The 58,294-nt window shown below is 51.0% G+C and overlaps 21 protein-coding genes across 21 annotated transcripts; 6 read left to right on the top strand and 15 right to left on the bottom strand.

Moving 5' to 3' along the window:
- Nucleotides 1-18: 18 nt before the first annotated feature.
- On the bottom strand, nucleotides 19-471 carry ABOM_011411 (uncharacterized protein; the record flags this gene model as incomplete). Its single annotated transcript, XM_022538539.1, has 1 exon — nucleotides 19-471. The coding sequence occupies one exon, from the start codon at nucleotides 469-471 to the stop codon at nucleotides 19-21; it is 453 nt and encodes a 150-aa protein (XP_022383821.1).
- A 1,931-nt stretch (nucleotides 472-2,402) lies between these two features.
- On the bottom strand, nucleotides 2,403-2,873 carry ABOM_011410 (ATP synthase subunit C family protein; the record flags this gene model as incomplete). The annotated part of the gene is made up of 1 exon (XM_022538538.1): nucleotides 2,403-2,873. The coding sequence occupies one exon, from the start codon at nucleotides 2,871-2,873 to the stop codon at nucleotides 2,403-2,405; it is 471 nt and encodes a 156-aa protein (XP_022383820.1).
- Nucleotides 2,874-6,045: 3,172 nt separating this feature from the next.
- ABOM_011409 (uncharacterized protein) lies at nucleotides 6,046-8,572 on the bottom strand (the record flags this gene model as incomplete). The annotated part of the gene is made up of 3 exons (XM_022538537.1): nucleotides 6,046-7,257; nucleotides 7,326-8,369; nucleotides 8,462-8,572. The coding sequence occupies 3 exons, from the start codon at nucleotides 8,570-8,572 to the stop codon at nucleotides 6,046-6,048; spliced, it is 2,367 nt and encodes a 788-aa protein (XP_022383809.1).
- Nucleotides 8,573-8,845: 273 nt separating this feature from the next.
- Nucleotides 8,846-11,247, bottom strand: dppIV (prolyl dipeptidyl peptidase DppIV; the record flags this gene model as incomplete). The annotated part of the gene is made up of 2 exons (XM_022538536.1): nucleotides 8,846-11,155; nucleotides 11,242-11,247. 2 exons carry the CDS (start codon nucleotides 11,245-11,247, stop codon nucleotides 8,846-8,848), a joined length of 2,316 nt encoding a protein of 771 aa, XP_022383810.1.
- Nucleotides 11,248-13,626: 2,379 nt separating this feature from the next.
- ABOM_011407 (GNAT family N-acetyltransferase) lies at nucleotides 13,627-14,277 on the bottom strand (the record flags this gene model as incomplete). Its single annotated transcript, XM_022538535.1, has 1 exon — nucleotides 13,627-14,277. One exon carries the CDS (start codon nucleotides 14,275-14,277, stop codon nucleotides 13,627-13,629), a length of 651 nt encoding a protein of 216 aa, XP_022383803.1.
- A 1,645-nt stretch (nucleotides 14,278-15,922) lies between these two features.
- On the bottom strand, nucleotides 15,923-18,488 carry ABOM_011406 (uncharacterized protein; the record flags this gene model as incomplete). Its single annotated transcript, XM_022538534.1, has 5 exons — nucleotides 15,923-16,232; nucleotides 16,316-16,659; nucleotides 16,742-16,868; nucleotides 16,927-17,078; nucleotides 17,694-18,488. 5 exons carry the CDS (start codon nucleotides 18,486-18,488, stop codon nucleotides 15,923-15,925), a joined length of 1,728 nt encoding a protein of 575 aa, XP_022383804.1.
- A 591-nt stretch (nucleotides 18,489-19,079) lies between these two features.
- ABOM_011405 (DUF1772 domain-containing protein) lies at nucleotides 19,080-19,691 on the top strand (the record flags this gene model as incomplete). Its single annotated transcript, XM_022538533.1, has 2 exons — nucleotides 19,080-19,149; nucleotides 19,213-19,691. The coding sequence occupies 2 exons, from the start codon at nucleotides 19,080-19,082 to the stop codon at nucleotides 19,689-19,691; spliced, it is 549 nt and encodes a 182-aa protein (XP_022383801.1).
- A 765-nt stretch (nucleotides 19,692-20,456) lies between these two features.
- Nucleotides 20,457-21,659, top strand: ABOM_011404 (uncharacterized protein; the record flags this gene model as incomplete). Its single annotated transcript, XM_022538532.1, has 1 exon — nucleotides 20,457-21,659. The coding sequence occupies one exon, from the start codon at nucleotides 20,457-20,459 to the stop codon at nucleotides 21,657-21,659; it is 1,203 nt and encodes a 400-aa protein (XP_022383802.1).
- A 625-nt stretch (nucleotides 21,660-22,284) lies between these two features.
- On the top strand, nucleotides 22,285-23,245 carry ABOM_011403 (uncharacterized protein; the record flags this gene model as incomplete). Its single annotated transcript, XM_022538531.1, has 2 exons — nucleotides 22,285-22,310; nucleotides 22,453-23,245. 2 exons carry the CDS (start codon nucleotides 22,285-22,287, stop codon nucleotides 23,243-23,245), a joined length of 819 nt encoding a protein of 272 aa, XP_022383807.1.
- Nucleotides 23,246-23,338: 93 nt separating this feature from the next.
- On the bottom strand, nucleotides 23,339-25,243 carry ABOM_011402 (flavin-containing monooxygenase; the record flags this gene model as incomplete). The annotated part of the gene is made up of 2 exons (XM_022538530.1): nucleotides 23,339-24,573; nucleotides 24,625-25,243. The coding sequence occupies 2 exons, from the start codon at nucleotides 25,241-25,243 to the stop codon at nucleotides 23,339-23,341; spliced, it is 1,854 nt and encodes a 617-aa protein (XP_022383808.1).
- Nucleotides 25,244-26,969: 1,726 nt separating this feature from the next.
- On the top strand, nucleotides 26,970-28,523 carry ABOM_011401 (feruloyl esterase B precursor; the record flags this gene model as incomplete). The annotated part of the gene is made up of 1 exon (XM_022538529.1): nucleotides 26,970-28,523. One exon carries the CDS (start codon nucleotides 26,970-26,972, stop codon nucleotides 28,521-28,523), a length of 1,554 nt encoding a protein of 517 aa, XP_022383805.1.
- Nucleotides 28,524-31,068: 2,545 nt separating this feature from the next.
- ABOM_011400 (phosphate transporter) lies at nucleotides 31,069-33,451 on the bottom strand (the record flags this gene model as incomplete). Its single annotated transcript, XM_022538528.1, has 5 exons — nucleotides 31,069-31,478; nucleotides 31,538-32,433; nucleotides 32,489-32,820; nucleotides 32,894-33,001; nucleotides 33,449-33,451. 5 exons carry the CDS (start codon nucleotides 33,449-33,451, stop codon nucleotides 31,069-31,071), a joined length of 1,749 nt encoding a protein of 582 aa, XP_022383806.1.
- Nucleotides 33,452-34,041: 590 nt separating this feature from the next.
- ABOM_011399 (uncharacterized protein) lies at nucleotides 34,042-35,209 on the bottom strand (the record flags this gene model as incomplete). Its single annotated transcript, XM_022538527.1, has 6 exons — nucleotides 34,042-34,085; nucleotides 34,141-34,266; nucleotides 34,320-34,520; nucleotides 34,572-34,724; nucleotides 34,788-34,921; nucleotides 34,980-35,209. The coding sequence occupies 6 exons, from the start codon at nucleotides 35,207-35,209 to the stop codon at nucleotides 34,042-34,044; spliced, it is 888 nt and encodes a 295-aa protein (XP_022383811.1).
- A 1,778-nt stretch (nucleotides 35,210-36,987) lies between these two features.
- On the bottom strand, nucleotides 36,988-38,157 carry ABOM_011398 (SAM-dependent methyltransferase; the record flags this gene model as incomplete). The annotated part of the gene is made up of 1 exon (XM_022538526.1): nucleotides 36,988-38,157. The coding sequence occupies one exon, from the start codon at nucleotides 38,155-38,157 to the stop codon at nucleotides 36,988-36,990; it is 1,170 nt and encodes a 389-aa protein (XP_022383812.1).
- A 1,965-nt stretch (nucleotides 38,158-40,122) lies between these two features.
- On the top strand, nucleotides 40,123-40,446 carry ABOM_011397 (uncharacterized protein; the record flags this gene model as incomplete). The annotated part of the gene is made up of 1 exon (XM_022538525.1): nucleotides 40,123-40,446. One exon carries the CDS (start codon nucleotides 40,123-40,125, stop codon nucleotides 40,444-40,446), a length of 324 nt encoding a protein of 107 aa, XP_022383815.1.
- A 613-nt stretch (nucleotides 40,447-41,059) lies between these two features.
- Nucleotides 41,060-43,271, bottom strand: ABOM_011396 (SET domain protein; the record flags this gene model as incomplete). The annotated part of the gene is made up of 7 exons (XM_022538524.1): nucleotides 41,060-41,398; nucleotides 41,458-42,019; nucleotides 42,076-42,302; nucleotides 42,404-42,448; nucleotides 42,496-42,846; nucleotides 42,913-42,984; nucleotides 43,035-43,271. 7 exons carry the CDS (start codon nucleotides 43,269-43,271, stop codon nucleotides 41,060-41,062), a joined length of 1,833 nt encoding a protein of 610 aa, XP_022383816.1.
- A 1,184-nt stretch (nucleotides 43,272-44,455) lies between these two features.
- ABOM_011395 (uncharacterized protein) lies at nucleotides 44,456-44,693 on the bottom strand (the record flags this gene model as incomplete). The annotated part of the gene is made up of 2 exons (XM_022538523.1): nucleotides 44,456-44,602; nucleotides 44,658-44,693. 2 exons carry the CDS (start codon nucleotides 44,691-44,693, stop codon nucleotides 44,456-44,458), a joined length of 183 nt encoding a protein of 60 aa, XP_022383813.1.
- A 38-nt stretch (nucleotides 44,694-44,731) lies between these two features.
- Nucleotides 44,732-45,655, bottom strand: ABOM_011394 (uncharacterized protein; the record flags this gene model as incomplete). Its single annotated transcript, XM_022538522.1, has 1 exon — nucleotides 44,732-45,655. The coding sequence occupies one exon, from the start codon at nucleotides 45,653-45,655 to the stop codon at nucleotides 44,732-44,734; it is 924 nt and encodes a 307-aa protein (XP_022383814.1).
- A 1,985-nt stretch (nucleotides 45,656-47,640) lies between these two features.
- ABOM_011393 (alkaline phosphatase) lies at nucleotides 47,641-49,342 on the bottom strand (the record flags this gene model as incomplete). The annotated part of the gene is made up of 4 exons (XM_022538521.1): nucleotides 47,641-48,430; nucleotides 48,491-48,779; nucleotides 48,847-49,063; nucleotides 49,136-49,342. The coding sequence occupies 4 exons, from the start codon at nucleotides 49,340-49,342 to the stop codon at nucleotides 47,641-47,643; spliced, it is 1,503 nt and encodes a 500-aa protein (XP_022383818.1).
- Nucleotides 49,343-52,957: 3,615 nt separating this feature from the next.
- Nucleotides 52,958-54,415, bottom strand: car2 (ornithine-oxo-acid transaminase; the record flags this gene model as incomplete). Its single annotated transcript, XM_022538520.1, has 3 exons — nucleotides 52,958-53,074; nucleotides 53,138-53,839; nucleotides 53,906-54,415. The coding sequence occupies 3 exons, from the start codon at nucleotides 54,413-54,415 to the stop codon at nucleotides 52,958-52,960; spliced, it is 1,329 nt and encodes a 442-aa protein (XP_022383819.1).
- Nucleotides 54,416-55,028: 613 nt separating this feature from the next.
- Nucleotides 55,029-57,591, top strand: gpi10 (putative glycosylphosphatidylinositol-alpha 1,2 mannosyltransferase; the record flags this gene model as incomplete). Its single annotated transcript, XM_022538519.1, has 4 exons — nucleotides 55,029-55,394; nucleotides 55,474-55,704; nucleotides 55,758-56,176; nucleotides 56,226-57,591. 4 exons carry the CDS (start codon nucleotides 55,029-55,031, stop codon nucleotides 57,589-57,591), a joined length of 2,382 nt encoding a protein of 793 aa, XP_022383817.1.
- Between the last annotated feature and the right edge of the window lie 703 nt (nucleotides 57,592-58,294).

Below are 58,294 nucleotides of genomic sequence, written 5' to 3'. Positions count from 1 at the left end.
AAAAAAACGAAAAGGCAATCACCAATCAAAACTCCCAGGCATACACCTCCCTCCCCCCGTAAGCCCGGCACCGTCCCCATCCTTCCGACCCTCCTCCTTCTTCTTCTCCACAGCACCCTCCCCCCAACGCTCCCTCCAACACGCCAATTCCTCTCTCCACAGATCAGTCACGCACGGATCACACGAGCTGCCACAGCACTCACCCAGCCCCGGCGGCGGCGGCGGATCATCATGGCCGCGGTCCGCAGCGCGGATAAGCTGCTTTGTGCGCGTGCCTGTCAGTCTCTTTGCCTTCTTGATCCGCGGCACTTCTGCGGGCTTATAGAGGGGTTCTGGTGCTGGTGTGGGGAGAGAGGATATGGGGGATGTGAAGGAGGCGATTAGGTGGGCTGTGAAGCTTTTTTGGGGGGGTTCTTGGTGCTGCGGTGTTGGGTGGCTTGTTGTCGTTGTCGTTGTTGTTGTTGTTGTCATTTTGGTCAGGAGAGATCTAGATCTGGGGGATTGATTTTTGATATGGTTTGTGTGTGCTTCACTGCTCTGGCAGTTTGGGGGTTATAGATGTCTAGATGTCTACTGGATGGGGGGAAATGTGCATGCCGAGGATTATCGTGCAGGGAAGAATTATATCCCGCTTTATTTTCGTGCCGATTAGAATGATTAGAATAGTTGTCGGGAGGGGGGAGGGTTTAGTTTGGACATTGTTACAAGGAGTGGTGTGGGATGTCGGTTTGGACGGCGGATATATCGTCCCCTCCTAATCGCTGGAGAATTTGTCGACAATCGACCGGCGGTATTGCTGTCTTTCCCAGACGGAGAAATGGGAAGTAGGGTTCAGACTGCGGACTTTTGTTGAAGAAGGAATCCCGAGAGCGTCACATGAGGACCATCCTCGCCCGATATCGGTCACGTGATCGGTCCTCTTCAGAGCCCCCAAAGGACACGACCATCCAAGGGGGGGGAAAAAAACCAGAAGAAAAGCTAAGTGAGGTTCTAGATGCCATACATGATTCACCAGTCCCAGCAAACCCCTTACCGCAGTTGTTGTTGTTGTCCGAAAGACAAAGCTCGAAGAAATGAAAGCGATCATCACAGGGATCGAAAGAAGCGACGAGTGGACCTGCGTCAATGGGCAAAGTATCATGGGACAAGGACCAGAGCCCCTTGGCGCAGCTCTAGTCCGTCATTAGCTCCTGCGCTTCTACCGAGGATCTTGGAGCTATCACGGACATGGTCTGAGCTGTCAGGGCCAACCATTGTTGGGTAGTAGCCGCGAAAGGAAGAAAAAAAATTTTCGTCATGCATGAATGAATGCAATGGTGTGCTGCAGGTGGCTTTTCGTGTGACTTTATTATGACTATTGAGAGAAAAATCCAAATGAAAAATGAAAATTTTTCTCACCAGCGCCTGCTCAATCACCACTCATTTCCGGTCCGCCTCATCTTTTGCTGGTGAGCGGTGACGTTCACGATCCCGGATCGAGATCCACAACGGCACAACCAGTTGTCAACCCTTTCTTGCACTCTCTGAGGCTGATGTTTCAGTGATGTTAGGTCGGGTCAGGTCTTCCTGGGTTTTTGTGACTACGCCCTGGCGTGGAGGCTGTGTTTCATAATCATTCTCCTACTACCTGGCTTTTTTTGAGTTTTTTGAGTTCTCGCTTGGTTTCTTTGTTCGCCTGCCTTGGTAGTCTCACATTCTTGTCGACTGATATAGCTGATGGAGACGGGTCAAGGGCAAATTGCCCCTGCCACCGCCAGTTATGGCCAACGTGGCCGGGGAAGCTTCTTTTCCCGTTATCCACCGGGAAAATGGCCATCTGTGAGCGGTGTACCTCTCAATTTGATCTCTACGGCTGGAGAGAGCTCACCAGCAAAGCTTTCTCCAGATTTGTTAGCTTCTAGCTCGAATAGCTTGTTCTTTCGTAGGAAGGCAAAAAGGCCACGGGGACCGATTGCTGCTTGTGGGAAGGAAGGGGGGGAAGGAGAGACGAGAGCAGTCCCCAATTGCCGTCGTCTCTTCGTTTTTGACACACGTCCTCGGGACGAAAAAGTCCGGGGTAAAACACAAGAGAACACGTATTCCGTGGGCCAGCCCAAGTAGGGGGAAACCAAAAGTAATATACAAGGTCGCAAATTATCGAGTTAAAGTGAGTTTATCAAAGTGGCTCGAAAGTTGGGAGTTTTAGTGGCCATTTTAAACTCTATATGTACAGTGTATTGGGATGATAGATGATGCCGGGAAAGTAGTACATGATATATAAAAAGACCACCACAAGATTACCTCCTAACTGAACGGCGAAATCGATAAAGACTCTCCATTCAATTTGACCATTTGAGAATTCAAGGAAATTGCATTTGCCTCATATGCCCTTTCGGATAAATTGGTTCTCGCCAACGATCCGCTTAAACGTACTTGCACATCATAGCAACCATCAGGTCGAACAGACCAATGGCTTCGACGAAGGCGAAACCAAGAATGGCGTAGGAGAAGAGCTGGCCACGGAGGGCAGGGTTGCGGGAGACACCGAGGAGGAGGGCACCGAAGACGAGACCGATACCGATACCGGCACCACCGAGACCGATGGCGGCGGAACCCATACCCATGTTCTGGGAGACCTGGACCATGGCGTCGGCGATCTCAGAGGAGTACTGGCGGCGGGCCTGGACGTTGGCGAAGACCTGGCGAGCGTTGGCCTGGATCATGGAAGGCTGCTGGCGCTTGACGGTCTGGAAGGGGGTCATGGGGATAGCGGTCTTGCGCTGGGTGGTGAAGGTACGCTTGGGGGCAGCGAAGCGGGCGGCCGGGCGGGCAACCTTGGTGGTTGCGGCCATCTGGGAGGCCAGGCGAGAGGCAAAGACACGAGAGGAGGCCATTGTGATGGTAATTTGGAGGATGATTTTTCTCTGGTGAGAGGAGAGAAGGTGGAAAAGAATGGGTAGACAGAACTTTTTAGGAGGGAAAAAAGCTGGAGAAGTTGACAACAGAGGCCTTCCGGGACATAAATACTCTCCCGCTAAATTTTCGCTCGTTTTCCCACACACCCGGCCCCCCGTCGGTCTTAGTGCGCTGTTGGGAAAAAGCCCTACTGCGTGTATATCCCTATCTTTCCACGCACATCCTTTGTTGCCCAGGGATGCCTCTGACTGATCGGGTTCGTTCGGGAGGGGGCCAAGGGAGGATTCCTGTGGTACAGCCAATTATTCCTGCTGCTGGGTTGGCCGCGCAGGTCCGCGGATGGAGCTGGATGTGCTGTTCGACGAGTCTCCGTTGCGGTTGTGCGAAACTGGCATCCACTGGAAGCTCCATCCGGACCCATTGGTATCTTACGCCAATTGCCATGGCAATTCCTTTTTGGTTGACCCCATTTTTTTGGGGTGTCGGTCTTTTTCCTACCAAGTACAAATACCCTACGATGTACCCTATTCCCCATCCCCATCCCCCAAGTAACAGTTGCCCGGCTACAAGAAAAGAAAAAAAAAAAAAAAAAAGGCTACGGTATGCTTCAGGAGAGGCGAAAAAAGGGCAGAGAAATTTCAGCAAGAGTGGATCCCTGCATTCACGGATGGGTCCGATGGACCGGTTCGGATCCACATGGCGCACCGCAATCAACCAATGCCAACCTGCAGCCGGCAAGCTAATTTCTGGTCTTTTTCTCGGACTCGAATCAACCGGGCCGAATCGGGCATGCGGCTCCACCAGCACCGGAGTTTCCCAAACAAAAATAAAACCATAACAAGTGAGGCGTCTCAGAAAAAAAAAATAAAAATAAAAATAAAAAATGAAAGCAGGATTCTTGGTGACGCTCATGGTTGACCCGAGGGAAGACAGAGCCAATGACTTCGGGTAGAAGGAAATTCGTCTCTGCAATTGCTTGTTGATGGTCATCCCGGGTAGCAGTGGTTATAAAAGCAGAGTCAACTGGCACCCAGCCCTTTTCTTTTTTTTCCACGGAGAGCAAACTCGAACTGCCCGAACTAGGGAAACACTAGTCCGGATCTCTGAGGATAAGATGAGCTCACCGACTCTCCTAATGGGATCCATTCTCCCGTTTTAGGACAACCCGCCACGCTTGGTCGGTTCAGGGCAACCAGACAAGAATGCTGACGGCGGGCTCCTTTGCAACCACGCACCCATTTTTCCTCCTGGAGGACTCATTCCCTTCCGAGGGTAGTGTCCAGGTTATATAGGTTTGGATACATCAGAGAAATCCTTTCTGGGGAGAACCCGACTTGGACGAAAATGACCCGTCGGTGGACGACCCGAAAAATTATTGTGCTCGTCAGCACTAATCAAACAAATTTTAATCTCACCCTGGGATTGAAGAGCCAAGCATGGAAAATCAAATAAAATAAAATAAAATAAAATAAAACCGGAAAGCGACAGGTCTCATATAACTGCCTCCCCTTGATCCCCGTTCCTAGTATTTCTTTTTTATTTTTCTCTTTTCCCTATCTCGACAATTGATCTGTTCCGCCTCCCCTTATAAATACTTCTCCCAGAAACCCTGGATTCCATCCCTTGTCTCTTTCGTGGATGAAGGGGAAACAACCCATGTTATGGGCGATCTCAGCCTCCCTGCACCATTACGTAACCCTGAATTAATCTATCTGGCATGCCGGATGTAGCAGGGATCGCAGCAGATGAACAGGTTCGAAGCCTGCAGTCGAATCTTGGTCGAACTTAAGCTTGCGTTTAACGGTTGCAGGGAAGTCCCTGTGACTCGCCGAAATTTCCCGCGTTTCCTCCGATTTTCGGTCTCGCGCAACTTCTGAGAATCCGATGACATGACACATGACACATAGCGCGTAGCTGTACGGGATAGTTCGACGTGGATTGAATTATGTGATAGTCAGCAGTCAGCAGTCAGCAAGAGACTGGACGAAATTACCTAAGGCTTTCGTTGGTGTATTGGGGAAGGGAGACATCTTTCGAGGGTGGTGATCTCAGGGCCAGCAATTCCCGTGATAGCCGAGTTGCCGTTGTCGCAGCCTGAGGCATCAGAGCATCGTGGTTGGTTTGCCTCGGCTAGATAGCTTAGGGACGACGAGGGAATCACATTGAGGTTCGTATCCAGTGGTAGACAGCGAATATGAGGGTGATTCAAGTGGCATTGTCGATGTCAGTATATTCTTTGGTGTGAACCACTGTATGGGATACAATGGAAGCGATAATAGCTCCTCGTGGTGGTCCAGATATTGTCTCAAGAGCTTTGGGGTGGAATATATATATTGAGCCTACACTAGGGTAGCTCCTCATACAACACGTAACGCCGTACAATACTTAACGCACTTCTCTTACAACGAGCATGACTTTTTTACAAAGCTACTGACCCATGAATAACCTTCTATATAACTATCCCAACCAAATAAAAGCACGGTTGTCATGAACGAGGGCAAGCTTTTACCCCGGGGGAAGTTTCCACTTTTGCAATGCTATCTTTAGCGCTACTTAAATTACCCGTTTCGATTTACCCACCATTCCCGTTCCATCCGCCGCGCTAGTCCCGATTGGGATCCGCCGCGCTTGTACTCTCAACAACATCAGTAGAACTCGTGATAGCTGCTGAAGTATTCGACATATGGCTTGTAGACTAACACGATACTGTATCACGGATTCAGCATATTATACACGCACTGGAGACTATCTGTTTTGTCCTGGAGTGAACCTCTACGCATATCAACGTCCACCCATCACAGACAGAGTCGTGTCCTGGGAAGGGACGTCGGTGTGAAGTGGATATATGGATGCTCTCTAGTTTACACAAGGGTGGTTCTAACAGAATTGATATAACCGCTGTTGTTTACTGGTTTCTACATAGTCGTGAGAAAGTATCGTCTTTTCCTATTTGGGGTATATGTTTGATCTTGCGGGTGGAGCTTGGATGCTGTTTTAATCTGGTGTTTTAGGGCTCATAGTTGGTGATGGATGTATAGTTTGCGATGCCTTGTCAACACCAGAGCACGCTGTAGTGTATTAGTGTAATGGTCTCCATGCATAGAGGGGAACATGATCAATGGCAAGCACTTCAACCACTACAGTCAAGACTCATGCAGTGTCCACCTCGCTCCCTTTCGGCGCTTTCGTTCCATACTCCAAAACCACCCGCACGTCCTTCCCCGGTTCTAAGTGTAGCACCCATTTAACCTCTCCCTTCTTCTCCATGACGGCCTTTCCGCTTCCGTGGCTCGCTTCCATGTCCAGCTTCACTTCATTGCCCTTTTCATGCAACCCCTTTGGCTCCAGGATCTCCACCTGCAGCTCCTTGTCCTCGCTCACCGGCACCTGATCCAATACAGTGATGTCCGCAGCCACGCCCTTGGTATTCTTGATCCAGCACGTGCGTCGGAACACAGCCCCGACCTGTCCGGTGAAGAACCCGGTGTTCAACCGTCGCACCGTTGGTTTACCATAGGTCACCAGGATCGAGGGATCAACGCCCAAGGAGACACTGAAGAAATCGCCCGGCGCACAGTTCGGGATCGTGGCCGTGCCAAGGAATGTTCCATCAACCGTCAAACCCACTCTGCCGCGCATAATCCGCAACGACGAGGTGTTCTTGATCCGTGCGCGGTAAAACGCTTCGGCGCTGTGTTTCGGGACAATGATATGCGAAAGGGTGACGGACTCCAGGTCGAGATCGGCCAGCACATGGCGTCTGTTGTTGCTCGAGGGGGTAAGCGTCCGCTGACCGGGAAGATCGTAGGTTGTTGTGAGTCCATAGTCTTGCTTGACAGATTCTTGGTGTTCGAGGGACGTGGAAGCTACGGTGTCGATGTCGTTGTCGGGCTCGTCTTCACTACCCTCGTAGTCCTCGCCGTGCGCGTGGTCAATGGGATTTGGCTCTTGCTCGGAAGGGTTCTGGGCTGGTACTGCAGCTGCAGCTCTCCCAAACAAGGGCCCCCCAGATCCGAAAAGACCTCCAGATGACCCCTTCTGGGTATGACCCGATGCTTCCCCTGTATCGCCCGTTTGATTTGATGCAGGTGCAGCTGGAGCCAGCCCCCCAAAAAGGCCCCGGGACGAGCTAGGTTGGTTCTGGTTTGGCGGCGACCCAAAAGCACTCGCTGTAGATGGCTGCGCTGCACTAAAGGGAGACCCTGTCGAGTTCTGACTCTGGGTCGGTGCAGCCCCAAAAGGATTTGCAGACGCTGGTTTGAACTGTGCGAATCCAAAACCCTGCTGAGGTTGCGTTGTAGCCATTCCGAACTGGCTGGTCCCCGAGGGACGAGTTCCAAACAGCCCACTGGTTTTCACAACCTGCATTTCCCATTAGATCATCAGCTTCTCCCGACAAAACTCGCACAATATCAGGGCCCATCACTTACAGATCGATTCGCATACCCACCCCTCAGAATCTTCTCCCAAGAAGGATGCTCCTGATTCTCCCGAATGGCATCCAGCAACTTAATATGCCAAGGGTGCAACGAGGGGATGCGCTGTTCCAACCCAGAAAACGACGCCTGCGACGTGGACAGCGTCACCCGCGCATCCGTCCACGTCTCCGAGCTCGAGTTCCGGAACTCAGCGCGGTACGCCATGCGCGCCGACGACGAAGGCGTGTTGATGCGCAGCTCATAGCGCGAGCTCCAGCTCACGCCGGGTACCACATAGCTCAGCCGCAAGACGACATCGACGGGCTCCAACATGATCTCCGACCGGTCTACGACAGAACTGCGCCGACTCGACCCCGGCGTGAACCCGGCCTGACTATCCAGATGCACCACCACCTGGCCCACGCGCCCCGTCCAGAACTTGAACCTCTCGTCTCTCTTCATCCTCCGCTGCTCCGCCCTCCTGGCGCGCTCTGTCGCCCTCTTCTCCCTCTCCCTCCGCTCCTTCTTCGACGCAGCCTCCCGGGCCTTCCTCAACCGCCCCTCCACCTTCCCCCGCTTCTTCCCCAGCCTCGCCAGCTCCCTCTCCCCCTCCCCAACCTCCACCCCGGCCTGATGACACCGCTGATTCCCCACCGTGCGCTGCCGCGTATACAGCGCCAAGAACCCCTCCAGCGCCTCCGCCCCGGTACTCTCGGGGTCCATCTTCCGCGCATACTCATCCAGAATCTCCAGCATGGAGAGCGCCATCGCGCGTTCATTGCGCGCCTTCGCAAGCCGCGTCTCCACGTCCGCTATCTCGTCCGAGATAGCCCGTAGCTCGGGGTCGTCATCGTCGTCATCGCCTGAGTCGGAGTCGGGGTCTGCCGAGTCATCGGAGTCTGATTCAAGAGGGTAGATGTCCTCGAATTTCTCTTGTCGGGGTACTATCGATGTCTGGATGTCGGTGATTGTGGCGAGCCCTGTTCCTTCGATGAGGAGTGAGTCGCTGTTCACTTGTGGGTCGAGACCGGTGATTTTGAGTTCATGTTGGCCTGGCTTTTTTATTTTAGTTTTTGATTATGTTGATTTATGTGTTTGTTTGGGGGTTGAATGGAGGGTGGTATGTATGTATGGATGGATGGATGTACCTGGATTGAGGTGCGTATCTCGCGAACGATGGTTGCGCGCTGCGGGGTGATTGTGACGGATTTGGTCGGGAGGTCTGTGATTTGGATTGTCGAGGTCGGGATTTCCGCCATTTTTTTTTCTCTTTTCTTTTGGGATTGTTTTGTTTTACTTGGGATGGTTTGGTTGACTGGGTGGATACGAGCTTTAAGTAGATTTTGGGTAGACTGATCTCAGTCTCGTGGCGCTAGTTTATCCTTGGTGGGGGGCCTTACACCAACGGGCGATGGTTATTGGGGGGGGTGAGAGTTGGGACTAAAACATTCCGTATCAATTGCTATGTATGCTATGTGTAGCCACTCGCTCTAAAATGAATGAATGGGATGAGAGGTTAGCCCGTGTAGTATCTACTCCTCCAAGTCCTTCTTCGTCCACTGGTGTAGCAGCACCTGCGCTTGTCGGTTCTTCTCCTGGTAGAGCTTCCGGGCCAGTTGCTTGTACAAGAAGACGCCGCCGCCATTGTAACTGATGCCGTGGTCCGAGTCTGTGAACCATTGGGAATGGAGCTTCTCCGGCGAGACGCCATCGCCCATGAGGAGATCCACCAGCGCAGCCGAGTTCTGGAAGTGCACGTTATCGTCGCCCGTGCCGTGCTGGATCAAGAATCCGCCCTCGACGTTCTTGAACCCGTCTGTGTTGCGGACGGCGCTGGTCGTGTAGCCCTCCTCGTTGGTCGAGAGCGTCTTCATGTAGCGCTCCGTGTACATCGAGTCGTAGAAGCGCCAGTCGGAGACAGGGGCAGTGATGACTCCCAGGGTGAAGGCATCACTGTCCTTCTCCAGGACCTTGCTGGTCAAGTAGCCGCCGAAACTCCAGCCCCAGATGCCGATGTGGTCTGCGTCGATCCAGGGGATGTTCGCGGCCTGTTGGGCCGCGTAGATCTGGTCTTCTGCTTCGAGGAGGCCGAGCTGGCCGGTCACGGCGGAGCGGAACTTGCGTCCCTTGAAACCTGTGCCGCGGTTGTCGACGGTCCAGGTGACGTATTCAAGCTCGCTGTCGGAGGCCACGTAGGCCTTGAAGTTTAGGGCTTGCCATCTCTTGGTTACTTCTTGGGCGCCTGGGCCGCCGTATGGGGTGAAGAGAATGGGGTACTTCTTATCTGGGGAGAACCCGGGGGGTAGGCGCTGCATGACGTTGAGGGTTTCTCCGGAGGGGAGGGGGAGTTCGAAGTAGGTGATGTTGGGCAAGGCGTAGTCCTTGATTTGCTCAAGTACTTTAGCGTTGTCGGTGATGGTACGGAGCGGTTTGGTACTGTTGGTCGTGTAGAGTTCCTGGTAGGGTACGTCTGGGCCTCCGTATGTGAGGATGTAGTAGCCCGAGTTCGCGGAGAAGGAAGCCGACCAGTACGCGGCGACGGTGTCGTCGACTAGGGAGGTGACCTCAAATGTGGAGTAGGAGACGGAGTAGAGATGGCGCTCGGTGCTGTGGTGTTGAGTCGACAGGTAGTACACCAATTGGCGCTCCTGGTCAATACTCAGGATAGATGTGACCTCCCATTCGCCTTTGGTCAATGGGATAGGTTTGCCGCCCGAGACGGGGAAAAGATAGAGATGCGCCCACCCCGAATGGTCGGAGATGTCAATGTAGTAGGCCGCCTTGTCGGACGGCTTGATAGAGCCGATATAATTTATGGATAGGAGGTTATCAAGCCATCCATCTGTTCCATCCCGGTCGCTGATGACGGTAGCCTTGTTCGAGGCAGTATCGACCGCGACGACCTTCTGCTGGTCCTGTACACGGTTGAACGCCTTAGCAGCAACGGTGGTATGAGTATCAGTGAGCCAAGTCACCTCGCCAATGATCAAGTCCGTTGGCTCAAACGCGTCGATCGGCGCCTGCTTCACCTCCTTGCTAGCGATGTTGAGAAGACTCAACGTCACGGTCGGATTCGTCTGCGAGACCTTGGGATACCTTATCTTCAGCTCCCGCGGATACGCCGGAGCAAGGGGTTGGTTATCCATATAATACTGAACAGTATAGGTTGGAACCCCAGTCTCATTGAAGCTCAAGTAAGCCAGATATTCACCATCCGGCGAGAACCACAGCGCGTAGCGATCGCCCAGGATCTCCTCTTCATAGATCCAGTCCGGCACGCCATGGAACATGTCGGGGCCACCATCATCGGTGATCCGCGTAACAGTGCCATTGTCCCAGACATAAAGGTCATTGTCACGAACAAAAGCGATGGTATTGCCCGCCGGGCTCCATCGCGCATATTGAATATCACCTTCCTGATCGGGCATCAGGGGCACGGACTTCAGCGACTCCACATCCTGGACGTAGTAATCGGCAAAGAACGAATGCCGGTACTGCTTGGTGTGGTTGGACGCCCACAGCACCGACGACAAGTCCGGATGGATCCAGTAGTCGAATGCTTCCTTCCCTGTCGGAATCTTGTCCGCAGGGATGAGCGTGCGCGACTCGTTGGTGACGATGTTCTCGATGGTGAGACTACCGTCGTCCGCCGCGTACACGTAGGACCCATCCTCTGCGCCCGAGAGCCATTGCACCGAGCGCGAGGTCGGCGTGATCGCTTGTTTGATTACAGTCTCATTGAAGGTGAGACGTTTGCTGCCTTCTCCGGTGGGCGCGTGTGGTTTCCGAGGCACATCTAGAGCCTGGGCCACGCCGACCAGGAGCAGCAGAAGCTTGGAGTACTGGAGGGGGAAGAGTTAATTATAACGGATTCAATGCTGGATTGCATTTAATTATTCATAGATATCATTGGAATTAACTAACGTACCTTCATGGTGGACAAAATCCCGAGCTCAGCAGGAATCAAGGGATGGCTGGTGGAAGCGGAATTGCAGACCCGGTTTAAATACTAGACGCATTAAATAAAATGTGACTTGTTTGGTTCCCCGCAGAAATCGCGTCTTATCAGTCATCCCTCGTCCTGCATTAGCTCCATCACCACCACCTTCACTTTCCCTACGCTGCCAAGATTCCTCATGAAAAAAAACCGCTGATAGCCGTTGGACAAGCTGCAGGTTCATTGGTAGCAAAGCTTCTAGCGGTGTAACCCAAGACTCGTACATAATTTAAGAGGATTCTAGCCTGACCGAGAAAAAAACAGGACCATTGCAACATAAAACCCGCTGATGATGCTATTGGGGGATTATCCCGTGTCTAACCATTCGATGAGGAATAGTGGCGAGAGGGGAAAAAGGATCTAAAACCAGTTTATAAACAGTACGATTCTAACCATGCTTGAAAATATCGTACATAACAGGATCATTGCTAGCCTCAATCGCAGGAACAATGACACCGCGAGGAACTAACAGCCCTCTTTGTTGCTATTTACCAATGATCACCAAGAGTGGATGTTGGGTAACCTCACATTTATGCGGTAAAGCCCTTGCTACGGCCGGAACCATTTCCATGGCCGTTGTCATGTCCAGGTCTCTTGTGATGAGGGTCATCGCGCTTGGCCTGGCTATCCTTCTCGCCCTGGCCATCCTTCTTGCCCTCATCATCCTTCTTGCTCTGGCCATCCTTCTTGCCCTCATCATCCTTCTTGCTCTGGCCATCCTTCTTCCCCTCATCATCCTTCTTGCCCTCGCCATTCTGCTTGCCCTTGTGCTCGCCGTCGTGGCCAGGGTGCTCGTCGCGGGCCTCAAGACCACGCTTACCACCCTGACCACCAAAAAGACCTCCAACACCTGGAAGGCCGCCTACTGGGCGGTCGCCGGTGAGTCCGCTAGTAGGAAGCTTGTCGGTAGGGAGCTTGTCGGTAGGGAGCTTGTCGGTAGGGAGCTTGTCGGTAGGGAGCTTGTCGGTAGGGAGCTTGTCGGTAGGAAGCTTATCGGTAGGGTTCTTGAGGACTTCGCCGTCTACCGGGCCTTCACGACGCCCGAGACCTCCAACAACGGGAAGCCCTTTAACAAGACCACCCACTGGGTCAGCACTAGCATCCTGGCCGCCACTGCCCTGGCCAGTAGGGAGTTGGCCAGAGGCCGGAGGGTCGCGGGCGACTATTTCACCAGCAGGACCTACTAATCATCAGTCAAGCTTCATACACTTTTTGCTCGAGAGGCAAACCGTTGCGAGCGGGAGCAGCAGCGACGAGTCCAGTAACGCTCAGAAGAGAAAGGAGAGTAGCGGCCTTCATTTTGGCGGTGGGTAGAAAGATTGAGTGAGGAAATTGGATGCTGAGTCGATAGGAATTGTGATGATGGGAGACAACAAGAACCACCGGTCGCGAGGTCTCCTTTATACTGCTCTCTGTCCAGAGAATCCAGGAGGTCTGTCTACTTTTGTTGCTGCATCACATCCGAGTAAGTGGCTGTCCATTGATCGCCCTTCGTTACGTGTGCAACATTCAGCTTTGTCTCAGAGATGATCATCAAGCGGACAGACAATCATCGCCACGACGAGATAGATGTCGGCATCCCATCTACCCTGGCAAAGGTCCAGCTGTTCACCTTATTGGCAGAAGCCAAAATATTGCGACAGCAGCTATCGAAACTAGAGCCGAAGTGCTGCAAGGTGGGTGAAGATCGCGATGCGCAAGAACACACTTGACACCATTGAACTCAGGGCCCGTAGATCAACGTTTAAATCGCGGGCAATTAAGCTACAAGCCCTGTTGTCCGAGTGTTAGGATATCACAGGTCCCAGGACATGATCGGCCAATTATTGGCAGATACGCCTATTCCGTAAAATTAGGAACTCCATGTTTCCCCCTTGATCTGACGCAAGGGATGGGCAGATCATCCGCAGTTGCCTTCCCCATAGTGATCATCGACAAATGACCGCGTATATGTTCCGAATAGACTAGGGATGTTTCAGGGCTTGCGATCGGTATTTGCACCCCAGGGTTTTATGGGGATGACGCTGCAGACGAGGCTTATTTAGTCTTTCGATTGCGCAATCGCTTACCACCCCCCGGCGGGCAATATTCACGCACACTGTCAGTCCTGGTTAGGGTTGTAGATGGTTCATGTACGCGTTGCTCATTAGATCTACCACAACATATGCCGTATGCGTATATATGTACATAGCAAAAACAAAGGTACAAGGTACAACACCACGATCCATATGTACAGCGCCCTTCCAAAAGTATCGACAAACCCCTCACCACGCCCCGACGTCACCAACTGACGAAGTGTACCACATTAACCCCCCTCTACCTCCGCAAGGGCTTTCTCAAAAAGTCCGCCCAGATGATTGCATCATTCCCGTCCAGCAGGGGCTCGTGATACCTCGGCTCAGACTTCCAGTACATATATCCCCGTCTCTCATACCACTCCGCCGTACAAACGGCGGGCCGCACTCGGTCCAGCTTGTCCCAGAAATGGCTCTCCTCGTAGAAATACCGCTTGCTGAGCGCGTTCAGGGTGAGATATTTACACTCCGGGCTGCCATACGGTTCCTGGCTCGCCATCGCTTCGACTATGTCCATTGCTTTGCGCCCGAGACCACCCCGGTGGGAGGGGTCGATGAAGAAGGTCTGGATGGTGAGGGTGGAGCGATCGGCCGTGGCGAGCTCGGGGTCTGGGGGACTAGCGTAGGAGTCGAGAGAGATGTGGCCGGCGCGGATGCGAGGCGCATCGGCGTCAGTGGACTGGGCAGGGACGGTGATCCAGAAGAAGGATTTGAGGTGCGCGTCTTGTTTGTCTCGCCAGGCGATGAGGTTGGCGTCTTCGTAGTCCCAGCCGCATTTTCTGCGCTGTTGCTTCAGCTCGGCGAACTCGGCGGAGTTGTGCAGGTTGATCGGGATCAGGGTGCATGGCTCCTCTGGGGTGCATATGACAGTAGTGGTAGTTGTTGTAGTCATGGTGGAATTTGTAGGGGTTGTGCGGTTCAAACTCGAGATCTGGTGAAGCGTACACCAGTGTAGGTATCAGTAGAGTAGTAGAGAAGGCTGTCTCAGAGTCATCTCGGGGCTTTTCATATGTGTTAATTAATCATTTTGAGTCATTGTGAATGATTTTTCATTAGTAAATAGATCTGCCACTGGCCAATGGGAATGCTTCCTGGGGTTAAGGTTTATCTTATCGCCTGTCGCGTGGCGATTATATCCGAGGCTCCTATGTCCGAGACCATACAATCACCGTTGTAGAAGGGAAATTGATAGGAGACTTTTGTTATCTGGATAATCTGAAACAGCGGACTATTTCCGACGAGTCGTTGACTCAGGTCAGACAGTATGTTACTTAGTTTGAGCATGTAATAGGACAGAAGTAAGCTTGGACCCTCCTCTTCTAATGCCTTCGCCTTTTTCTCTTATCCTCTTCCAATTGCAGCTTGGTCACTAGCTAGTAGCTATGAGTATTGAACTCCTACCAGGAAGAGTATGTTCAACAGATTTAGAATAATATTGAATTAAGGCAAGGAATCGACGTAGGCTTGAGACTCGAGAGCAGTTCCAGAACTATGTCCGACAGCAGATCACACTGAACAATGATTTGACGAAATTTGACGACTCTAAGAAGTGGCTTCTCTTTGCCTGTGAGAATTAAACTCTTAGTTTGTTATTCCTAGGGTGCTGAGTAGAACTCAGCTTAACTAATGAGGGTATTCTGGAAATTATTATCATTGATGTTGTATGTTTGGTGGGCAGCAGTCAGTATAGGCGTTTTAGCTATGACTAGGCTTATTTCTGGCCCCTTGACATAGTCTATTATGGGCTATTAGTACTCTATGTGCTATGGCCGGTTTTCTGGAAATTGTGAATAGGGTGATTACAGGAGCACAGGAGAGGAAGATTAGTCAAGTCATGTACGTGAATACTGGGGCTGGGTGAAGAAGGAAAGAAAGAAAGAAAAGAAGTAACAATTCACACCTTCAAACTTTACTTTCTGCTGACAGACTTTGAGAGATGACATCGCTGAGCTATGGCATGAATAAGCATTGGTGATTTGAACCAGCCGATGACTGTACCGTCTACCCTGCCCCTTGTGCATTTAGACAATCGGCCACCGAACGGGAACGTCAGATCGCATATCCGTTGGCTTCTCAATAATAATTAGTAGACTACATACCAAGCCGATCTTGCATGGATGACCACGAGGCCCTTTGATACAGGATCTTTGGCCATAAATTGATGATCTGTTAGTAGTAGTAGTAGTAGTAGCAACGTCAAGGATCAGTTTCCTGTCTTGACCATATCCGCTACCTGCGTTGAGCTTCCCTAGCCTATGTAGCCTTCCTTGCTTAGATAGGTCTTTCGCCCTCACCAGTAGACATATCTGACTGTGGTCAACGATTGATATATACCTTGTCTATGATAAAATCACCAAAATGTTCAGAAGCAGCTGTCAAGCTGCTACCTGAGAGACAACGATGTTAGCATGCTTAGTGTCCTTAACCCTGTTTCTCTCTTCCACTCTTAGGAAACTCCCCAGGTGCTAGATAGTAGATTGTATCATGAAAGGTACATCCTGGTGGTTTAAACCTGCTAATCCTCTCATTCCGCAACCTCAATACCCTCCACCCCCAGCCCCAAAGCCAGTCCAGCCTCGAAACCCCTCCACAAAGCTCACCGCAGCCCTCAAGCACCACCCATCCCTCTCATTCTTCCACTCCTCCAACATCCTAAATGCCCTTACAACCTTAACCACGTGTACATCCTCCCCAAACTCCCCGTCCAAGCATCTCTCATAAACCCACCCCCAATCCCGTCCCCGTAGCTCAACCCCTCTCACGTCTCCCCCATCCCCAATCTCAGGCCTCAACTGCGCAACATAAACATAAGGCACGAACAACCAAAACTGCCTCAACACCCCCAGCCTATAACTCACAGGAAACGAAGGTAAAAGCACCCTCAAAGCATGCCCGACGGTCAACAAATGCGCCATAAAAAAAAGTCATACTCGCCGTCCCCATTCCGAGACTCAATGAGAAGCAGTCCCTCAACGTCAACCACATCTCTGAACTGATTTACAGGGTCGACGATATCCCACGCATTCCAGTGTTCGAGGAGGGCGTGCTCTGCCTGCGCGAAGGTAATTGAGAGGTTGACGTAGTCTGGGATAGAGAAGAGGTTGGAGAAGCAGGTGTCGGTGTGCACGCGGTGGAGGATTTTCTTTGCGGAGGTTGTTTTGTAGGTTGATGTGCCTGGGTATTGGGTGTCGAGGTAGACGTGGATTGGGTCTCGGCCTGTGCAGCCGAGACTGAGCGCTTCGGCTGCGATTTGGGGGTTGGAGAATTCATAGCCCTAGGCGAGGTGGATTATGGGGTGGCCGACTGTACAATGCCTAGTTTATGGTTTGGAGAGACAGGGGATGAGGAGGGCTTACGACTGCGACGAAGCCGTTGATTAAGGGTTGGGGTGAGCTGAAGAGGTATTCGTTTACGAGACTTTTCCAGCCATTCTGGGCATTGGCTAGTTCTTGATCAAAGAAAGTGGTGTATGCGGCTGTATATCTTGTCCCAAGTGTTAGTTTTAGTTTTGGTAGGTGATGGGATGAAGACAGGCGTGTACTTCTTTTTGCCCAGGAACTGTCTCCAGTTGTCCTTTGTGGCCCCTGTGCGGATGAGTATGTCGTTGAGGCTTTTGAGCTGGGAAGAGTCATTTTGGTACATCTTGATCACCTTCTCGGAGGGGTATCCTAGTAGGTAGGCTGATCCCAGCATCTATAGCCGGTTGGAGGTGCTTTAGTCACATTCATGTTGGGGATGACTCACATGGGGCACATGGTTATGGAAGATGAGTTTTGGTTCAGATAAAACTGCATGATCCTGGTGGTTTCTCTGCATAAGCGAGAGTACACGGTTTTGGAACGTTCATCTGGAAGAGACGGTAGATCAACTGAAGAGATGGAAGGCAAATCAAACTCTTGTTTAGAAGTTATGGTTCTCACAAAATGCTTTGAGTTTAGATAAACTATGCTGGAAAATATGGAGCTAGACTTGATATAAACTCAGGATAGCGGCTATCTTATACTACTAGTATTACCCCCTCGCGTTTCGGCGTTTGGAAGCTCCGCTGGCTCCGACATGGGGGGCTGTTGACTTCAAGCCCTGGTCCGAGGCATTGGCTCTCTGTTTCATAGGTAGTGTATGAATGCACTGAGCATGGTTCAAGGTTGTAGACAAGCAACCCCACTTACAAGTGATGGTTATGGGTTGTCACTGTGGCGAAACACGGTTTCAATTCAACTTTCTAGTCTAGAACTGGTCTGTCAACAATCTTACCAATTATATCTGCAGATTATGGTCTAATACTGCCCCAAACAGCATCCCCCATACCTTCTCCTCAACAGCAAGATACCAGGGAATGTAGCGAGCTAGAGTCCCCCGTACAATTCTTCGCGTAAGTTCCGGTACATGTCGAAGTCGATCCTTAGAAGCACTAGAGACAATTACAGCACTAGAGTTTCTGTATCCATCAGAAATCGCAATTTCCACGAAACCCGCCGCCAGATCTGCATAAGACACAGCCAAAGAGCCCCTTTCTGTACCGATAATATGCCCGGATGACCCCTCCTCAACCAGGGCCGGAGGCTGTACAAGACACAGCCGTAACAGCTGCGGGTGGGCTTCGTAAACAGCTTGTGCTTTGCGAAGATCGTCGTACGCATAACAAAAGGCGTTGCTAACTACCCAGTGCACCAGTCGTGGACGGGCGGCAGCGACTGTAGGATTCAATGTATCCGATGAAAGAAGGATCAGGCGAGGCCGACGCCAGTTGGAACTATCCTCTTGACTCAATACTTGCAGCGCGGAGACCGTGGTGTTCGCTGCATCTTGTAGTAACCGCAACCCGGCGATATTTTCGTTCTCGCCAAGAGCGGAAATGATGATGTCCGCCCCAGAAAAGCATTGTCTCCAAAGCTCAACGTCAGTGATCGATCCTTCAAAGATTTTCACACCTGTAAAAGCTTCTATGCCTGGGAAGAACGACAAAAGTTTTGCTCGTGACCGGACATAGATATGCAAAGCCCAGTCGCTATAGTTCTCCGTAAGAAGAATCTGCAGGATACCTCGTCCGGTGCGACCGGTAGCACCTAACAGACATATTTGACCCGGCTTGATTCGAGCCATATTGATGCAGCTTGAGAACGTGAAGATGAAGAAAGGGTCAAAGAGGCATCATCACTAGTAAACCCATCCCAGCTATATAATACTTCACCGACTCGGACATCGTTGCTAAACCACGCCGACCCGACATGGTTGGCGTAGTTCACTTAACTACCTCAGGAAGTGATTGGCAAGTGTTTTCACTAGGAATTCGAAATTGCATCCTTGAAACGGCCATCATTCTAATTAGACAAGGACATCGTGCGCAAAGCCCGATTGAGCGTTCCAAAAGCCGACAAAAACCGAGAAGACCCACCACAGGATCTAGGCGTGCCGAATCAAACCCAATTGCGTAAGGTTGGTGGTGGATATTCCCTGGAACGCTCGGAGATCAACAGACGTTCCTGATCAAGGTTAACTGGTGCGTAGCAATGTCGTCATGGATCTTTGAGGCGAGAACTGAGAAAGGAATGGAATCATATGATTGATGCCAGTTAGTCACCCTTAGTCACTGTCCAGCATACCTGGAGCTATAAAGCCAATGCCGGCCCCATCCAGAACGACCCCATTCCAATTGGAAGTCTATTCACCCACAGCCTTGAGTTGCCAAACATCATGAGCACACATCCGACTGCGTTTTACGCCGCCCAAGTGGTGGGCTTGACTGGCGCCGCCTGGCTTTCAGGTAAAAATTTCCACGCTCTGTCAAGTCGAATTCAGTGAATAACCAGTCTAATAACCGTCAAAGGCAAAATCCTGTCATTGAGCACAATCTCTGTGCCTGCACTGATACAATCAACCCGCGAAGATAGATTACCGCTCGATGCTGCTGTCAAATTATGGTGCAAGTTTTATAACAAAGGCAAAAGCCAAGCTCCTCCTATCGCCGCTGCCACCTCCACTGCGTTTCTTTATTGTGCCTGGGCCGTTCGCGCTAGCACGACGCTAGCCCCCTTGACCCCCACTCACAGCTCTTCTTTGTACTGTATCGCAGCGGCCTTGACGTTGGGGATCGTACCCTACACCTTTGGCATGATGCTGGGTACCAACAACAAGTTGATGGATCTAGCCAACTCGAATCGGGTGGTAGACGAGAAGTCCAGCGCGGAAGTCGAGTCATTGTTGTCCCGGTGGCTGAAGCTCAATGCCGGTCGGGGATTGTTACCGTTGGTGGGAGGCCTTGTTGCTCTTACGGCAGCTATTCCTTGGCCCCTGGAGATAATTTAATATCGGGCCATTGCTTTGTCTTCGCGCTTGCGGTAATTTGCACTATGATCGCAGAATTGGTGTTGGGGGGGGGGGGGGGGGGGATTCTTGGCGTTGGTTGCACCCTTGGTTGTTTCATTAGACCAATTGAAGATCAGTTCTAATTGACGATCAATTTAGTGCTACACACTCGTTAACTCTTCTTTGCCAGGACGTAGTGAGATGATATTGTACGTACTATCAAGTCGACCCTGAGCAGCGAGCACAAGATCTTTGGCCACTGGATCTCCGCCCAACGGATTCAGGTACCGGGTCGGAATGAAATACCGTCGCTCTCAAGGAATGTTCGTCTTGAACCCAAACCGGAAGTCGATGCCAACGTGACGTGCAACGAGTGAGTCACACGGAGCAAACAGTGCAAAGCGCGTTGAATTAAAACGCGGCTGACAACGCCCATCGACTAAGCCCTGCGACAATCTTGTCGATCCTTCTGTCAGCAACGAAACTAAGGAATCTGGAAGCAATCTGATTGCTGCGTCTCATCTGACCACTCTATTAGCCCCTCGGGGACTTGCAACATTACGGTGAGTCGAACACGATGGTGAATCTTACCCCAGATATCGATATGCGATGTTTATAACTGGAGAAGTATTGTGTCTTGGTATCGAGTACTAACCTATATAGCGGCCCCTGTTTCGCATCTGCACTCAACTAAAGACGTTGGGTACACCAAGAACATACCCCCCATCAATACTTTCTCGCCCCAGTGCGTATTCAAAAGGCAGAATGGCCTCGGCAAACACCCAGCTCGGCCTGAAACCACATCATCACGTAGTCAAAATCGAGGGCGCCAGCGAAGACAGTGAAAACCACGGCGAAGATCTCATCGCCCAGCTGAAGTCCATACCTTCCGATATAACAGCACTCCGGATCGAGGAGGAAACCCCATCAGACAAGGAATGGGCCATTCTCGGCTCGCACTTCACTAACATCCAGTCTTTGGAATTGGACAGCGGATATAACGAGGAACTCAATGACAAAGAATTGCCCCTGCATTGGCCCCTTAAGCGGTGCAAACTTCTCAGTGCCTGCGGGGAAGTCACTCAAACTCCGCACATACGGCAGGGCCGCGTGAGCCATCTCATCTTGTTGCTTACCTCCGGTCTCCGCTTCGAAGGACCCACGTCGAAAGAGTTGAGCAAAGCACATTCCCAAGCGATTGCCCTAGGCGAAGAGAAAGCCAATTACATTACTGTGAGAGAGGGCACTCCTGAGGAAAAGAAGATCCAAATCACATGGATCCCCGAGCTGGCCGGCAAATGGATGAAAAACAAGTATCAGGGTAAAGAGGAGCCCCAGTTAGAAGAAGATAACCACCCACCACCGACGATCAACCTACGCACATTAGAGATTTTAGAAAACGATGCTATTGAGACCCTCTGCCGAATGGCCCTCGCATTACCTCACCTCGTCGAGAACCTGATGACGTTAAATATCCGTTCAACACATTGTTTGGACCTCCAATCCCTGCACGAAAGTATGATCCAGCAGCTACTGCCAGAGCTTTCCGGATTGGAGACGCTAGTGTTATCCATCGGGGAGGTTTTCACGGACGAGTCCCGTCTACCTACATTATACAAATGGCTGCCGCCAAACATATCGACCCTCCGATTCCGAGGCCCAGCATCCCTGACCAAGTCCACGGAGTGGAACAACTGGGTCCAGGCCTTCACCGAGCGCGATTTTCTCCCCAATCTCAAGCGACTCTCATTCGTCCTGGACCTCGAATACGGACCAGATGATAGCTCCTTTGGTCGCAACAAAAAATTGAAGGAAATCCCCGAGCACACCCTTCACGAAGCTCGCGCAGCTTGCGAGCCCCTCTACGAAGCCGCACGAAACCGCGGGATCGTCATCGAACGACTCTACGACGAATGGTCAGACGAGTGCGAGATTCTGAGACAAGTCGACGATCGGTGGCTATGTTGACCTCCTACACCCAACAAAACCCCCTGTAACAACAGAAACTAGTAACCATTGATACCCCCCCCCCACTCAATATCACTACCATGTAGAACAGAACCAAGATAAAAAAAAAAATGGAACTCCATTCTCTCGCATGATCTCCCCACCCACATATTGGATTCCCGTTCTAGAAACCAGCTCGTAGTCGTGTTCGAACATCCCAGACAGCGTCGTATCCGCATAATCTGCCGAAAGGAGTATAAACTCGTCGGGCTAGACGCAAAGTCAGCCCAGTGGATCCCCGTCAAGAGAACAAAAGGCTCGAAATAACTTAAGCTTGGGCGAGACTAGTCACTAGGCAGACAGAATTTCCACTCGCGCGAATCAAATGCTGCCTCGGGCGCGGTCTGACGGTGGATACGAATACGAGGGTCCAGTTTTTGCGTCTGGCTGGGAATGAACCCTACAGCAAGGTATATAAGAGGAGTGAGATCCTAGAGGGCTTACAGTTACTACTGTTCACCTTATCTTTATTCTACCTGGCGTAGAATCCTTCATTCCATACAGAGAGATACATATGCAGTTCCAACAAAACTGACAATATTTGCATGATTGAGCGATTTAACGACGCAATTTTTTTAAAAAAAAAATGAGCGATACGGAAAGCACACAGACGTATGTACTCCACATTTCCCAGCCCTACCATGTCCTTCTATACTAGCACCCTTCCAACTACGTACCCGCTACTACACAGACTACATTCTCACATACATCCCCAATAACAACAACAATACCACCACTAACAGAAAGAAACTAGTACGTCAACCTCTATAACATCAAGAACGTCCACAACCCACACCACCACCTCCACAAAACCCCCGCAACCAACCACCCAAATCTTCCCTCTCGCCCACCCGCCGCCGCCCAAACACACCCTCCGTCTCACCCCCCACCTCACGCTCCAAATCCAACAACTCACGCCCACCTCCCGCCGCCCCATCCCCATCCTCGAGGTCTACCAACCCACCCGCTTCGGCAAGACCCTGGGCGATGCGCCCCGCAAGCTGACCGCCCGGGATATGTACATCGTGCAGAGCGATGGATATGCGCATCTACCGGAGGATCAGAGTCAGGGGGCCGTTGTGGGGGTGATTTATATGCCGGCGAAGGAGGAGAATCGGAAGATGGCGTTTCCGGGCGGTGGGGTGTGGTTCCCAGTTGGGGAAGGGTGGGAGGTTAGTGTGACGGTGAGGGGAGGGTATCGGTTTATGTTTAAGGGGAGGGCGGATGGCGTGAGTCGGGTGGTGGAGTGGGAGAAGAGGGTGGCGAAGGGGAGGTCGTCGTCGGCGGCATCGGAGGGGAGTGAGATGAAGGGGGATGTGAGGTTCACGCTGAATATTGCCGAGTCGGGCCTGAGGCGGCCGTGGTTGGCGACGTTGACGAAGCAGGGGTTGAAGGTTGGGGGATGGGATCGGGCACAGAGAGAGTATCTGGCTTCGTCGTTACGAAGTGAGAATGAAGTGGAGGAAGATGCGGCGCTGTTCACCTCCATCTTGACGATGGGGGTCTATGTGGCGGCGCAGGAGGGTTGGTTGAATCAATATCTCTAACGAGGTTGTATGGTCATTTGTTTCATTGTTTCCTTTTGATTTCTTTCTACCGGCTTAAGAATGTATAGCAAGCTTGATACCCCCAGGTTACAATTAGTGATTGACACCCAGTTCCACACTCTTGATCTGCAATGCCAATAGTCGCGAGTAGTACCGACACAGCGCCAGGTTGCCGCCCATAAACCAGAAGCCGGGGTGTCCGCTGCGCTGCCAGATCGTGCGCATCTCTCCTTCTTCATTGTATCCCCAGACGCTCTGGATGCGATCCGCCACCTCGTCGCCGAAGATGATGCGCGCCTGCGTTCGCATGTTCTGGTAGCCCGTCGCGAAAATGATCTCGTCGGCCTCCAGCTCGGAGCCGTCGGCGAAGCGCAATCCCTGCGGAATGACCTCCGCGATCTCCTGTCCCTGTTTCACCTTGATCTTGCCGTCGGCGATGAGCTTGCTTGCTCCCACGTCGATGTAGTATCCGCCACCGCGCTGGAGGTACTTGATCAGCAGGCCCGCATCATCCGGCCCACGGTCTACTTTGAAGCCCGCCTTCTCCAGGCCGTCCAGAGTCGCCTTGTCATTTTGATTTTGGACTGCGGTAATTTTCTTCTGCTGCGCCTTGAAGAGCTCCGACGGAATGCTCCACAGGAACAAGTCGGCATCTTCAACCGGTGGGGCACTTTCCTCGTACAGGCCCTTCAGCCCAATCTTGGTGATGGATTCGGAAGAGATGACACATGTTGAACTGCGCTGGACCATAGTCACGTCGTATCCCTTCTCAAAGTAGTCATGTGCAATGTCATGGCCCGAGTTACAGGATCCGACCACAACCGCCTTCTTGCCTTTGCTGTTGGGGTCCGCACCAGGGAACTCGGAGCTGTGGCAAATGCGCTTCCCCTGGAAAGTCTCAACGCCCTTGAATTCCGGCAGGTTTTTCTTACCCGAGTGGCCAGTTGCCTGGATGACATGACGGGGGTTGAAGGTACGAGTCTCGACTGTACCGTCCTCCTTCTGTCGTTGGAGCTCAATGGTCCAGACATTGTTTGCGTCGCTCCAAGACGTAGATTGGAGCTTGGTTTTAGTCCACACGTTCAGCTCAAGAAGCTTGGCGTAGCATTCAAAGAACTCTGCGAGTTTGTCCTTGGGCGTGAAGATGGGCCAATTCGCCGGGAACTGAAGGTAGGGCAAGTGGTCGAACCAGACGGGATCGTGTAGAACCAGCTGGTGATACCGCCTACGCCAGTTATCTCCGATGCGATCTTCTTCGTCAATGACCAGTGCATCGATATCGAGCATTTTCAGACGGGCGGCGATTGTCAGTCCAGCTTGGCCAGCACCTGATAAAGTTAGCTTGTCTGGTGAAAAGGGGGAAGGAACAGTGTACATACCAACGATTAACACCGTGGGGCTCTTCCCTTCATAGTTGAAGTCGGCGATTCGTCTATCCTGCCAATTCCGTCTATCATGATGCTCGCCATGCGATACGCCCACCGGCCGGTGATGGTTAATCTTCTCCTCACTCCCCTTGACCTCTAACAGTGATGTGAAGAATGTGAAAATCTTCCACTCCCCATCCTTCTCGGCCAGTCGGACAACACCTTTTCCACTCCCCACGTCGGTATTGACCTTAATGAAAAACTGGATTCCGGTTACATCGCCAAAGGCATCGATAGGGAAGATCGCCGGTGCATGAAAGGCGGACGAGCGGTCAATTTCTACTTGTAGCAAACGGGGGTTTTCCTGAAGGAACTTGGTGATGTTCTCTTGGCCCTTGATGGTGCGGAAGTCCCATGTCAGGATGAGATGGTCTCGCCAGTAGCCATCTTCCAGAAACAGTTTGGAGATCTCCTGAGGTTGCTTCAGTGCCAGCGCCGTGTTCAGCAATCGTATCACCTCCGACGCGATCTTGTCAGCGTCAATGCCAGTTGACGAGCACGTTGCGGGAAACGTCCCGACGGGGACGTTGGAGGAGCCGGGCTCGACTCTATCTTTTGAAGCGAGGGCCATCACGTAGTTCTCTGGTCTGGTAGAGAAGAAGAATAGGTAATGGAGCGATGAGTGCGGGGAATTAAAGAGATGCGAGGGCGGGGTAACATAAGAAGAGAGCACGGGGTCTGGACTCTGGTCACTCTCCTCTTCTTTATACTCTCATCACCCCACTTTACGAACAACGCGTACTCGGAGCTGCAGCTGCACGCTGTAGTAACTGCGTGGGGCTTTCTTCAGTCACTCGTTGCTTTCGAAATACTGTCAAGCCACATTGTCTCAGACCTTTCTCTACTAACAGAAACTAGGTAGACTCCCACCGGGCTAGACTCCAATAGCTACCTATCCACGTACCCCTCAGTGACATCTGCACCATTGAGTTGTCGAGCAATTAGCGCTGGACCCTTACTATAAGAGGCAAAGATAGGCCCAGAAGCACAATTGTGGGGGTCCCATTGCAGGGATTCCTTGCAGAAGATGCGTCGAGGACATCGGAGAATGGCTCCTACTGGCACATATGTTTACCATGTGACCGGCTGCCCCAATGGAATGAAAAGGAAACCGAGATCGGGCCAAGTGGGCGATACTGTGGTACTGTGGCATCCCGATATCCTGCATGAACGACCTCCACAACGTCCAACGCTACTGTTGACCAAGCAACGACAACAAAAAAGAGAAAAAAGAAACTCGTGAGATGCTCCCACGCGGATTTGAACCGCGGACCTCATGATTACTAGTCATGCGCTCTACCAACTGAGCCATAGGAGCTTCGGATGAGATCTGCTTCCACGCGGATTCGAACCGCGGACCTCATGATTACTAGTCATGCGCTCTACCAACTGAGCCATAGAAGCTGATTGGATGTGCTGCTTTGCAGTTTGATGCTATATAAACTTTTGACCAAGTGAGCTTCGAAGAGCGGATGGATCTGGACCAGACGGAGACCATAGTATCCTACGCATCCTTAACATCTATTTAGTGGCCTACCGATTGGTTGTCCCGTCTGGGGGTTATCGGTATATCTGTGGCTTCCATAAATGGCCAGCTTTTAGCATTCTGCATAAAGATCTAGGAAGTTATGAAGGGTTCACTCGGCCTCCTCTTCGGCAACTCAACCGGGATCGTTTCATAGATAGCCCGAGCTAGTCTTTTATCAAGCAAAGTCCCACTTCCTTGTATCAAATCGCAAATCCCATCTACTCACTAGGATACACAAACCGGATAATTATCCTGGCCACCCCGCAATTGCTCCAGTTCCCTCCGCATTCCAGGTAAGCTCACTACCGAACCCCATACCCGAAACTTTAAAACCAAGACTAGTATGAAACATCATGCCGCAATTCTCTCATATCAGTCCTCAATTTTGGACATTCTCTACGCAAGAAGAGGGGTATATGAACTAAATCCACTTGACGGATTAGAACTAGCCAAATTAGCCAAGTCCGAGGATTCCCCGGTCCCCTCGACGAGACGACAATCATTGGCAGCCTGGTCTACGTATGGTGAATCGTCTATCTGGTGGAACCCACATTCCGCGCTATACTACACTCTGGGGACGTCTCCTCGTTGTCATTTGTTGTTTGTCACGATACCAAGCCGCCGGACGGGTGGGCGAGTCTGAATTGTGTTGGCTAAGCACGGTTGTGCTAAGACCTGGGGCTATTTTTCCGAATGTTATACCCACTATAAGTACCGTCGAGAGGAAGTAAGAAAAATGTTACCCAGGGTTTTCTGATCAGCCTTCACAATGTTGCACGGTAGAATACGGTCTGTGGCCCTCATGGCCGCCGAGGGCCTTTTCACAGCGACTGTTGCTCAGGCCGGGTATTGCTCGTCATCTGTGATTTCCCATCCATCCATACCTGGAGGAGAGGTACTGGATCTCTCTGCCATTCCAGTAACGAATTATGCATACGATGACTCTACACTAGACTTTTGCAATGTGACCGTCACATACACCCACCCAGGGAAGAATGATACCATCCATGCCACAGTCTGGCTCCCCTTCTCCAATTGGAACACCCGACTCCAAGGCTCCGGCGGAGGCGGTTTCGCCATGAGATCGGAAGATGCCGTCCTTGCGGCAGCTGTGGCCCAGAACTATACGGTCCTAGCCACGGACGGAGGTCACGACATGAACTCGCAGAGTTCAGCATCATGGTCCCTGGACAATTCAGGAAATGTGAACATGGCGTTACTGGAGGATTTCGCCTACGTCGCTCTTGGCGACGCCGCGATTATCGGTAAACAGATCACCACCAGTTTCTATGGCCTTGCTCCGCGGTACTCGTACTGGAATGGGTGCTCGACCGGCGGCAGGCAGGGTCTAATGCTCGCACAGCGATATCCCACCGCGTATGACGGCATCATGGCCGCTGCACCGGCAATAAATTGGGCTAGTTTCCTGGTCGCAGAGTTCTGGCCCCAGTTTGTCATGAATAAGCTTGGCGCTTTCCCTCCGACATGTGTCTCGGATGCTATTACTGCTGCGGCGATTAAGGCGTGCGATGATATCGATGGGGTTGTGGACGGAGTGATTTCTGCGCCTGACTTGTGTGATTTTGATCCATTTACCACGGTTGGCACGAGAGTAAATTGCAGCGGAACCAGTGTGAGCATCTCCGTGAAGGATGCTCAAGTGGTCAACAGTACATGGGAAGGACTCAGGTCTTCGGAGGGCTCGTTCCTATGGTACGGACTTGACAAGGGCACACCCTTGTCAATGGGTGCGTCGAGTCTCGCCCGTACCATATGCTCGGCACCGTTCAACTGCACCGGTTCTCCGTTTGCTATCTCGTCAGACTGGATCCGCCGGTTTGTCCTGCAAGATCCGTCCTTCGACCTCAGCACGCTAGACCACAAAGCCCTCGATAGGATATTCACCCTTTCCAAGGAAAGATACAACGACATAATCGGCACCGATAATCCAGACCTCTCCGCCTTCAAGCAGGCGGGCGGGAAGATGATAACCTGGCATGGACTCACTGACACGTTGATCTTCCCCAAGGGCACAGAACAGTACTATAAACGGGTGGAAGAGAAGGACCCATCCGTGCGTGACTTTTATCGCTTCTTCAAGGCCCCGGGGGTCCATCATTGCTCTGGGGGTGTGGGGCCTGTACCTGTTGATCCGTTGAGCCAGGTAGTAGATTGGGTAGAGAATGGTGTCGTGCCTGAGACCGTTGATGCTCTGGCTGCTGACGGTAGGAGGAGGAACCTGTGCCCTTATCCACTTGTTTCGGTGTATAAGGGCGGTAATGTAAGGGATGCGGCGAGTTATCAGTGTGAAGAAAGTTATTAGTGATGTGATTAGTTGGCTTGTATGGAATTACACAAGGCTTGAAATCACGAAGTGGTTCTTGTCTGTTATGCGCAAGAGGCATGTTTAGTTCCATTGGCCGCGTCTCCGAATTGATATACTGCAAGCTCAGCGCCTTAAACCTGCCCAGGAGTTATCTAGTAGTTTCACCAGGAAAGATCTGTGCACCAGAGCAGTCAGAGGTAGTAGATCACATATTTCCTCAATGCCAACCAGCTGCTTAAGGAAGTAGGGGTGATGGAGATCACTTAGGGGACATGTATTGAATATTCTACACACTACTAAACTTGCCGACCACCACTACAATCAGACGATTATACAACTATACAAGGATCTATCATTAAATGTCAAAGAACCACTAGCAGTTCTACAGCAGAGGATACCATCAACAACACCAGCAACACTGAAACAGGAACGAGATTCGGTGTTATCCGATGAAGAAGCGATCAATTGGAGAAGAGCGCCAAAGGTATAAAACCAAACCTCTTACGGAGCACTATATACAACCAAGCTAAAATAAAAGCAAGTTTGACTCTCCGGATCCGATAGTATTGCATGACCTGGATATCTATCCCATCTTGACCCTCCCACATCCCGTGTACCTACCGGATATGGTCCTTTGGGATGATTGTGATCTACTCTGGGCCGATGATCTAACGTTGCCGCGCGGAGTCCGGCTTCTGGATCCCCGCCAGACAGGGAACGATGTGCTCACCAGGGAAGCCCGGGAATACTTCTATATAGTCAGAATCTGATTGTAACAGGGGGCGAAATTCCCTGGTTTCACCCTTTCCGTGAGGATGACTTCGACCCTGCACACTGGCTACAGCGCATCCATGTAGTGCTCTCATATGCGCAGGAAGAGTCAGAGTCAGTATCATATAGGAGTACTCCCCGTCTTGTTACACACCATATTATGAAAAAAAACTAGCATCCTGTGACCGGCTGGACTATGTAATCATCGAGTTACGGACGGAGCATATCAGCATCCTGGAGTCACACCTAGTCCGATTGGAGGAGAATCTGCGCTATTTGGATCAGCGGTTGGGTCGAGGAGTCCTGATCGTTCTGGCGTGTGCGTGGGATCAATGGGATCCATGTATCCGCTCCCAGGCAATTCATCTACCATGGTGGGATGCTGAAAGGATTACGACCATGGGCCAAGTGGAGACCGATTGGAAAAAGCAGATCCAAATGCAACAGCCTCCTGCAGCACCTTGGGAGACAATGGAGAAGGCACCAGTTCAAAGCTTGGCAACAATGTAATTAGCTTGTTAACACTTGGGATTTCTAAAACCAGAGAATAAATTCAATTTCTCGTATGCAAGTCTCAGCCTCCGGGCTGAGCACAAGTGCTACATGGATATACCATGCAGAGACTCAAGGCTTAGCGCGAATCCTAATCAATAAGGCTCGTAGCCTTGTCTTTGTTTATAATCTAGTGTTTCTTGGACATGGATATCGATCCTCCTCCACAGCACTTATGGCTATAGACTTAGCATGCAGTGCCCTGGTATGAGCTTTCCTTGCCTTTTGCATCTTCACCGAGCCCCCTCATCCCAACTCTTTGACCGTATCAGTAGCTGTACCTTTCGAAATGAACTATGTTAATAGAGATGTGTCAGTGAAAAACACCCACCCCTTCAAAATAACAAGAACCCCTTCCTTTGATGTCCATGGCGCACATAACATTGTGGCTACGTCATGGGTAGGTCGACATTTTTTATCTTTATCTGTGTGCTATAACCTGGGTATTGAGCGAGCTGGTGAGAGAATACATATCTCCCACTGGCCGCACTCATTTACAGAGGCGCCGCTGGTTTGACAACTCGTGCAGGGATTGGATGAAAATCAAGTAGGAAAGGTCTCCCGTTTGAATAAATTTGAAAACAGACTCTAGAAGCGAGAAGAACTGTCCGATAACAGTATACATGCTAAGAAGTCGGAACAATGGGCATGACGTCTGTCCTTGAATGAAATATATATCGTAAATATGTCACTTCCAAGCATCTGAGTGATGACTAGTCTGCAACAGTACCTCCTAGAATGCCCGATGAGTGTGTCAAATATAGATATCTCCGTGCTCTCTTGGATCTGGATTCAAGGGTCCTATTACTCGTAGAGTTTTAAAGTATATAGGAATCATGCCTAAGTTGGTCTATTGCGGGTAGACTTTTTAAGAATTGATTATTGTGCTATAAGTTAAAATAAGAAAGGATCCTTCAACAACTAGCATCATTGGTCTAGTGGTAGAATTCATCGTTGCCATCGATGAGGCCCGTGTTCGATTCACGGATGATGCACTCATTTTTTGTTTTCTTTCCCTGGTTCCTTATATCGGGCCCACTATTTTTCTTGCTCTGGCAATGTATTCTTCTGTTTTCTCTTCTTGGGTATCAATAATTGTTTCTAATAAAGATTCGTTTCTCCAAGATATGTATCTAAATATGTATGTACAAGAAGATGAAGTTGGTGTCTTGCCCAGGAAAACACCATATCGACAGTGCAATATTCACAGCACTATATACTATAGCCCAAACCCGCCCGGCGAAAAGGTCGGTGACATAATCCTCTCTCTGTCTCGCAGTGTCACAGCATACCGGCTCTTCCATCCCATCCTCCCAAGCGCCAACGTTTCCAGGGTCTCCGTCTTCCCACCCCAGAACTTCCCTTTGCCGTCTTGTCGCTGCACAGGCGGGATCCAGAAATGCGTGACCACCGCACCCAGTATCATACACACGCTGAAGACGATTAGAACCCAGCCGTGGCGGATGATGGGCTCGTCGCCAAGACCTGAACCGAAGTTGAAGTGCGCGGAGAATATTTGAACAAGAATTGAGCCGAGTTTGCCAGCGCCGGCGCTAATTCCGTGGCAGGTAGCGCGGTACCGAGTGGGGAAGATCTCGGCGGGAATTATATAGGTGGTTGCGTTGGGGCCTGTAGGATTCTTTGTCAGTGTTTGTTTTCCCTTTTGCATTTACTAGGAAGGTCCATACCGAAGTTGAAGAAAGCCTGACCGACGATGTATAAGGCCACGGCTACAGCACCTTCTTTGTGGACGGTCAGGAACATAGTACCCAGGGCGATGAAGAGGGCGGCCAGCGCCAGAAACCCGTATTTTTGGAGTGCGACGCGATCAAGACGGTGGATGACGAGAATCAAGAGTAGGCCCCCAAGGAAACTACCACTGTTCAAGATAACAAGGGCATGCGTCGAGCTATCTAGAAACATCTTGAAGACATCGGCGTTCGGTGAATCATCCGTCTGCCAGACAGGCGCTGCACCATGGAGCTTGAGGGAACCCCATGTCTTGGCCAGAAACTGTGGGCTCGAGAGGCCAATTCCGTAGAAGCCAAAGTCGAGCAAAAGCCAGGACAGGGAGGTAGCAGCGAGAGTGCGCCAGTTTCCCTCAGTCCAGAAATATTGTGTGATATCCTTCCTCGTCAAATGCCAGTGGGAGTTGAGAGTGGCGGGCTGGAGAATTTCTGCCTGCGAGGGTGATCGATCAGAGAAGCATTGACTCGTCATGGAGATCGCTGGGAGGGGCAGGTTGTGCCAACTATCCGTTTCCACAGAGGGAGAGTTGTTCGGCTCGTGAAAGAGGGTGGTTGCGTCGAATTCTGCCTGCACGGGGTCGTCTTCGACCTCCAGCAGGAACCGGGGACTTTCTGGGATAATGAACCGGAAGACCGTTGCGATTACCCCAGGAACCACCCCGATCCCAATGACCCACCTCCACATGATATCCACCGTGCGGGTCAGGTCTTCATTTCCTCGACTTCTGCTGGCCGCGCATACGATCAGCGACACAATATTTCCAGTGATCTGACCGAGCGGCTGCATGAAAAAGACCGATGCCATCATTCGTGCTCGATGCTTTGTGGGCGCAAACCTATTGGAAAGTCTGTCAGTTCCCGATCGCGCGAATCAAGCCAAGCTGCACCTACTCAGACGTGATGACAGCACTCAGTGGGTAATCGGCCCCAACGCCGATGCCGACCACGATTCTCCACCATATCAACCACGCATACACATTCATACTATGGTTCACGCCATTTGAAGACATGACTACACCGAGGGTCGAGGTGATCAGGAGCATCAGCTCCAGACCGTACATCTTCTTCCGCCCATACTTATCTGCCAGATACCCAAATAATACTTGCCCCAGCATGGTACCGGCCAATGTGGCAATGTTGATATTGGTGAGTTTCATGGAAGACGTTTCATTTTGCCAGTAGACGTAGGATAGCATCGGGAAGGCCATGTTGCTGGCAAATAGCTGCGGGGAGAAGAAGCATTCGTCAGTCATGATTGATTCGGCATCGAGCCCAATAGCTTCATAGTTAACTGACTGTATATCCATCGAGGAAGAAGCCCACTCCGGCTACAAACACCACAATCCATTGATAACCCTGTCGATCGATGGTTTCGTAAACTTGTCGCATGCGGACATGGCGGTCCTAGATGCATGGCGGTCAGTTTCAGACGGTAACAAAATCCTAGATCCGATGGAGACTGCACCTGTTCATGGTCAAAATCCCGAGCGCGATCGGTTTTATATAACCTCGAGCGAAACTTCGTCATTTTTTTTTTTGTGAATCTTATCGCACTAGGCGTTTCTTATCTTAGAGGAACGGCTCATTTAACAGGACAGGATCCATAGTATTATGACAGATTCGCCATTGATCGTCCAAGATGTTACCTCCAATATAAAGAATGCGGCTCGAAACATAGGGCAAGATAGGGGTAGGACAGATCCATGTGGAAGAACATGGCAGATGAGGGTGGCATGGCTAGTACGTGACCGACCGACGACAAGCCTCAAGGCTGGACAAAGAAGCAAGAAACAAGAAGAGTGGGGGGTGGGAACAGAATAAAGTTGGGGGTCCACCTCTGCGAAGGCCCACCATTGGTGCGAGTGAAGCGGGTAGCTCAACGTGCCACATTAGCTTCCGTTTGGACATGAAGCAAGGGCCAATTCTTCTCCCACGTGCGCCCCTGAGATGCGTATTCAACTTCCTCCGGCGGTTCTTGCGGTTCCTGCGGCCCACCGATCACGAGCTTCCTGACATGGATGTTAATTAATGCGCGTCGTCTCTTCATGCACGCAATCTCCACGAGCAGCCACTAGGAAATCCAGGTGAGACACCAGACGCGTGTGATACGGTGTGATACGGTGTGATGCTTGTGTTTCTCGACATTATTTTTCGCCTTTGAACCAACGCCAGTGCATGCGCCACGTGCTTTCATAACTTATGATGGTATTGACTGTACAGGGTATATAGATGTATTATCCAGCGTAAGACATAGAAGTAAATAGTATCTCCGACCGAATCCGCCCATCGAGCATGCCAGCGCTCCGACTATTACCGGATTCTAGAAACATCGTGCGTAGAGTCAAAACCCCGCAGAAATAATCTATCATGTATATAGAAAAAAATAAATAAAGCAAGATACTCACTCCCAAATTATGTAGAAAGACATGATCATCGAATGGTACTTATTTTGCGTGGTCTGCCAGGAATTGACAGAAGGCCAGGCCATCTGCGGAACATCCGTTAATACCCAACTCTCGGCCGAGTACCTGAAGTAGACATACCTCCGTGGTCTAAGAAATGGATCTGGAGACTTTTCATTTGGGAAAGGTAGTCGAAATTTGGTAGAAGATGTAGCACAACCGGCCGCCCGGCCTTTTTCGGCGGTTGGACACTTTCGACGCAATTCACTAAGCCGGTCAGTACCGGGACGCTCCCCTCTCGAACTCTGCCCGCTACTTACCAGGAACAGAGACATAGCGCTTTAACTCCTTTCGCTGCGAATTGGCGAAAAATAGTATGACTTGTTTGCCGTTATACCCGCGCAGAATGCGTAGATTCTGGCTGATGCATTCTTCTCCACGACCTTTCGATTTGGCTTCGGCAATCCCGGCAATGAAAACGAGTTTGGCGGCGAGTATGAGCTCTTGAAACTGCACGCAATCTGGCAGTGTGAATTAGTAAGAGCTCCTTGAGTATACCTAGCCAGTCCTACCGTTCCAATCCTCAAAGGTGTAAGATAACTGTGATGTGAAAACAGTATGGGCGGTCTGGATGGTCTGCTCCTCCATGAAGGAAATTCTTAGAGAGGGTTCGTTGGGCAGCTTGGGGTGTTCGAGATGCGGGACGGGAATTTTTGTGGTGTTGACTTTGGTGTAAGTAGATCATAATCAGCGTAAATACCCTCGTAGTTAGAATCCTTATCACTTACAGGTGTGCACAAAGGGCGCCTGTTGGCCAACCGCTCCTCCCAGCTCCAGGGCCCTTAAACTTCCTGTGGCATCTTTGCGAATATCAATATATGTGTATCGAAGTTTGAAAAGTTTGTGACTTCGGACGAATGAGCTATAATGGCCCGTTAGAGAGTCACACTGGCAATCCGGAGCAAGGATAGTTAACGCACATCGTCACAGCAGGGTTTAGTGGTAATCGAGCTACTTCATCGTACAACGACTGGCATGACGCCTGCCGCGATCTTCCCGGAGACGATGTGGCGGGGCTGATGGGAGGAAGAGGGAAAAATGAGGTTGACACGAAACTAGAGGATGAGGACTGGGTCGAAGACGAGATGGTACTTTCTCGTCGGGCAGGCGGGAGAGGCCAATCCTCCGCGTCGAAGAGAGTCTGGCTCATGGCCAGAAGATAGAGATCTGAAAGATCTTCCTATTAACACCAACGCGGCGTTGATAACTCTGCGTATTCGCAGTGGGCTCGACGAACTGGCGATCTTGCGGGTCCCCAAGAATTGATCGACATGCAGGGGCAAGTATGAGAGCTCGACATCATCTTTCCCAGGGCTGCCAGAGTTCTTTCAGAATCCAGGAACCATTCTTACAATGGATACCCAACGCCCGTTGTTTGACGTGACATTTTAAATATGAACTCTGTCCCTCCATGGGAACCGGCATAAGGGCACCGATAAGACGAGGGGTCTACCACAGCCAGCCCATTGGCGGGAGATCCGCAACAACGTGCCCAAATGGATGGCTGCTATTGAAAGCTTTCGGTGGGACCCGGTGGGGGGCCACGCTAGGAGTGCTCCATGGGGGTGATATATATGTGTACCCGTGCTCAACTCGTGGGAAACTGCCGCGCATCGTTCGAGAACATTTCTTCCTTCGTGTGGTCCGCTTTCGTAGTATACCTCTGAAGCTGGCGAGCTCAGCTGTTGTTAGTCTCGGAGCAAGAGCTCTTGACTAGTGTAACCAGCCATGAGTGGAGATGGCAATGGTCCTAGTCCTGCTAGTACCTACCTCAGCTACTAAGCCACTTGCTACTCGAGTCAGGTCGGCCACATGGCATGACCGGGGAATAAGATCGGACAAATCATTGTCTTCCTCCGATTGACCTTCTTCCATTGGGGGAATCTCGTCATTTCAATCTAACTTTCCGAATTATTTTTTGTTGCTTCTCTGTTATTAATGGCCGAGACCATCTTTGATGGTGCCTTGTTTTTGTTTTGTTTTGTTTTTTTTTTTTGGTTTTGTTTCGCTCTTGCTCCTACTGTACTCCGTAGAACCTTTTACTATTCCCCTCTCTCTTTTCGCCTCTCTTTTCCCCTCTGTTAATTTTGTTTACATTTTTATTTTCCTTCTGTATTTTAACCGACTCGTTCAACTACCGCATCATATCTCTTTTATCCAAGATAAGCTTCGTTGTAGAATTGAAGGTGACATTACTAATCTAAGGTATATAAACATCTAATGGATGGCCCCTTTCGGATTGGGTATCCGAACAAAAACTAAAAAAGCCGTATGCAGAACTAACAAACACCAGCGGAAAGTAGCGGAGCCAAGCAAACCTTGCAAAAATGAAGAATCAATAGATCTATGGGCCATTCAGTGACCATGGAAAACCGAAGGCTTGAACCGGAGGAACGCCGACATGGAACGGACAGGGTATATATACGCTGGGCCATGTTCTCATGAAAATGGAAAAGTCCAGAAGAATTAGGGCAAAGGGGTATACAATATGTTCAATGGTTATCTTAAAGCCATGTTAGAGGGTTGCGGCAGGAATTTTGTACAGTTTCACATGTCATCGGTGGAAGTGGGAGAACACCACTTACCTGTTGGCACAAGAACGCCATGCGGTAGAACAGTCCCACGGAGAGAGGCCACTGTGGTAGTAAAGCCGGAAGCCATGGTTAAACACGGCCGTAGCAATGCATAGAGAGAGTATACCATCAGTATCTGGATCAGATATAGACAGCCGGCAGTGATGCGTGAGTCAACGACGAGTCTTGTCCCGCCAGCGGACATGCGCGGTAACGCTCCCGTATTCAGTAAGAAAGGGCGGTCGCCAAGAGAGCATAGCCCCTTTTAAGCGGGAATGCTGAGACATCTTCCCGCTTCGCTTTCTTCCGCCCACAAAGGTCCGTCTCCAGTGTCCTGTTCTGAGGCAGCACGAACTCAATGGAGGGGCTTCTGTGCAATGATACGATAACTCGTCGTCACCAATCGCATATTGTCCATCTCGACGAATGCTTCTCCGTCTAGACATAGACGGTTGATTAACGTCTTGAAGTGTTTGGGGAGCACATGAGTCTTGACCAGGCCCAGGATAACCTGTCGCATGGATCGGAAGTAGAAGTCAACCTTGTCGATCAACGGGGCTTGCAGTCCACCGACACTGGCGTTGTCGGAGCGAGTTACCGTGAATCCAGCATCGGTGAGAGCGTTTTCCAGAATCTTCGGAGTAGGTGTGCCCACCGCCCCAATCAGTGGCTTTACGCGACGCATGAGCTGGGCATGCTCGGGGTTTGAGGGATCATAGTCAGGCAGACTGACCCAGTCCAGCATGGAGAATCTCGCTCCCGGCTTGAGTACACGGAAGATTTCGCGAAACAGGGCAGGCAAATCTTTGCACAGACTGAATGCCTGGATCTGATAGAATGCGTCAAAGGTCTCATCTTCGAACGGGAGAGGAAGACTGTTGAAGTCCTGAACGATGAAGCGGTTGTCTTTGAACCCAAGCTTCTCGTTATAGGCACGGGCTTGGGCGATCTGGTTAGGGTCGATGTTTAACCCGGTCACATGTGCACCCGAGTATTGGGTCATGTGCGCAGCCACGCGACCGCGACCGCAACCCAGATCTAATACTTTGTCTCCGGGCTTAAGGCCAATATGTTCGGCAATGGATTCTTCATACAATAATTGGTTTTCCAGCACGGTCGCTTTCTTGCTCATGAATGGTGGGATATACATCTTCTCGACGTCGCCAAGCGCGCAGAGGTGATTTAATACCCCATAGTACGACTTGAGGCAATCACCGACCTTTTCTTGGTAGTTGGGCCCGAGCTCTTTGACCATCTGCTGCTCATTGGACCAGTCTAGGTTATAGATGACATAAGATGCCATGAAGTCATCGACTTGCTTCGGGGTCAGATGTTGAAGATACCGGAAAGCGGTCCAAAAAGTTTTCCACCGCTTAGGAGAGGCGGAGTTATGCAAATCTGGCCGGGTCGATGGGATGCTGTGCACGGCCAGATTTTGTTTCTCAGTTGCAATAGCATCCAGCGAGCTACTCTCAGAGCTCCGCCCGGACTGGCGTGATGCCAAGACCGTTTGAGTTTCCGTCATAGTGTTGATGTTGCGCGGTGAGAAAGCCTAAAAGACAGGGAGAAAGAAAAGAGAGGTAGGATGATAGTGAGAGGGACTAAGGATAGCTATATTGCTGTCAGATAAGCCATGCCCGATGGGACCTTCAATTAGAAAAAGGGAGGAAGGAGCGGGGCTAGGACAATTTATAAGCATCTCGACGAATTTTTTTCTCCAAGAGCGACGTCGGGATCCTCATATTATTGATTTGCCATATGACCTGCCATGGATAGTTAGTGATGGCCACTGTGGATTATTGTCACCAGATCTGGAAGGCATCGGAAGTGTCGGATAAGGCAGGTCGAAGAAAGGAAGCGCGGCAGGGAGCGGCAGGCGACCCGGAAGTTCCTGAGATACGGGGGGGGGTCGTTGTCCACGTCTCATTGCTGACTGGAGCTTCTGACTGGATTGCGACCCCGATTTGACGACGAGAGACCGGCGATGAGTCAAAAGGATCCAGGGTCTGCAGGTCGCATCGCGGACTTCGCTTCCCCTCTTGATCGCCAGCGGAAATTGCTCTGGTTAGCAATCGTTATAAATTAGTGTCCCTCACCCATGAGGTCGGACGTTACCATGTTAGCTAATTGGAAAACGGCCCTGATGCAGGCTCACCGAAGCAGTATCCTCAGCTCATTTGCTCCCTGTGATTGCCAAGAGCTCCAGCATAGTGCAGTTAGTGAGGTGCGCAAAGACCCATACAGCCTCCACCGGATGAGTTGATCAATCATCATACTGCAGTAGTTCTTGGCGGTCAATGCTTGATTGATTGACTAGCACCCTTAGTGCCTACATAGTATGGGTTTGTGCCGTGGTAGTACGGCACGAGCAGTCGTTCTGACTAACAATCATTGCCTTATAGGGATACATCGGGTCGGAAACCGGATAATTCTCCCTGACACCGGATTGTTCGACGAGTGTTCGTGTCCCTTTTAGGGCCAGAGTTTTTCATCACGGTTCCCACTTCGACCACTTTTCTTGTCACATAGTAATATTTCTAAGCAAATTCACCCCCTTGGCGGCTCTGACGGAGCGGGAGCGCCCGGATCAGGCAATTCTTCCCGGTCTCGGACTTTCATCCGAGCATCCGATTCCGTTCTTGGCCCTTTTTCTGGTCTTTCCAATAAAGCCGTATATCCGCTGACATAAGTTTCGATCCTTCTGGGCAAATTGCGAAAAAAGTACGTTGGGGAAAGTCTCGGAGACTTTTTTTTGTTTTGCGCTCTTGGGAAGGGGTGGAAAAGGGGACACTTGGTTCTGCTATCAGATTGGAGGAACTATGAGTAAAATGGAACACGTCAAACATCCCATGTCCTCCCAACGGTCCAATCCAAAGATGTCCTGGGTGTGCACCTGCCGCTGGGACGATCACGATATCATTTCCCGTTTCTAGCGCGCGAGCCGGACGATCGAGTGCGACATTTCCTGGCAGTTGCTTCGTTCGATTTGCTAAATCAAGCATGGATTTTCGGCCCAGACGAGGACAGTGCTCGTACACTGAACGGCCACGTCATTTATCAAAACCGTTTGTAACCGCTAGGGCGTGGTCCGATCCATACCTAGAGCTATTTCGCGCACTGATTAAATGTGTCCGAACTGTAAGTTGGTCCACTTTAGCCTGGCTTAGTGGTCTTTCGGCTTATCTGATGCACTGTTCACCGGTCAATTTCCCTTTTAATGCCGAAGAGGTCTTTTGGATAGAGACCACGTGATCTGATCTAGGGCTAACTTGCATTCATACTCGGTTCTCCTAGTTTCTGCAGGATATCTGTCCATCTCGTAAAGGTGTTATGCATTTCCGGAGACCTTCAATAGCAGAAAGGGTCGAATAACTATATAGACGACGTCCAAATAAGCTTATCTTTAAAGCCTGCCTCCGTTGGATCACGTACAGCTTGCTTCCTCCATACAGAATCGAGTGTTTTGGCTCCACTCCAACTAGGCAGCAAGATGAGTGTCCGGGGAGAGATGGGCTGTCGGGGTGGCGATGTGAACAGTCTCTCCAATCATGGAGGCTGCTTGCTGCGCGGTGACAAGGGCTTAGTTAATATTGATGTGACCCACGAAGGAGGTACCGGTACTTGTCCAGACGTTGTAGATCTGGGCTATTCGGATGTACCCATCGTAGAAGCCTGGGCTGAGCTTCCCGTGTGGCCGGAGCATGTCAGTTCATCTGTCGAGGAGGGCTTTTGGATTGGTCCGGACTCGCATCCGTCGGTTGACGGTGATGCTCTTGACCAGTGTGCCCTTTCTAGTGGCTGTGGCAGGCGCTGACTCCTCAACTCCACCTGCAGCATGCTTCTCTGCTGCTGGCTCGTTGAGCGGTCGACTGATTCATATTATATAATCTGCAAATCTTGCACATTTCGTGTGGCGGTCTTTGTACCTTGCTTTCCGGGAGAGATCATCTGCCATTCTAGCTCGACTGTCTGGCAAACTGTAACACATCCCCATGTAGGATAATTAGCTGTGTAGTAAATTTGCTTTTCTGAGAGATTTGCCTGGATTTGAAGAGGATTATTTGCTAATGAGCTGTTGGGAAGGTATCGTGGAGATCGTTTATACGCTGGGTATTGAATGTATAAGAGGTGGGGAATCCCCACCTAAGTAGGTGATTTGTAGCCTTCCTCGTGCAAGGAGATATGGATACTAAATTATAATTTGGATACAACTTACCCCTTACCATAATGAATGCATGATGTAAAACAAACGATATCCGGAGGATGCTATACCTCGCCACATGTGACCGCACATCATCTGACCAGGAGATTCCATATGGCCCGCCATGTGACCTCCTTGACATTATACAATGAGCAGCCCAGTCTTTTTCATAACATATTCCATCAAGCTCTATGTACATCGATTAAAGCACCAGGCTTTGAAAAGTTCATGATCTTCTCTCCCGAAATCGACAGCATGGCTCCCCACAAAGACAAATCTTGTTCAATTGCTTCCAATAATGATCTGAATAATCAACGGTGATCTCACTTCCCGCCGTCACTCCTCGCGAAACGACAATTATGCGTTCCTTTCCCCGCCAGTAGAATCGCTGAAACTGACTGTTTGGACGACAGGAGTGGTTGATGAACCGCGTGAAATTGCCCATCTGCCCTTGGAAGATCTGGTACGTTCTCGTGCGTGTGCCACCTAGCATTACGTCGACGCCCTCGATGCCTTTAGTGATGAGACCCGTGAATTCACCGATGGCGATGCCACGGTCGAAGTTCTGCTCGTTGTTGGTTAAGATAATGTAGGCTGTGATTGATCTAAGAAGGCAAAACTTACACTGCGAGCTATGACCCCGTTGTTCTTCCCGCTGGTTGTATGGAACAGCTGTACTGGTACCGGGTTTCGCACGCCCCCAAACAGTGTAGGGAAACATGAGCAATGATTCTTCTCGATCTCATCAGACTGCCTCTCTTTGCACACCAAACACACACCCGGATCTATTTCCGGAACCCGGCGAGGGTCCTCTGTGCCAAAAGCAGCAGTGTCAAGCACGCACTCATCGATAAACCGGTAGTGGAAGCCACTTGGTAGCTGAAGATGCTCATATGTTGAAGTTAAGGGCACCGCTGGTCTTCCTGTTACTGTTACCCATTCGTGTGAGTGGCCATGGTACTGCCGTGTCTCCTGTTGTCCAATCACTTGGAGAAGATCCCTCCAGTCTGGATGCAGCGTATCGGCGGCGACCTCCAGACTAGATCGGATATGCCGGAGGCGCGTGGAGAACCCCTCTCCAAAACCAGTACGGTATTTGCAGAATCGGTATACACCGGCGCTTGCAAATATCAAACTGGCCCAGCCACCGGCGTCTTTGATTTCCTTGTATCCGCGCCAGATAGCACTGAATCAAAAACGGTTAGCCTGGCGATTCATAGTTCAAGAAGGTATATCGCATACATTCGGTTCCGCAGATCCTTTTCTTTCCAGCTGAGAACCGCACATGCCTCCCTCAAGCCCATCATACGGATTTCCATAGCCGACAGGTTAGGGTTTTCTAAGCGAAGAACAGCGATACGAGCTTCGTAACATTCAATCCAGTAGGCTTGCACTATCATCTCAAGCGCGCGCGAGGACTGACTTTGGTTATAGTATTTCAAGCATAGGGTATTGACTGCCCGGAATACCTGGTGATGATTAGTTATCCCAGGTCTTGCTACTAGTTCACATCGGGGGGCACGAGGTGAAGCTCTGTGTTTCACATAAATAATTTCACAGTATAACATACCTCTCCACTAACGCCAGTTCTGATGTCTATGCCGGGCTCTATGACCTAAGTTCGTTAGTTGACAGTCATTATTTCACGCTGGGAAGTCATACTGAATGGAATCGGCTCAGCTGGACAGGTGAAAACACTTGTCTCCAGATACCCGCGATGAGTTTGTCGGTTGACGTTGGTTCTAAGACTGGGGCAGATGTATCTTTGCTTGGGTTTTTGCGTTGAGGAAACCTAGTGTCACTATGTACCTGGCGAACGGACGACTTTTGAGCATCGTCAGTTATCTCATTTGAATCTGGTGTTGTATAGCCGTCGATCTGAGATTCAGTCCCTGTAATGGCAGCCTCCTGGTTATGCGGAGCCAGGCGAAGACCGCTGACGGTCTTTCTTCTCTTGAGGGGACGTGGGCCATGGTCATCTCTAATGACTTCTGGAGCAGCTGTGCGATCTCGCTTATCGTACCATATGGGAAGTTAACCTTCTACCGGAGATATCACATATGGAGGGCATCATCTTACAATTGTCTCTGAGACATCTGGAGTCAACTGCGTCAACGGTACAACACGCTCATTGTTTAGGTCAACGCAACCCTGACCAGTTAGCACATGCTGCAGCATTAATCTGATCCAGCAAGACCAACCAAAATCCAAGAGCTATCCCGGGATACACATGGTGAACCGGAAAAAAGCGAAGCCTCAATACGAAGAAAAATGCTACTATTATTTTGCTCCTGTTGAGAGGATTCCTTGAGATCCAACTCTTTCCTCAGCCTGCGCTTGGACGCTTCAATCGCAGATGTCAGCTGCGCGGGGAAGTTTGGGTTTTGGAGAAGGCTACACAGCTGAGATACTAAAGAGAATGAGGATGAGGGCTCCATGTCGACAGTAGACCCTCTCTAGATGGAGTACTCAACACAACGAACCCTTGTATATACATACACTCTTCAGGCGCCAAGACAACGTGTGAAAAATTCTGCCTGGGCAGAATTGCTGACTTATCAACGTTTCATTAACTAGCATGACGTCATGTAGCCATCAGCAATACTAATCATCCGGGGAGAGAATCAATATGAGCATGGTACAATTGCGACTGTATATGGCTCTACTGGATATGGGTGTCGATATGTAGTTATCATCTGTGGTAGTCTGTATAAGCGTGGTGGCAATAACTGAGCCCTGCAGCTTTGCTGCCTCATACGTTTGAAAGATTATCTACTAAGTGTAATGCCGGATTGGAATAGTCACGTAGCTTTTACTCAATGACCAAGGCACTGGGCAGGGAATTATCACAGATGCAGATTTCTAAAGAAGGGCACAGAAATTCCCTCAATATGACCACGCCGCATGCAACATAGCATCGACCATGTCCACATAGATCTGACGAGAGAAGTGCTTTGAGCACATTACATTGCTCTTGCTAGAATTACCATACGGAGGAGTCCTGGGACGAAGAAAGTAGGAACAGTACTTGAATGGTATCGCTCGAAACGCTTCTAAATACATATATATATACACTGCTGGACTTCCTATAATATAAACAGACTTTTGGCCGTTATGACATTGACTTTAGCTCCGCCGAATCGGATAGGGTATGGGGCACGTGTTTCTGCTCGCTGTGGTTAAGGGTTGGACACACATGTCGATCACCACGGTGGAACACATTGTGGTGGTATGTTGTAGTCTGTGACTCCGTAGTGCGTCTCGTCGGTATTTCCCTACGATGGTCATCTCGACCCGATCGACGGAGCCATCCGTGGTGTCGGATGTTGCTGGTAAGAATAGATAGTATCAATCCAAGTGCTACACCGAGCTATGTTTGCTTCTTATAGCCATTCGGGTGCCTTGCACGGGTGATCTTCCCGATCCTTCTCGATCCTATCCAAGATCCACCCGGATTTATACGATCCCTTATCACCTTCAGGATCTTTCTGGTATCCCAGCCGATAGGAGAAGGAAAATCCACAGGTCTGATCGTGGTAAAGGAACTGGAAGCACTTGGAATGCTCCTTGCACGCTTTCTGGCATTGCTCAAAGGAGCTATACGCTTCCTTCTCGACGGGGGTCATCTCCGAGGGCGACTTCTGTCTCTGCCCTTCGACGCCGGCGCCCGGAACATCAAGTCATCAGAGAGATTGTACCAATTGTCGCGCTCCGAGGGAAGCGCGCGACCCATGAAATAGTCATACAGTTCACTAATAAGGAGCGGGTCCTACTTGTCGTTAGCCATCGCCACTGACTACTGACAGCAATGAACAAACACGTACCTGCGGGTGTTTACGACGCTGCTCGTAATTCCACATCTCATTGACATCCACCGGCGTAACACTGTGCATAGTAATCAAGGGCTGACACCCATGTCGGATCCCGAATCCGGGCCAGGCCCAAAAGGCAGCGTATTCTGCTTCTCGCCCTGCATCATGGGCCATTTATTAGTCAGCTCGACGCCCTTTTCCTTGAGCGCCTTCATAAGCACATAATCGCCGTAGATCTCATCGTGCATGTGCTCATCATATCGTGCAGCCAGATCCGCGTCTCCGTATAAGACGCGCTTCATCGCTTCGCGCGACAGGATCACGCCGCTTCCTCCGTGAGCGAACTTCTGGGTTTGGAACGTGGCCGCCGAGCCCAGATAGAGCGGCTTGGCAGGGTCCATCCGCGCCAGCCACTGCACGAGATTGCCCCAGAAGAGATACGTGTCGGCCTCGACGAACACATACCAGTCGTGGCCGGGCCGTCGCTCCCAGGTCTGCACCAGCATGTGGATGAACTTGTACTTGTCCAGGTCCCAGGCGGCCTGGCGGGAGGTCCGGAGTTGCCGGATGTCCCGGCCCGCGGACAAGTACTCTTTGATGGTGCGATAGTAGGCGAAATCGGGATGCGTGGCCTTCAGCGTTTCGTTGACGTTCGCCAGCACGTCGTAGACATGGTAGGCCCCGATGTCTTGCTCAGAGTCGGCGAAAATCAGCGGGTCTTGGCAGCATCGCAAGGCTGTGAGGAGTTGCGTGGGGAGCTTATCATAGATGATGTTCGACCCCGTCTTAACCACCACCTGAATGTGGGAGGTGTCGGGGAGTCCGCTGCATCGGACATCATTGGGGTTCCATGTGGAGGACGAATTGTGCGTGGGAGATGTGGTTTGAGGGGACGAACTGTGGAGAATTCGGGTCTGTGGGGGGTGCACGAAGACAAGCAAAATAAGAATGGTTGACAGCAGAATGGCTGTGCCGCCCAGGATGCGACCTGAACATATGAACCGGGTCATGATAGGATTCGGGCAGGGATGAGAGGAAAATTCTTTGTCTGCATTGACAACGAAACGGGAAAGGAATTTAAATACATAAACAGATCCGCGTATCTGTTTTCCTTTTTGTTTTTTTTTTGTGTCTTTTTTTGGTGGGTGGGCTGAAGATGAATGGATTCTGGCAGTCAAGCACTAACGTTCTTAATTTAGTATGACGAATGAGACATCGTATTTAGCGTTCCCACTCGACGTCACGACAACTGAGACCCTGGTGGCCCTGCCAAGACGTTAGACAAGTGTGCCCGTCCATGGAAATCGGGTTGACTCTCGTCTTCCTTTCACTAAAAGTAAGTAAGTAAGTAAGTAGTACCCTCTCGGTAGTTGCCAGATCTGCGGCGAACCCATGCGCCCTGCCGTTTCGTCTGTCTTGGTTGTTACTAGTTAGGGTTACTCTCAGTCATGAAGAACCACGCTTTTGCCAGCAACAAAATGGGCGCAACAGATTTGAGTATGATTTGATTATCGCTAATTCCTCGTTCTTCTCTTGCATCTCCATCGCTATCGTTCATGAGCGGTGCATCGTGTACAATCTCGAGAACCACTGATCCGTCCCCGGAGCCCTAATTCCAAGACAGCCTCTCCCCCCGCGGGACGGCCATGGCCCCCAAGTCACTCTGCCCGTCAGGCGTCCTATCCTTCCTGCCCGTCTACTCCCAATACTACCTTAGTATCCCACTACCTCCCGACAAGAAGAACCTAACCGAGTCAAATGTCTTTTATCTCGACATCTACCCGGGTGAGAACACTCGGCCAACGGCTAGTAGCCGTTGGTTCAATCTCAGTGATCCGTCTACTTCTACTTCGGCTTTAACTTCTCATACAGCCACACCTAGAGGGATCTCGGGCTCTTCATCTGGTCCAACGGAACCTATCAAAACAGGTATCCTGACGACACCAGATTCCTCGAGAGCGGGATCAGACTCCCTTGACACCGGAGCGAAAGTAGCCCCCTAGGTCTCGGTATCCCGCTGGTCGTCACTGTCGGGGTTCTTGCCGGGGTCTTGGTCGCTCGACGGTTTAGGCAAGAGAAGGTACTAGAAAGTTCAATCGTAAGGTACCAGGTACCCATTGACAAGAGCTCTCGTGCGTGGCAGGTCCATGAGTGCTAGAAAATGCAGCTCGTAAGCCAGAGCCGATGGGCATGTCCACCGACAGCCATTGAGCAAGGGTTTGATATAGAAGGCTTCATGTGCTGGGTTATTTCATACGATATACGATGTATGGAGTTACGACTTTAGAGGAAGATGATTAATATTTATTGTGTATATTTATTTAGGGCTATATACCCGAATAACAATTCAGTGTGGGGATTGTAGGTTTTGTAGGCACTTTGAAATTATTGACTAGAGTACTTGTTCTGCTTTTTTTTTTCTCTCTCTCTCCTGGAGTAGATTATTCTTTGTCTAGCTCTTGGATCTATATGAACACTGCAGCTTATCTATATCCTAACATAGTTTTTGCTAGATAGAACTTTCCCAGAACTAGTTACAGCTACGTTATGTGTCACGGCCCAGCGCCAAACAGCTTTTGTACTGATTTGGACCCGAACGCAATCTTCTTTTAAAATTTATAATCTATTTCTTGTATAAACTCTGTATGAAAGTACCAAGATCGTCCTAATTTAGAACCATCTATATGCAGTAAAATGGGATCTAATGGGTCTAAAAATGGGTAGTAGAATGGGTCCAAAAAATAGGTTTTGCCAAAAGTCCAATATTATCTGTAATAAGGAACAGTGGTTCTGTTCGTGTCTGGCTGAAGTACAATTTCAAAAGGCTAGTAGTATATTACTGACTTTTCACTTGCTATGCCACTCTAACATCCTCCCAAGTTGCGCCACGTCGCGCTGCGTAAATTACATTTTGTACAATCTCTCTCGTCTCTCACTGTTTCCCCCCACCATCCACTGTGAAGCGTCATTAAGGGCAGGATGGGACTGGACTACCTCAGTGGTAGTGGTCGCAACCGCTGAGATCACGACGAGCGACCAGCTCGCGCGGGCCCAGCCACGACGAGTCCTCCTGTGCGGCCTTCTGCAGCCGCTCGGTGACGGCGTCCATGTCGAGGTCGAGGACCGCTTCAATGTAGCGAGGCAGCTCAGTGTTATCCCAGCCTCCGGCAAGGTCGGCTTGCAGGGCGCGGCGCTTCTGGCCAGCGGCGTAACCATGCAGGGTGACGTCGACGGAGGTGTGGCCGCCGGTGGACCAGTCGACGCCGGCGCGAGAGGACAGAAGGGCGGCGATGCCGGTGCCGATACTGGACGCGTCGAGGATGGCTTGGATTTCCTCATCGGTGACGGTCTCGAGTCCATAAGCCGGGAGGATCTCGGAGACGAGGAAGTCCCGCTCGTTGGCGTCAGCTGGGCGCTCGTTGTCCCAAACGGACTGGAGGTAGGCGCGCGAGTGTGTGGCATTGCGCAGCGGGAGCGGGTCGTAGCCGTTCAGGGTTAGGCCGCCGGTTTCGTGGTCGGCGGCGGACAGCATGATGGTGTCTGGGTGGCGGTCGATCCAGTCGCGCACCCAGGCGACCACGTTGTTGTACATGACGGTCTCGACGGCGTGGTTGGCCGGGTCACTGTCGTGTCCGGCGTGGTCGATTCGCGCGGCCTCGATCATGAGGAAGAAGCCCTTCTGCCGGCGGCGGGTCGCGCGGTGCAGGGCGTTCACGGCTGTCTCGGCCATCTCGAGCAAGGAGGGTTCATCCTGGATGATGCGGCGGTCCATCTCGTAGCGCATGCTTTCTGCGATTCGTTAGCTTTGCGCTCGTCTTTTCCTGCGTCGGGAGGATTCGATCGACTTGCCTTCGCTGAAAAGACCTAGATATGGCAGATCTGCCCGACCCTGGCCCTTCTGAAGAGCATTGAACTCCTCGCGGTTCGTGGCGACAGTGAAGCCCTGCTCCTCCGCGTAGGTCAATAGGTCGAAATCATCCGAACGGCAGGATCCCTCAGTGGTGTTTGGCGAGAAGTTGCAACGGCCGCCACCGAGAAGAAGGTCGACCATGGGGCCAAGTGGATGGCTGTAGCCGAGCTGTTGCTCTGCGATCAGGGGCATAGAGGCACGGTTGGCGGCGTGGGCGGCATAGACTACGGCGGGGGGAGGTGAGCATTGTTTGCGGGGGTTTAGGGCTGGGTGGGAAAAGGTGTATCTTACCTGCAGGGGTGGCATCACTGATGTATGTGGTGGATACGAGACCAGTCTTCAAGCCTCCGAGCTTAGCGGCCTCGAGGATAGAACCCACAGGCTGGCCATCGGGTGTGACAGAGATGGCACCGTTGTAGGACTTGTGGCCGGCCGCATACGCGGTCCCAGAAGCAGCCGAGTCGGTGATCATTTTGTTGGCGGAGTGGGTGCGGACACGTCCGATGGCCTGGGAGAGAACTTAGCACCGAATTACAATCGTCATCCCATCATCCCCGGGTCAGGGCTAGAGCCGACTCACCAGGTCGTCCACTGCAAGCTCATTGATCTGCGGGTTGCTGCCAGTCGTGCCACTATTAACCAGAGACACCAGGTCACGGGCCATGTTCTGCGACGCAGGCCCGTAGCCATCAGGAACGATATAAATAACGTTCTTTGCCTGGACAGAAGCTGCAACTGCAGTCTGGACAAGGGCGGCGCCCGCGGTGATGGCAGTGCGGATATGCATCTTGAGAGACGTTGCCTCAAAAACAGTCGAGTTTAACGGATTGCTTAATCCCCAGTCGTTCAGGTGCGCAGGGTGCAGCTTTTATAGATCTTTCTACCAACTTCCGGATGTGCCGGTCCCTGAATACCTCTAGCCCTTCGTTATCAAAAAACAATGGTCAGTTTAATTCAAACGAGTGCATCTCGCTCCACGCTCCCCAATTGGGATCAGCTGTCAAACAACGTGCCGGGGGGTGCTGAGATTTGGGGCATCTTGGCTATCTGGGGTTATCACAGTTCCAGATGAAGCCTGTGTCCACGTTCTTCAGATAACAGCAGCATAGGATTGTACCGGCGAGTGAAGCGAGAGGGTAAGCGACTCAAAGGTGGATCGTGTCTAATGGGTTCTTGAATCAGAAGAGGCCAGTTTCCCACGTTCTCATCGGGCCAAGAAATAGCTCATTCAGATGCTCGAAAGCTCCGCGACAGCGGCGCTTGGCTTCGTGTGGAGTAATTTCCCATCGGCTTGGCCACTCCATCAGGCTCGGCTCATATGGATGATCAAATTCGTGGGGTGGGAGGATGTCATTAATGGAGAATGTGAAGTAGACCTGCTTTATACTCCCCCGTTTTGTTTTTTTTTTTTAAACTTAAAGTATGTACATACATACATTCAGTGCACACGACGCCTCAACGCTCAATTCTTGGAGAGTAATAACGTCGAACAGCAATAGCAACATCAATTCTAGAAGAATAGAAATATTCACTCTCTAGCATTGGAGTTGAGAACATTCTTTTCCTTCTATATGCTGCGGATGCTTCACAATAATTCCTTATAGAATATCATGGCAGACCTGGAGTAAATACTCCAGAACTCACCCTTTCCCAATCTCATACTATTCCTTCCACCAACTACAGCTTCTCGTCACTTCGTATCTTTGTTATTGTTTAGGGTTCACGCCGAAGGAGAGCACAACGGTACAATGTGGTCCAGCTTATGCGACTTTCTATTGCGCAGTCGACAGACTACGTTCAGTCACTGCATAACCATTACATATTAATCAAATACAGCCCTATTGATTCACGCATACCCGCGGTATGACTCAAGGACAGAATTTCACTGTAGGGTACATTGAATAACTGGTAGAATATGGCCAGCTTGTCCTATTAACAAGTGCATATGCCTAACCTTATAAATCCACCCCCCGATCCGTCCCTCCGTATCTCCCGCCTTTCTCTTTCTACCTTCCATCATTCAGCTCCATGTTGGACATGCGACCTATTTTACGGGGGGGGGGGGGGGGGGGGTTTAAAAAAAAAGAATCTTTGATGCTTGAGAATACGCCAAGGGCAAAGTCCGCCTGGACAGTATCTCAAAACCAATATTTATTATGGCTAGACGCTCAAATTCCAAATACTTCTGTGTCTACCGTCAATTCTAAGTCCTTCGTTAGGCCCTGAGCAGTCTGCCACTGCGCTACGCTACGAATGCTTGCTGCCCATAGCCCTAATCACATGGAGCACTGTTCTGTTTCTGCTTGTGTAGTATTCCAGGGCTACCAGCCTTGTTGAAGACCACAGCCATCTACGATCTTCTCATACTATCCACACACACCAGAGCCTGTCGAAATTGGCCTATATCTATCCTTATAGCATGATGAGCAAGCCGAAGACGGCACAATACCTGTTTTGGCGGAAGTTCGAGCCCTTTTGGCGCCCGGAAGAATACGGTCATGGGGCCCCAAGGGGAACTGAGAAACTGGGGAATATTATGTCTCTCGCACGGCTTATGGGGTAAAGCTCCGCTTTGCCCTACTGCGACTTCAGTGATCGGTCGATCGTACAGTGTTGACAGTTCGGTTTTCCTGGATCCCTGTATCAAACTATATGAAGACAATGGATCCTACGACAGCAACCATTTCTCCCGCCGAATCTTGGACATACAGGGAAACGAATCAAGCGTTTCCATTGCGAGTCAGAAAAGCCAATCTGTTTAGGTGATATGATAACAATGAAGACAAGTGATCTCGATAAATATCCTCTTCCATCTGTCGAACTGTCGGAGATGCACTGGTTCTTAACTCGAGCATTAGGTTTGAGCGGTGCCGCCGATATTGATGGGGAGGATTGGGACAGTGACTCTGAGGTCGAGCATACAACCTTCAGGAAAACCAGCACCCCTCAAGGGCCTCGAGTAGAATCTCTGGCAAAGCAACGCCCAGGCTCGCGTGATACATCTCGCAGCTTCAGAGGTTAGTGGCTGTTGCATTCTTGTCTGTTTCATTTTGGAAATTTTATATACTCTCCGTACATATCCCGGGTAGAAATGTGTGCTTTTGTGGAGGAATATTTTTGGGGCCAACCACCGGGAACCCCCTTCTCGAATATCCAGGTTTGGCGTTACTTGGCCAAAACAAAACAGGAGAATAGAAAATATCGAATAGAGCAATGGCATTACTAGACTAAGCTAAGGCACGTATACGTATGTGACTGTCAAGGGATAAAGCTCGATGCTATGACAGTCTTCCAATAATGATTATACTGGCGCTATCTTATGTAGAATTCTAAATATAAAGAAGAAGAAGAAGAAGAAGAAGAAGAAGAAGAAGAAGAAGAAGAAGAAGAAAGACATATTATAGTATCTTTTTTGTTGAGATAGAGTAGCCTAAACATACCAAGTGTTGGTATGTTTTGGGCGTTGTTGCAATACTTTTGACCCGGTATTTTATATATTCTTTCTTGGATGGTCATGTGGCTAGAACCTCACAACGGCACAATCGACAATTGCCTCATGCATGGGAGTTCATTAGATAATACATGAGCAGGAGCGCACGTTTGGCGGAAGACAAGGGGCATCCGACCTCAGCTACAGGATTTAATCCTTGGCAATATATGAAGGAGAGCGCTGCATGGGGAGAGGATACGTGAAGGCCTCGGCCCTGTCAATTATGCTCGCCTCGGAATTGGCCTGGATAGGATTAGCAGCTGAGTTAGTACTACTAGTACTACTACTAGTAGTACTACAGTAGCTGAGGGGAAAAAAAGGGACGAGTAGAAGTCATGGGAGTCAACTATGGCTGGGACGCTTTCGGGGAGGTAGTGCAACCATGCGGCATTTGTTTGGGCAACAACAACAACAGCTGCGACGACTCCAGCGAAACCCCCCTCCCCCCTCCCTTCTTGTTTTCACTTCTCTTTTCTTTTACCCTTTCTAAAATACCAAAAAAATAGCAGTTCGTCATTCATTATTTCATTCTCATCATGATATATCTGTTATCCACGTTGAGCCATGAATCAGCTTGGTGGTTTTTACAACAGTAATCGAATCAGAGCAGTATAAAACCGGCATCCCTTCTCAAGTCCAACCATCCATCTCGATCTTTTTTGGAGCGAGAGAACCCTACTCTCGGTTCATCCCCACGCTCAACAGACGATCGGTCGTCTTGCGTCGGCTGGTGCCCACGCGCAGCATGGGGGCGAGGTAGGGGTCTGGGTGACTATGTGAGGTAGTCAGTGGCCCTTCTTCTTCCGTGGGCCCCCCATCTTCTCCCTTTCTCTTCGACCCCTCTTTAGTTCTCAACGCCGACCTTGACCTTCTTCTCCGGAGGAGGGATCACCTGGTCCTCGGCGGCACCCTTCAGGGTGGGAAGCTCCGCGACAGCTCCGCGATGATCTCGAGGGACTTCTTGATCTCACCATCGGTGATTACGAGGGGCGGAGCGAGACGGATGATATTCTCGTGGGTTGGCTTGGCCTGAAGGGGCGAGATATTAGCACCATCCACATGAACAGCTGGAATATTCGAAGTACTACTTACCAACAAACCCTTTTCCTTCATCAACATACAGAGATCCCACGCAGAGTGTCCATTGGTCTTCGATTCGTCAATAACAATGGCATTGAGCAGACCCTTGCCACGGACGGTCTGGATTATGGGGCTCTTGATGGCCTTCAGACCATCGCGGAAGACGTGACCGAGCTTCTCGGCCCGCTCAACCATCTTCTCCTCCTGGACGACTTCCAGGGCCCGGATGGCCACCGCACAGCCCAAGGGGTTACCACCGTAAGTCGATCCGTGAGTACCAGGTTCGATGGTGAGCATAACATCCTTCCGGCCCAAAACACACGAGACGGGATACATGCCGCCGGAGATAGCCTTGCCCAGCAGTACCAGATCGGGCTTAATGCCGCTCCATTCGTGGCAGAGAAGCTTACCCGTGCGGGCAATACCGGTCTGGATCTCATCGCAGATCAGGAGGACATTGTACTTATCGCACAGGGCTCTCGCCTCCTGCAGGTAGTCTTCATCCGGAACAACGATGCCGGCCTCACCCTGGATGGGTTCGACCAAGAAGGCCGCCAGGTTGGGGCCCGCTTTCTCAAAGGCCTCCCGCAGAGCAGCCTTGTCGTTGTATGCGATGGGCTTGTCGGTGCCGGGAATGTTGCACCCGATACCGGGCAGGTAAGGGCCATAGTTCTCACGCGACTCGGGGTCAGATGACAGGGAGATGGCAGCAAACTAAATGGGAAACGGACCAGTCAGCTGACTGAGTCTCTCACGACAGTTCCTCGACACAGCACTTACCGTACGACCGTGGAAGTTGTTCTCCGCACTCAGGACGACCGCCTGGTTCTCCGGAATCCCCTTGACCTTGTATCCCCACTTCCGAGCGATCTTAATACCGGTCTCAACAGCCTCTGCACCTGTGTTCATGGGCAGAACCATATCGAAGCCGAAGTATTGAGTGACAAACTGGGCGAAGCGTGGGAAGACATCGTTATAGAAGGCACGAGAGCTCAGAGTGACCCGGGACGCCTGTTCCACGAGAGCGGCCACCAGTTTCGGGTGGCAGTGGCCTTGGTTGACCGCAGAGTATGCGGACAGGAAGTCCAGATAGTGACGACCCTCGGGGTCCCAGACCGAGGTGCCCTGAGCCCGAGCGAAGACGACGGGGAGAGGATGATAGTTGTGAGCGGCATAATCATTCTCGGCTTGAATCGCCTCTTGGGTAGAGGCGGCGTGGTAGGCACTGGCGCCGTTGCTTACACTGTGACCATTGGCCTTGGATGTGCCGTTTGTGCCGTTGACCGCCATGTTAGGCAGGAAGGAATCTATTCAGGGAGAAACAACGGTGGGGGATTGTGTTTATGGTGGGATACGGAAGGGGATTGGGGGTTGATTAAGATCGGATCTGATATGAGGGCGGAAGAGGGAAAGCAAGGGCTCGAGAGCGAGGACGAGCGGGTTTAAATAGAGAAACAAAGAATTCATTCACGAGACGCCTTGGTGGGCAGGAGCCAAGCGAGCCAGAGAATTCACCGAGATATCAAGTAAAAAAAAAGGCATAGTGGAAAGGCTATACCTCTAAGTGCAGGTGCAGCCAGGCGTGATTCCCCTAAGTGCAGGTGTATCAGCGTCTCATACCCCTATGCGCAGGTTTAGCCGCGACCTCCATAGCCTATGATGCAAATCGTCCCATGGCTCTTGCGCGATCCACTCTTTTCGGCGCTCTCCCACTCACAATTCGTTCATTACGAGTCGTCGTCCTGCTTCCGCCTTTCCGTTCCCGGTTAAGACCCTGTCCGCCGCTTTCCCTCTCCAGTTTTCCGATCTAAGTTAGCCGTTAGAACGTCGCTGTCCTTATCTCCTTACTAGTAGCCTTATCCTCCTGGATTGGTTCCTGGTAAGGGGTTCCACCACTGCAACCATGTCAACTTCGTCACGACGGCGGAGATCGCCTTTAGAACGCTCGTCGTCCCGATCGTCTTCCTCCGCGTCATTGTCGTCCTCGTCTTATGCGTCGTGGGCATCAACAACGTCTCCGCCTTCTCGCCTGAGGCCACCACCCCCCCCAACATCAACATCAACATCAACATCAACGTCGTCACCACCACCAACACGAGCACACACAACGACCGTATCGACCTCTCACGTCTTCCTCTTCCTCGTCGCCTTCCGTCTCCTCAACGCCTTGTCCCTTCGCACCTTCTTTCAACCCGATGAGTTCTTTCAATCGCTTGAACCGGCGTGGCAGACTGCGTTCGGCGAAACCCACGGGGCATGGATAACATGGGTCAGTCAAACAATTGGCGCATCGACACAGGTCTCTGCGGAATGAAACTAACTGGTGTTGATTGTATATCATCCTGCAGGAATGGCGACACCATCTGCGATCTTCCATTCATCCTCTGTTATTTGCTACGGTTTATTCCATCGCCGACCTTGCCGCGCGCGCTCTTCGCCTCTCCCCCGCATTCCGTGCTGATCTCCTCATTGTCGCCCCGAAATCGGCGCAAGCCGTTCTCTCTGCCATTGGAGATTTGTATACGTGGAAGTTAGCCCGTTATGTGTACGGACGTCGCAGCCATGAAGCCTGGGCCGCGGTATGTTCGAGCCCGCCCGATGTAGAGTATCCGGGGACTGATCGAGATCATAGCTTGCCTTGACCGTCCTCAGCCCCTGGCAATGGTTCTGTTCGACACGGACTTTGTCCAATTGCCTCGAAACCACAATTACGATTGTCGCGCTCAATCTATGGCCATGGGAATGGTCGTCAGACTCCACGCCAACAGTTCAACCGAGGAGGAACACACGCTCCACTACGAGGAATCCGGGGGCAATTGAAACCAGGGATGGTGCGTTTATTGTCAGGTATAATCGGTTCATTCGAAATGGTATGGGTAATCTTGCTGAGAAAATATTTGTTAGGCTGCGCAAGTGTCTTGCTCTTGCTGCGTTTGCGTGTATCTTGCGACCGACAAACATCCTGGTATGGATGGGTTTAGCTGGCGCCGCATGGTTTCGGAGCGCTTGGCGCGAGCGGATGATCCTCTGTCGCGAGGTTTTGCTTTGTGGGTAAGTTAATCGGAGTGCATTTCAAGTCTAATAGCTCACCACTATCCAGTGCCTCGGTTCTCACGGGATCAGTCATTCTGGATCGCCTTTACTACGGACTTTGGACGTTTCCACCACTCAGATTCCTGTACTTCAACATATCCCAATCTCTGGCAGTTTACTATGGAAGGAATGACTGGCACTATTATGCAACCCAAGGCTATCCCCTTCTGCTTACGACCGCACTGCCCTTTGCCCTTGTCGGCCTATATCGTACCCTGAGCCAGTCCCGGTCACCCACAGCAAACACTCGGCACGCGTCGGTGCAAACGCAACTGGCAGCTATCTGTCTCTTCATGCCGCTGGTGCTCTCACTTATTTCCCACAAGGAAGTGCGGTTCATCTACCCATTGCTGCCCTCTCTGCATGTCTTGGCGGCCCCGCCGCTGGTGGACTTCTTTCTCCCGGCTGTCTCTCATTCAAACGGGGCATACATGCCCAGACGACTGTCTCTCGTCTTCGTGTTGCTGGTCAACGTTACCATTGCGATCTACACATCTGTATACCATGCCTCTGGGACCATCAACGTCCTCTCATACCTCCGTGACCAGCAGCAAGCTCACACCACTGTTGACAACTCTCCATACTCGCCCGGTGCTTCCCAGCGGATCACAGCCGGGTTCCTCATGCCCTGCCACAGCACCCCATGGCGCTCCCACCTGGTCGATCCGAACATTCATGCCTGGGCGCTTTCCTGCGAGCCACCTGTCGACTTGAACGAGTCCCAGAAGGCCGTATACGTCGATGAAGCCGACCAGTTCTACAATGATCCCAGCCAATTTCTGCGCGAGAACATGGTTGGCGGACTGCGCCATCTACCTCGAAAGCCCAGCTATCTGACTTCCTCCAAACCTCGGGAAACCAGCCCGCAAGTCTACCAGCAAGCCACCCCGCACGAATGGCCCGACTATCTTATCTTTTTCGCCCCGTTGGAACCCACCCTCCACAGCCTTCTCCGTAGCAGCTCCTACGGCGAGTGTTGGCGCACCTGGAACACCGCCTGGCACGACGACTCTCGTCGCCGAGGCGACATCATCGTCTGGTGCCTCGACCCAACTGAACAAGCCGCCTGGCGATCAGCGACGCGGAAGCGTACCCTCGAGCATCGCGACCGTCAATTCGATCGCATCGTGGAAGCATTCCGGAAGAATGCGCCCGGTCAACGGAAATCCTCCCCCTGGACCCGATGGACCTCATCTCTGTCGGGGCGATCGGCATCCTCATCCTGGTCCTGGCCCTGGGAACAGCGCAGACGGACCTGGCTCGGAATCCAGCTACCGGTCTGGAAGAAGTCCTCATGGAACCTTCCATCATGGACCTGGCCGAAATCTTCCAAGAAAAAGACCAGAGCCGTTGATCGGGATCTCTGGTCTTAAAACTTACCTTCCCCTCCCAATCTACGGTTCTTTGATTCACTTCTTTGAATATATTCTATTTTGCATCAAAGTTTAGATAGATACCTCGCTCAATCTTAGTCAATAATCCAATCCAATTTCATTGGTCCTAAAGTCTATACACGTAACTAGTTCAGCTCTATATGTAGATTTTTAAAGCGATTAGAAAGATGCTATATATCTATCCTATCTATATATATCGAGCCTCCCTAATACCGAAAAGCTCATTGATAGTTAAGTCTCAACTTTCCATCCAATTCCCCTTCAACGCCAGAGATGCACAATAAATGTACTAATACAATCAAAGCACGCCAAAGAAACAAATAAGATATGGATCCAAGTTCAAGCGGTCTGTAGATACAAGACATAGACCGGAATATGTACCGAAAGCTTTTCAATGTGCATACATATCGACACATCTGTATGTGGTGGAGATATGCATGAATATCAATATGTAAGGGTAGATATGTAGATAAGAAGGTATGTATGTACTGATCAAATCAACCATACCGCGCACTCAAACTGGCGAATGCATCGGGACTGTGTCGGCCGTTTTGGAAGGCGTTGATATCCACGCTTTGCTGGCTCATGTGGCCCTGCGGCCTTGGAAAGGCGCCTGGTGCCGCGGGTGGCATGGTGTTGGATTTCATGGGCATGGCGAAGGGGGAAGGGGTGCCGTATTGGG

Source organism: Aspergillus bombycis (genome assembly GCF_001792695.1).
Source record: "Aspergillus bombycis strain NRRL26010 chromosome Unknown contig00160, whole genome shotgun sequence".
In the NCBI taxonomy this organism is placed as follows: Eukaryota; Fungi; Ascomycota; class Eurotiomycetes; order Eurotiales; family Aspergillaceae; genus Aspergillus; species Aspergillus bombycis.
Note: the sequence above shows the minus strand (reverse complement) of the source record. Positions and strands in the feature narration are given on the sequence as shown.